The sequence below is a fragment of the Manacus candei genome, unplaced genomic scaffold (assembly GCF_025592945.1).
Source record: "Manacus candei isolate 608988 ecotype Guabito, Panama unplaced genomic scaffold, ASM2559294v1 h1tg000008l, whole genome shotgun sequence".
Classification (NCBI taxonomy): Eukaryota; Metazoa; Chordata; class Aves; order Passeriformes; family Pipridae; genus Manacus; species Manacus candei.
Window position 1 is genome coordinate 2235979 of NW_026138056.1, and position 72089 is coordinate 2308067.

Consider the following 72089-nt stretch of genomic DNA (forward strand, 5'->3'; position numbering starts at 1 on the left):
GCTAAAATCTTTTTTACCATTGCTCAGCTTTAATAGATTACATTGACCAGAGTGCTTTCAGTCATTCAGACTTTCAAACTACACCTTATATAGTTCCCAGACTGGTGGGTCCTCATCTTCACCTCTGCGTACAACAACAATTCGTGCAGAGGCAAGAACTGGCACAGTGAGAAAGCATCGCCAGTGGCACAGCCATTGGGCAAACATACATCAGACTAGGTCTGAATTCAGTCCCATTTTGTCTGTACACTTTGGTGCCTTTGCTAATGTCCCTTCAGAGCTGGGGATCCTGGGCTGTGTCAGCCCAGCTGTTCAGCAAACTGCCAACCTGAGCTGGAACTAGACCAACTTTGCTCCTTGCTTTCTGCCTCCGTACGGACAACATGCACATAAGCATATCTTACAGGAAAAAAACACTTAAATGTACTTGATTGTCCTCCATAATTTGAGGAAACTCCTCTATGATGTGGGAAACTTAGACTTGGGAGAAGATGTGTTTATTGGTAACCTAGGTGTAAGAACAAATGAGAACAACTCCATGGTAAATAATTATATTCCATAAATTCCAAGATCATTTCCAAGTGCCAGAAAAGTCTAGAATAAACATCCCTAAAGAGTTACAATCAGAAGTTGGATGTAATTAATCAGTCCCTCAAAAACTTTAGGATGTTGTTAGAGGATAACCACATTTAGAGGATTGAAAAGCCGTTAGAGGAACAGGATGGGTAAGAGAAATTGCCATAATTCTGTAGTGTATTTTAAACCCTCTGAAACTTAAGTTCTTATGTTCCAAAAATGGAATGGAATGCAAGAATTAAGTGTATGAAGAGTTTAAATCCTAACCTAATACATCCCCGAACTTCTGTTATGGTATCTATAAAGTTCAAATCTAAACTGAAAACTCGGAAATTATGAGTAATTAGTATGATATGAATTAGGAACATGTTGCTTTCATGTCAGAAATAAACCCCAACAAAATCAAACAAGTCTGATTTACAAAACAGCAAAATAATTAGACTCAATAGATGTGCATTTATACCATTTCAGAACTGAAACTTTTTGCAATTTCTCTTCCTTAAAAAAGTTCTCTGTCAGTTTGCACATAATTCCTGTTATTCCAGCAGTTTTGAGAATGGAAATAAGAGGCTGATGATTATTTTCATGAACTGACTGGTTTTTGGTTTAACACAAATCCAGCTACATAATCCCTGGGGCTCCCATTACTGTGCTGACTGAAGCCCTGGTAACCCTGGCACTGTATTCTAAGGGCTGCCGTGTGCTTTCTAGTGTGGTGTTGATAAATGTACACAGAATGGGGTTGTGAGTGTAAAATAAGAGCGACTTCATATATGCTCAGATGATCCCAAGAGGTCCTCCTTTGCAAGTGTATAGAGATATACACTTGCATGGAGACATTACCATGCAAACTCTCTGCTTATTTATCTCAGGTTTAAGTTGTTTGAAGTATTCTGTCCTAGAAAGAAGCTCTGTTTTCTGCTACCAAGAATTACAGTAAGTGTTCTGGAAGACATTGCAAAAACATCTTTTGGTGGCCTTAATCCCAAATGCCCAAACTCAGCCAGTCCAGTTTATTGGCTAGCATTGCATTCCTCAGTAAATAATGGCTGCAAATATTACAGCCTTATGCCTTCTTTGAGAGACTTTTTCTTTGCTGACAGATCATATTCAGAAAAAAATTTCTTTTTTATTTTTCTAAATTATTTTCTTTTTTTATTTTCTAAAATTTGGGGATTGGGGTGGGGTGATGATGTTTGATGCTTAAAAGTAAAGCAAAATAAAAATATAAAAGTAAAAAACCCCACAGGATAAATCAACTGAAACTTCATTAGCAGTGTTTAGATTTGTCGGTGTGCAGAACTGGCCACATTCCCTTTTTCAAGCAACAGCCCTTTGTTTAATACATTAATGGATATAGATTACCAAGTATTCCTTTTCCTGAATGGAAATCTCTCACATTTAGAAGACTTTTCTAGCCACTACTTTATAATTTATGGGATTCTCTCAGTCCATACTGTTGACATGGTTTGATTTTGGAAAGTTTTCTTAAATGCTGTTTGTACAAAAGAATTTTATCCTAGTGTTTAGGACACTCTCCTGACCATTCAAGAGCTCACTTTGATTTAAGCAGTAGTAGAGATGTAATACTTGATCTTCTCACACGGATAAAAGTTTGTAAGCTGAACTTTGCACAGTCTAAATGGCAGGAACCACATAGCTCACATTTCAGCAATGCAAAACCTGAACTTCCCATTTTTACTTTCTATATTTCTACTGGACTTGTTGCATTATATCTTTCATCATATTTTATCCTCAGAATTCCTCCTTCAAGCAGTCTCTCTAGAAGTTACTCTATTATATAGTTTCCTAAGGTTTCAGCAGATGTACCTTTTGCCTTACTCCATCTGTCTCCTCCCAGATGCTAACTTCTACACAGTTCTAGGTTTAGGTATTTAAAACAAATAAATAAAAAATTAAATATTTTTGCCAATTTTTGTAATGATGATCCCAGCCCCATCTTCCCCTCTGTTCTTATCAGATGCCCAAACTTGTTCTGTTTCTTGTTTTCTGAGTTGTCTTTCATGATAACTAAGAACTCCATTTTGCAATGAATACACATTTTTGCAGAGTTTCAATAATCTGGTTTCTTTTTGGTATCAAGATAAATAGGCAAAAGCCAAGAGAACTTGCTCCTTTTCTCAATGGTTCAGAACCATTGGGGAAATTATGGTTAAAATACCTGAAAAAAAAGGTTAGCACAACAGTGCTTCTATGTTTTTCCCAAAATACTGATTGCTACCTGATGTCAGTTCATTTCTTACCTGGCATACATGAGTGCACTGAGCAGAAAACCTGGCTTTGCAATCCAGTGCACCAAGCTATAATTATCTAGCTACTCTAAAGCAAAAGAAGTAAAAGAAGTAGAAATTAATCCTGGAAGACTGAGTTCCTAGTACTATTTTGTAGGCTTTAGAACATCGTGTGAGCTGTGTTAGTCTGTTTAGCCAGCTCCTCAACTCCAAAAATGAAAGAACACTTCTAAGTCCAGCTCCTGGCTCTACACAGGACAGCCCCAAAAATCACACCATGCACCTGAAAGCATTATCCAAATGCTTCTGTCAGGCTTGGTGCTGTGACCACTTCTCTGGGCAGCTTGTTCCAGCAACCAAGCACCCTCTGGGTGAAGAATCTTTTTCTAATATCCAACCTAAACCTCCCCTGACACAACTTCAGGCCATTCCTGCAGGTCCTTCACTGGTCTCCAGAGAGAAGAGATCAGTGCCTGCCCCTCCTCCTCCCCTCACAAGGAAGTTGTAGACTGCAATGAGGTCTCCCCTCAGTCTCCTCTTCTCCAGGCTGAACAGACCAAGTGCCCTTAGCTGCCTCTTGTATGGCTTCCACTCCAGGCCCTTCACCATCCTCATTGCCCTCCTTTGAACACTCTCTAACAGCTTAATGTTTTTCTTATATTGTGATGCCCAAAACTGCACATACTATTCAAGATGAGGCCACACTAGTGCAGAGCAGAGCGGGACAATCCCCTCCCTTGACTGGCTGGCGATGCTTTGCCTGATGCCTCCCAGGACACAGTTGGCCCTCCTGGCTGCCAGGGCACTGCTAACTCATATTCAACTTACTGTCGACCAGGACCCCCAGGTCCCTTTCTTCAGTGCTGGTCTCCAGCCACTCATTCCCCAGTCTATACACATAACCAGGGTTGCCCATCCCAGGTGCAGAATCTGGCACTTCCCCTTGTTGAAGTTCATAGAGTTGGTGATTGCCCAGTCCTCTAACTTGTTGGAGGACTTTCTGCAGGGCCTTCCTGCCTTTGAGGGACTCAACAGCTCCTCTGAGTTTTGTGTCATCTGCAAACTTCCTTACTATATTAAATGTACTTAGTATAATACAGTATGCTGTTCTAAATCATTAACTATTTGTAAATATTTGTGAAAGAGAAAGACAAAGACAAAACAAGCCTTTTCTTTTAATGTTCTGATCTGAGAATAGATATTTCTTAGAAATCCAAATCTTTCCCTAATAATAGTTTTTCAGAGGTGTAAAAGGAGGGACAGGCATGAAGACAGATATCATCTAGATGCACAGTCATGTTCCTTCTTTTTCTAGTGCAATAAGGTTTCAGAAGTTGAGAGCAGAGATTGCTTGTAAGCATTTACCTCAGATAGGGTCAGGATTAGCTAACGAGATAAGCTTTTGGACACTTTTTAATATCCTTCCTCTTTTTCCTAAGAATAATAAAAATACACTGTAGTAATCATTTTGGGAAATATTTGGAAGGGTGCTGATGTAAGTTATTTAAAATATCTTTGTGTCTCAAAAAAGGAAAAACCTAAATTTTATTCCTTTCTCCTTCAGCAGGATATACTCCTAGTGGTGATTCTGTTGCTGTTCTGCTTGTCACACTTCACTAAATTCAAGGAGTCGAGCTATCAATCACAGACTGAAAAAGTTAATAGTGACACAAAAGACTGTTATGGTCTAAAACTAAAATACAAAGCATTTTATTTCCATAAATATATATAGGAGAACCTTTGTGAGAACAATGGCATTTCATGCATTATTTTTCTGGCTATAACAAATTATTCCAGTAGAGAACAGTTGGCACATCTTTTTTTTTGTGTTGTTGGATCTCATGATAACAACAATAAATAAAGTTGCTTAATGGCTATTTACATTAATATATGAGCACTGGATTTCTGCCAAGCAAGATTTTTCACTTAGATATCTAATTACAAAAGGTGATTTTTTTTTTGCTATTGTTTTCTCAGCCATGCCAGTATCCATTCTAGAATACTAATTCTTGCTATTATCTGCCAAATGTTGAAGGTCTTCCACATATTTGACAAACAAATCAGATTTAGTATCAGATTTAGAAATGATGCATACAATTTTATCCTTTTATGAAAGGTAGTTGGAGGCATTGTGTCTTGATAGTATCACTAGCTAGGAATATTATTTGATTTTAGAAATCTTAAAGACCAATTATAAAATATATTACTTACTCACCACAAGTAATGTCGACACCTTGTATTGTCTTAAAGACTACACTTTGCTGTAACTATAACAAATTAGATATCACTATATATTAGAATTTTCTCTTGAGTCCAATATCCTTAGCAAAAATTCCTAACGACACTCCTTATGATATTAATAAACAGACCAGTATCAGTCTTTCACAGAGTTGGAATTGACTGTCTCTATCTGTATTATTTCTCCTCAGCCCAGCAATTCAACTTTTGAACAATTTTCAGCTACCAGGCCAGGGCCAGCTGTGTCAGGTTTAGTCCTGAGCAGGATGTTGGTGCCAGGTTGCTTGCATGTGATAACCTGCCAATCCATTCCCACAGCAGCAGCAGACAGCATTCTCCAAGAAAAAGGCTGTGATCCAGGCTGTCATAACAGATTACAACAAATAGATTTGGAGAAATAAACATGTCATAAAAGGGGTGCTAAATAAGGCTGAGCATATTACTTGGAATCTTACTATTCACAGAGTAAAACCAGATCTTGTCTGCTATGCTGCTGATGAGCTTAGAGGATATCAGAATCCCAGTGATTTGGCAGTGATATTTAGATGCCAATGTTCATTAAAATGCACTCTTTATGAAAAATTTCCTATTTTGTACATAAAATGAATGTGCTACATATTGCATGCAGGATAGTAATATTAAAGTAGAATGTATTTTGTGTCGGTCTCCTGATAAAAGGCACTTGCATGGGTCAGCTTATACAAAGAATGTTACCATGTTCATAGAATAACTAACTACAAAATAGCATAACATCTTATTTTTAGAAGAACTTTTTCTTCCTCACAGTTTTGGTGTGAGTATTTTGTTCACTAGTTTAGGTGGCAAAATTACTGCCTGCTATCCTAAACAAATTCATCATCTATTTCTTATGAGATTCACATGTGATAGTGCTAATTTATGGTTCTATTTAGAAAGTTATATAAACACATGTCTGTAACAGCAAAAGAAAGTTAGAATAAGTCTACCAGGGAATTAACTGACATGGACTGAAATAGAAAGGGCATCAACTTCCTTGGCAATACTCATAACCTATAGCTCAGGAAAAGCCTACAGGAAAACTCAAAGGTCTAGAACATCAAAGAATTCTGATATGTGATAAAGAGGATGTACAAATGGAAAGCAGAGATTCTGTTCTCCCTGAAGAGAATTGGACTGGAATGCATGGCAAGAGTTTAAATTCCATTCCACAGCATTATCTCCATTTTAACTTCCAAGAACTAATGAGCTGTGATAGTGAAAAAATCTTTGGAGAAAAGGGCCACAAGGCCTTGAATTTGAGTTACACTGGGAAGGAGTAAAATCCTAACAGTCCAAAAAGAAAAGAGAGACAGCAGCAGAAGACATTGGATTGGGTCACAAAGGAATAATTTTATGGTTGGTTGTGTTTTGAATGGAAGTCTCATGTAAAATCATCAGAATCAGTAGATGATGCAATTAAGAATTTGGTATAGCACTGTCTTTCTAGTGCTTCTAAAAAACCACTAGTGGTGGAATTTTTGATACAGTTTGACTGTTTCCAAGTGCCAAATTAGGAACTGATAGAAACTGGTGTGCTTATTAGTTATTCCTCCTCTCATAAAATAATCTTCTTTGCTTTGTACCAGAAGGAAAGCAATACTCTAGGAAGTTAAAGCTAACACCTAAGGTAATCATAATTAATGTGATTTATTTCACAGAATCATAGAATACCAGTGTGGAAGGGACCTCAAGGATCATCTGGTCAAACTTTTCTTGGCAAAGGCACAGTCTGTATAAGACATCCCAGCAATCTGTGCAGATGAATCTCAAAAGTGTTCAATGTTGGGAAATCCAGTACCTTCTTGGTGAGATTAGTTCAATGGCTGATCATTCTCAAAGTGAAAAAATTATTCTTGCATCCAAGTAGTGGAGTAAATTGTTGTTTGCTATTTGTAGCACTCATTGGAATATTATGCAATCTACAATTCTAGAAAGTAAATTATTCACTAAATTGTTTAAGAAATACAGATTATTCTTTTGTGTGACAAGAAGCTCAGAAGAAATTGTGCCTAGTAATTGATTTTTTTTTTGAATGTTAACTTCTAGTTATGCTAAAATGATTGGTCTACCACACTTCATTGATAATCCAAGGAGTATCCACGTACTGTGAAGATTGAATTAATTTCTAGACTAACAATAAGCAAGTTTAACTTCTGTCCTAGAACTGCATGACTGTAGCCCAGCCTGGACCAATTAATGCACTGTGTTGCTTCTGCACCTGCCAACCAATTTACCTAGAAATAGTTTGTGTTGCATTATGTTTCATAGAATTCTCTGTGTTTAATGAGTAGAAATTTCAGGTTTTATGCATCAGTTGAATTTCCCTTATGAATAATATTACAAGTCTCGAAAATAATAATAAAACCCTTTTAATGCTGCATGTCAACTACCTTTATCTCTTCATCACATTAGCCTGTCTTTTGAAAGAAATATTTTGAACTATACTTTTTGGCTCCCAAATCTGTTCCATCTCTTTTTGGAGATAAATGAAATCTTAGAGAAACAGAGATATATAAGCTAGAAACACATGAGAGAATTCTACAGGCAAATGATAGAAATAGCCTTATTTTAGAGAGTGGAATTACTCTCTTTTTCTGAGAATAATTTTGTGTCTTTTTGATGGGACTCCCTGTTTTTATACAGAGGAAAATGAATGTATTTCATTTTCTGTGATGGAAGATCATTTAAGAACACATCTTATTCTTGGATATCATCATAAAACACCTGAGTCCCAGGTGTATGTACAATTTGAGACCTACAACTAATGTTAATGATTTTTTTTTTAAAATCTCTTTTCTCAATAGGCTTAAAATACTTAAACCAAAAGGACAATGGTGAGCAGTTTGTTTGACCTGTGCTTTTAATGTTAAATTTTATTACAGATTCAAATTATTAAAATTCATATCACCAGATAGTCACATAGAGCAACAGCATGAGTTAGCAACTGGGCCCGAGTGCTGTGCTATAATGCTAAATCACATCCCCTCAACATTCCATATGTTCATCATAGGGGTTGTTTCACTTACTACAAAAAGCAGAAACAAAAGAGAACAGATTGGATTTATGACTGTAATTTTTGAACAAGTATTTTATCTCAATATAGAATAAAGGAAACTTTCCCATCAACAGCTAGTGTTTATAAGTAATTCAAAACACTACAGAGTATTCTAGTGTGTTTGCTCACTGTGGTTTATGCTCTTTGCCCAAAAGCAGCAATAGGTTATCATTAAAAATTGAAATAATGCTTTAGAAACTATGCACTCAGCTTCTTTTAGGTGGATAGCATGTGATACAGATATTTCAGTCAGTCCACGTAGTTCAATCACTGTTCAGTGGAACAACAGACAGAGAGGAATATCATATCTTCCTTCAGGTCTTACTCCTTGACCACATGTAGGTTCAATGGACACACAATAAGTTATATAAGCATTTTTCGACCCTAATATTTCTTACATTGACACCGAAGGCAATTTACACTAATGTCTCTCATTTTTCAAAGTTTAGTTGTAACAGTGAATTAGCATGTTGAGCTTTGATGCTTTCCAACATGGTGGGTTGCTGTATAAACCCTAAAGCTCTGAGTAAAAAGCAAAATAATAAATGTCTCTCTTGCTGAGTAGAGTGACACAGAAGCATGATACTTTAGTGTGCTAAATTTTATACGATTTAGCCACAACTGAGTACAAAATCCACTCAAATTTCTTCTCAAAAAGAATCTTGTAATATCTTGGAGCCTATATTAAGTTGTTATGACATTTTTTTAATCAAAGGAAAAATAGTAATAGATGTGATTATTATTACTTTTATGATCCTGATCCCGAACGACCTTCTCTCCTATCAAGACACTGTTTTAAAATGCTTTAAAAAGTGTTTTATGTTTTTGTATTCATTTTTATGACATTGGAAAAAAAGGAAAAAAGTTGTAGTGATTATTTGTTGTATTCCAATTAGCAGTAATTTAATTCATATGAAAGTCTGTATTGTTGTTTAAGATCCATTGAGGGGCCTTTAGTCAGGTACTGTACATTTTACTCTTTATCTCATCAACACTTTCAACCTGTATACAGCATGATATAAGCGGCTTAGTTATATTTTAAAATTTGTATGACTACATGTCACACATCATGTTTTATTTTTAATAGTTACTTTTAGTAGTTCTTGAAATATCAGTTGTACTAAAAATACTATTTTTTAGTTTAAACTTGGAAAATCTAGTTGGCACAGAAATGAAAGATGCAGTACTATTGAAGTTATACTTTGTCTAGATGAACCACTTTTTGGCAACAAAACCAAACAAGCTTTATGTTGTCTGCTTTTCCACACACAGAAAACATCCTATCTCTTGAATAACTACATTAACTTTGTTTTCATTATGGAACCTAATCTTTCTTTTGCTTATCTCTGTGTCTTCACTGTAAGCACATAAAAAGGAAAGCTGAAAATAGTTTAACTGTTCCTTAAAGTCTTCAGTAAAGATCACTTATAATTTATGAAATGATTATGAAAATAACAAAACAATGGAAAATGTGATTTTTTCCTAGAGGTTTACTACTCAGGCAATGATTTATGGACACTGTTATTTCTTTTGTGATGTTGGCATTTCATGCTGTGTCAGTGCTTCAAACACAATCTTCCTCTTCTACCTCTAAGTGCTGTGGAAGTGGAAAATCTAGTGGATGACAAGGCTTAAAATTTCTAAAATGTTGGCTTTTCATCAGAAGTAAGGTAAGTAATTAAAGAACTAGATTAGAAGTTATATGTAAGGAAAGTTTAAGATCAACTCTTCATATATGGCAATTCTATTACTGAGATCGCAGATTAAAGTATGTACTGGCAAGGTCTTCCCAAGAATCCAGAGAGAGAAGCTTTTGATGAGTGATATACTCTTAGCTTGCTCCACCAACATTTTTTTGGGGAGAATTTTTAGGTCTTTCAAAGAAACAAAATTAGCTTCATATTCAAAAAGATAGAGGAAATCAACTCCAGAGAACATTTAATCTGGGAAATATTGATAAATAATATTATTATTTTTCTTCTAATGAACAGTATTAATATTTGCACTGTAATGATTTTCATCTGGTAGATGGGTTTTCTCACCCTTTTGTAATTACTGTTTTTCCTTTTGATTTCTGTTCAGGATCTCAAAAATTCTTCTATCTGGCTTCAGGTAGGATAGGAAGACTGTTTCCTGCCTGCCATTGCTCAGGAAAATCTCTGGATTTTGGTACACTTCTATAAAATACAAATTATAATGACTTTTTAAGGTACTTTTCTGTTTTTACTCTCAGATTGTATACTGTTCATCTTTCCTTTCACCTATGCAAGGCAGAATAAAAAAAGGTCACACTGGGAAGCTAGTCAACACATCATTAGAGAACAGAAACAAATTATGAGATACATTAAAGTGTGTTTTTAAAATAGTGTTGATAAGATTAAAAAGATGCTAGTTCTCAAGAGAGCCTCAAAAATTATTATGAATCACTTTGTATACCCCAAATTGCTCCAAATGATCCTAAATTGTCAGTAAAATAGAGACTCATTGAAAATGAATGAAACTTGGCAGGTCTATGAACATTATTTTTTCAGCTTCTTGACACATTTTGAATATGCCTAATCATAATCCATCATGTAAAATATATGTTTTATACTTCTGGAGAGGATTTATCCAGGTATTTCGGAAGGGAAGTGGTGAAAATAAAGTCTTCCTAATACTGAAGACAGACATTCACTGTGTAAAGAAAAGCCTGAAAATGAGGGAGAATGGAAATGTGTCTTCTTAATGGACAAGCAGAAATTGAAATAGACTCTACATGTCTACATCTTCTCCTTCAACTGTCATCTCTACTTGTCTAACCTCATACTGTATGAGAAGGACCTGTCAACTGCACGAGCCTTTCTTTGTGTATAGCTAGTGATTTTGGAGGGCTCACCTAACAGGTACAGGCAAGGTAAAAAACTTGTCTTCCACTGACATGTATGTTAAAAATTGAATTTGATTCTCCATATACAAAAAGTTTTGGATTATTTTTTCTACACCTCTAAAAAGAGTGTAAGAAAACTAATATAAAAGAAAATCCTTTTGTTGCATGTTAATTTGCAATGGTAAAAAAAGTCCTTTTGTGTGTATAATTTGTCATTCAATACAAAGTGACATAAAAGGAGGAATAGGTTGTAACTCTTATTGACAGATTAATCTTTGAGTTAGGTCTTTGAGTCGTGTGTTCATCTTTATAAAACAGAGTCCCCTCCTTTTGAAAAAGAATCAGTAAACCATTTGGCTAACTATATGCTGAACATCACAATTTCTTTTGATAGGGCAGTAAGGCCAGAAAGGCTGCATTTGAAATACTCACAGGAACTCATCAGGAACTCCTGTCTTAACAGAAACAGAAGTAATTTTTGAAGAATGGCTTTTATACATTAGTTAGGTCTTAATTCCTTCACTCAAATACTTGGAATTAATTTAAACAGCATAAGTCCATGTCAAAACATTAAGAGTGAACAAACTCTTTTGAAAGAATACTTACGTTATACTGGGAATTAAAAGATCTGATGAAGGCATTTCTTTGCAGTTTGTCAGAAGTCCTCTATGTTTACCTCAGGTCTGCTACAGTATGAATTTTGCTTTGAGCAATCCCTTATACCCTAGATAAATCTGGCCAATGCGTTTCACTCAATAAGTCAAATCTTAATTTCATTTGGAGGCAAAGAGAAAGTGCTTAACTTGCACATACAAACTAAGAATCAGGACTCTCGTCTGTTAAAAGGATATATCAGGTCTCGTATGCTGAGTGTAGAATGTGCTGTTATGATTTCTGCCTTGACATATTTGGTGCAGTACAGAAAAGTCAACAACAAATGGATGTTGTGGATTGTGTGCGTGCAACCATGGGTGTGCATTTGTTCCACTTTTGTTGCATCCACAGTGCACTTTCTCACTGTGATATGAGGAAGCAGACTAACCTGGCATATGCTACCTTACAGCAGGAAAGAAAGGGCAGGACTGCACACATGAAGTTGTAGTACTGGACTGAGTGGTTTACATTGGAAGCTTCCAGTGGTCCTGCAGGAGCTTCACATCAAATGTCATTCTTTTTTTTAAACAAGAGTGTCTGAGAAAACATCAGTGCAAGCCTGTCCTTCTTCCCCTTGACTAATGTACGCATCATCCGGAACTGGAATTAAAATCAAGACCTCTTTCAAATAAAGCCCAAAATAAACAGCAACATCTTACTAATTTTGAAAAAATGTCACACGACAATTTTATTACAGAGGTGGAGAGAAGCTTCATATCTCTGCTTAGTTTGGGGAAACTTAATAACATCCCTGATTTAATAATACAAATGATTTTTCGTAAGTTGTTGCAATTTTGTGTATTCCAGTTTTGTTGAGGAAAAAGTCTGTAACAAACAATAATGGAAATCATTACTCTTCCAAATAGTGTAGCTCCTTGAGAGGGGTTTCTTTACAAGGGAGGAGTAGTTAAGTATTACAACCTAAATGTTAAGGCTTACTCTGAATTTTATAATGTTTTTACAACTTACTAAACTTTCCATAAAACAGGGTAGGAAATGGCAATGAAAATTTGCTTTTTCAATATTACACATGAAAGACCATCAGTAAATTGCTTGTGTTAATGTCCTGATGAATAATCACAGCTACTGTAACATTTGCCTTTTATTACAGATATTTGTTTATATGGAGGAAGTTATAAAATACTGCTGCAGACACACTAATACTGTGTGTGTTAAATGAACAGCTTACCAAAACCAAAACACTTATAATCCTGAATGGTAAAATAAATTACAGAGCATATAGTTAGGTTGATTAACCCCTGCAAGATAATATTTCCCTTAATTTATTACCTAATATTTAATCTAATAAAGCACAAGCACTTGTTTATCTCCATAAATTATATGAACATCTGTTTTGCACTGACTGACCTTGTAGGATATTTGCTACAGTTTTGACTGATAACTAATGTATATTTTAAGACAACAAGGACAAACGAAGCGCACGAAAGAGGTTCATGATGACAATGTAATTTATAAACATGCTGCAGGAGTAATGCAGAGTACTTGCACACTGATGGCACAGTAATAACTACTTATTTAACAAATCATTGTGCCTTCCACCACCTTTTCATGCAAGCTGACTGGAAAAGTGCTGACATTGCAGATGGGCTGCTTAGGGAGGAATATGGCACTCAAAGGCAGCCCAGCTCAATAGTGAGTGAAAGTAATAATTTTCTGCATGTTATTCACTTGCCTACACAGAGAAACTTAGTACATCATACTGAGATCTTGATAAACTAATCCAGTCAGGACTGATATTAAAAACACATTTTATCTGTACCCTACCATCATTTATGAAAAGAGATAAAGGAATGATCTAATTCATTCTTTGTCACTGTTTGCATTTGTCTTATTTTAAGAAGACTTATTGGTTATTTTTGACTGTCAACAATTCTTTCTTCTGATTCTCTTTTACCAAAAGTCTAGAGATGTCTAAGGGAAATGTTTATGATATTCCTTTTAAGTTCATTTTAAGCAAGACAGGGAACATTTCTGTCAGCATTGACAGGTATAATAAAATCATGCTTTTCAAAATCCAAATTGGGGATCTGTGTTGACCTACCTGTGTGCCTTGCCGTCAGTAGTGTTTTCTTTGCAAGGAGGGTGAGTACAGGATGGAAATAGGCCAAAGATTTATTTAACAAGAAATCTTTCATCCATTTTCTTCTGGTTTTCTTTTTCAGGAAAAAAAAATAAACCAACCAACCAACAAACCAAAACATTTTGGGATTCAGGCTGCTTTGGCATTAAAATTGAACTTGTGCTTAATAAGCTGAAATCAAATCAAAAGATTTTGCTTACTGAACGTGTGGGCTAGGTGAATTCATACTAAGGTCTGTAAGTGCATATTTTTCTATACACATGTATGAAAGTTTTTGGACATCAAGATAAATGTGGAGTTCAGTCCTGCCTGCAGTTTACATTACGTCCTTAGAAGCATATGTACCTGGAGTAAAAGACTGAGTCAAGAGGCTACTTTACCTAGGAGTTTATCTCAGTAGCCTACCTATTGAATCTGTGTTTGTCTGGGTAAAAATAATAGAAGTTTTCAGCACCAGTAAAAGCGATTTTTTTGCATTTGTGTGTTGTACTGTTTTACTATTTAGCAAGTGTTCTCAATCATTATTAAAGATTACTCAAGTGGTTTTGTTCTCACCTGTTAGGAGTCAAAAGCTGCCAAGCTCAGTGAACTTCCTATGTCCAGCAAATCCTTTCTGAAAAGCATCTCCCATAGACCCATGTTGTCTGTCTCCTAGTGTATTGAGCAAGGGCTTATTCTCAAACACTGCAGGCAAACCCTTATGTTGCTGGTGAAACCTAGCTTTTTACATTCTTTATCTATAACCTGGTGGGAACAATGGTGCCTGTAGCCAGTGGTTATACATGTGCAAAGACTTTGGATTCCAGATGGCCATAAATTAACTGGAGTAGACAAAGACAGTAAGTTGAAGCAAGGACAGCAGTACTGGGGAAAGAAACAAAGTAGCTTTTCTCTATGTCTCATTGAAATAGTAGCTCCTCTTTCAGAAACTATAACCTGTAATAAGTTACTTGTTTGTTCTTTAGTTTGTTTGTTCTTTGTCTTACTTGGAAAGACAAGCATGATTTTTTACTTTCTTCTCAATACCAATTTGACTAATTAGTCCAACCGGCTAAGCTCATCCTGGACAATCTCATGAAAAGCATTTACATATGTTATTTCTTTTGTTTTGTTATGCCTAATTGCACAGTTTTTCATAGAAAACTTCACGTATGATGGAGAGAAGCGGGGAAAAGCTGTTTCTGTTTTACTATTGGTAATTTAAAAAATCACTAACTGTAAATTAAAGTTCATCTATTATTACTGGGTTTATAGGTATTCGTGCTAAAATCCAGAAGGAGACGAGTATGTTAGAACCTCCAAATAAGGAATGATAGTAGGTAGAACTCTAAGGGAGTGGATCAGTCTAATCTAGAAAAGACAAAGTAAATATTCCTTCCTCTTATGCATTATCTATGTTATTTTCCAATGTCAATAGTTGACCCGTGAAAAGCAGCGGAGCTGAATCTCCCTCCAGAAAACAAAACACATGACTTAGAAACTGTATTCTGTAACCGGTATGTGGCTTTGGTGATATTCTGTAAATATTTACCAAATACACATTGTTGGTACTTTCAAATTAAGTAAATTTTTGATGATTGATTTACAATAAATTTTCAGAAGGGTTTCACAGTAGTCTTCCTTCTTCAAGAAATATTGTATCACTTTCAAAAAGTCTTTGGAGTAACATTTCAAAAGATTTCTAAAAAGAGAGAGAAAACATTTACATAAATATCAACAAATACTTTCTGATCACCTTAACATCATGTCTGATCCAGAAAAATCTCCTTCTCTAAAGGGGGCTACAAGGCCATGATACAAGATTGTTGAAATATATATTATGTTTATAAATGTGATGAAAGCAGTACAATCTGTGATGCTGATAGTTAGCTTCCAGTACAAGAAAAACAGACACTAAAGGCATCAGAAAACATGTGACATTTAATAAAAATGTCATCAAGTGAAAGCATTCATAGTCTCAATTCCAAACTGAATAAAAGAAGCAGTATACATACCTTTTTCATATATCATACTTCTAGTTGTAGCAGAGAAAAATATATCTAGTAACTTGTCTTGAAGAATTTCAAAGATGTGATCCATTTTCTTCCTCTTACGTTCCCTTTTTTCCCATGAATAAAAGAAGGATGTTGCATGTCAATGAACCGGAAAAATGGAGAAATAATATCATTTATGTTCATTTAAGATAAGTTTCTGAGATGTCCTCAGTAGTTGCTACTAGTAGAAGACAAAATGACGTCGGTATTTTCAAACAATTTAATGTCATTTATGTCCTATTTTATTCCCTGGCTGACATGCAAGATGATGTTTTCCTTGTGTTTTATCCCTTCTTTTGTTTCACTCAAGTGTCATATTTTCTTTCTTACTTTCATCCTGAAGGATAGTGAAAAAGTATTAGTTCTCAGCCAGAGATCTATATTTATTTATACAGATATTTATAAATGCATACATGTATCTATGTACAAGATATTAATTATCAATTATAACAAATTATGTATGTATTCCATACTATACATAATTATTTGTTTGTGTATTTGTACATATTAATCTACATAAATGTTCTTAAAAAATATATAGGCTCTAGAAATTCAAATTTTCTGCAGGGCAACAGAACAAGTGCTCAGTAGTGCAATGAACATGGATTTTCACAGCAAGCAATTATTGTCTCTCCATTGTTGGTGGTCTAGAGGCTGTATTTCCCATGCTGCCAAGATTATTTCCTAGAAAATTTTTGCAGTTACTGTTTTACCATATGCTAGGGCAATTGAGCATATGATACCTGCTAGCTTTTCAGATGCTATCACATGGCTAATAAAATTTTATTGTAAAAGGAAAGACCTGTAATATAAAAGCAGGTGTTTATATTATATCTACATATTTTTTCCTGTTTAAAAAAAAACTGAGGAATTTAAGGAGCTTGATTAAACCATTACGTGAAAATTAAAAGAATAAAGTAAGTCATTGAAAACTGTCAAACAACAAGGGGAAAATGATGTATCATTTTTCCTTACCTGTCTTAAAGAGTATCAGATTAGTTTAGCATATTTTAAGGAAATTTTTAAAAAGTGAATACAGACTAAAACAACTACTTGCTAAAATGTTGAAAAAGAATTAAACAAGTTTTTCATTGTTAAATAAACTTTATGAAGTTGGAATTATTCTTTAAGGTGGTGATTCTTACCTTTTTGAATGAGAGGAATGAATGAAATAGCAAGATTAACTCTTCAGTCTCAAAGGCAACACTGGGGTTCCCTTTCTATGACCCCACCTCATCACAGCAAGAAGATTCATTGGTGTGGAAAAACAGAATATAAAACATTGTATATAAGAAAATTTTAGTTGCCTTCCTGACTCTGAAGACTCCACCCTACGAAATAATGACAGCTCTTTTCTGATACATTAACCTATCTATTGCCTCCAACTGTAAACTTAAATCATAGCTGGGATATGATTATATATGATATTAAAAGAAATATTTTCAAAAAAGTTAGACAACTGTTATACAAATACCTCTATTAATTCTGAAAAAAACTCTTCAACCATCACTTTTTCCCCTCTGCTCATGTTCCCGAGCATATGCAACTAACACTCAACCAACACACCTTCCTCTATAACCGTTTGGGGAAAAAAACCAAAACACAAACAAAACCAACAAATCATTGGACATAAATGATGGCAGTATTAGGATTCTATTGAAACAAAGACATTAATGCTGTTAATATAGTCAGTAGAGACTTAAACAATTGAGCTGGAAAGCTATTCATATGAACATACCGTAGGTGCTTACTTTCAAGTACACACTTCAGTGGTGGGCTTATATGGACCTTATGGACTGTGCCTGAGTATTGGAGGGAGCTACCCTGACTGCTTCAAAACCAAAACCAATTGTGTACATTTACATTGTGGCTACTCTGGCACCACAGCCACAGAGCAAAGCAAGAGGAAACCTAGCTGACTATTTAGGGATAGCTACAACACAGCTCAACTGAAACAAGGATTTCTGTCCTCACCAATGCTTCACACAGAAATCCATTTTACATCTTCTGAAATGCAAGAAACTGAAGTAAGGTGCAAATAGAATTATGAAGTAAAAGTATCATTATGAAGTAGATCGATTACATAATTCCCCATTATTTAAACATATTTGTATTTCAGCAAATTGCATATTTGAAAGTAATATTTGACTATGCTCTTTAATGAATATATTCATCTGTAAATCTTTCCCCTCCTCTTTCTTTCCTGATGCTGGATAACTGATATTTCAGCCTTCTAGGGACTTTCCTTTATTCATTGAACTCTGTAGTGTGATTACCATTGCCTAACAAATATCTCATGTTTTCAATTATGAGAGAAATTCTTTTTGCTCTTGAAGGTTTATTAGTTTTTGGCTTCATAGTTTAATTTATTAGCTTTGCCTCACTAACCCTGCAGCTAGCAAGGATCATGACTTATTATTAGTATCAAACGGCATGCTGACAGTATCCTTCCCTAATCTTATTTATAAGGAATATATATAATTAAATCACAGATAAATAAGAGATTTTAAACTATTACAGTTACACCAAAAGAAGCTTCATTATCTCATATCTACAAGAATAAACTAAAATTGCATCCAGAAAATGTTTTATTGGTTCTACTTAATTGTAAGATACATAATATGAAAAATATTATTTGCAAATTCAGGATACCATCTCATAGCTGCACTTGTTCAAAAAGTATAATTAGCACGTGGAAGAAAACCAGCATATAAACTGGAAAGATTAGTAGCAAGTAATCCATGTTTTTGAGCATTTACATTGGACATGCCTTGGTGATCCTAAAATAAATTTGGTTAGTCCTTGCTTTACAAAGCATTTAAGTATAGTCTAGGCTGAGTAAAGAGTTTTCATTAGAATGCATGCAAATACTTATCTTCTTTGATGAATTATGCCTTCATTAATTTCTTAATTTTCATGATTATGAAGTCCAAAAGTAAAACTCTTGAAGCCAGGAAGGAGGGAAGGAACATTGTATTAAACTCCAGCTCTGATAAAACACACCAGAAATACAAAAGACTGTCTGCTGTTGCAAAAACTTTTTTAGGACTACTTTTTCTAGTTGGATTTTTAAGAAAGGAAAGTGTGCTTCCTCTCCCCTCTTCACGCTCATCTTTTGAAGCAGTATCTTGCATTATACCCTTCTAAAAAATAGGGGGGATAAAACTTATAGTTTCTTTCACAGGCAGATGCTCTTTAAAAACAAAATAAATGAGGAAAACAATTATTCTTTTGAAATATTTTTCAACTATTTTTTTCTTTTAAATTTCTACTAAGAAATCTTTGGACGCTTTTTTTCCATTCTTATACTGCTTTTTATATATTTTACAAGAAAAAAACCAACCCACAACCAAAATGCTTTTTAATATACATGGATGGAAATGAAAAGTCCACGATAATCTGTAGTCAAACAGCAATTATTTTATCGTGTTATGAATGCATATGGCATTTTCCTTATGCAATCCCTAATGTGGGTTTACAATTTGCTTATACCTCTCTTCTTGTTTTTAACATTAATTCAGTTTCATAACATGGAGAGCAAGATCAGTGTGTATCAGCAGTCTCTTCTAAATTCTTTTAATGCATTGATCTGTTTTTGATTATCTTAATCTCCTTTGAATTAAAACTCTACATATGCCCAGTAATAAGTATCATCTACTAAAGCAAAGCCAACAATGTGTCAGAATGAGAGCCATTAATATCACTGGTCATTTAAATTTGGGGAAAATACCCACCTTTTTCACATGCGTTCTAAGCCTTATTATTATCAAGGTGCATGATTCAGTCACTATTACAATAACTATTACAGTGAGTGCACGGTTTGTGATTAAAAATGACAGAGATGGCAGCATATGTCGTTGAATATTGCTTTTTTGTGATTCCAAGATAGATGTACAGAGGATTTCAAAATAGTCTATTAATAATAAAGGATTTCTTTCTCCCATGGTGGAAAGACAGGAAAGTAGAAGACAGGGAAGGTCAATATGACATTGACAATCATGATACATGGAAGTTTGCTGAAATAAAATACCACATGATGCCAGGATTAAATAAAAATGCTTGATTTAGAAACCTTGTACAAGGGGTAAGGGGAGCGAAGATTACAGACTTTATCTTTTACTGAATAAATCTGTGTGACAACAGAAACCCACTAAAAAAAGAGAAAAAAATAGAATTTCAACAACAATAGAAAGTTTTAAAAAAGATGAAGCAGTGAAGGATATCTGAAATGCACCCTGACTCCTAACTAGGAAATAAATCTATTTGCAACCTTCATATATTTTTTGAGGCTTCTAGAAGAATACACTTTCTATGAGGAAGGGAAAAAAACTCCCTACTCTTAGCAGAAGTATTGCAAGAGGCTCTGATGTATAGTATGATTCTATCAACTGGAATGAAAATGTTTAGCTATCTCATGGCAAGAGAAATTATATATGTCAAGAAAATATTATCACTTCTGATTCTACTAAAATCAGTAGGTATGGGTTTACTTTCTGTTTGGTAGCTATTTGATCAAGTGTTTGTATTATTGATCCATTTAGAATATTTGTATGAAAGTTTTAGCAAAATTGTTTCATAAGGCCATAGTATTTTGAGGGCTTTTTTCAAGATCATTATAAAAACAAATAGATGTACTGGGGCTAATGATTTCAGAATGAAATCACCCACAGATGGTTTGATGACTTGTGCTTCTGAAGTCAGAACACCAGTAAACATTCAGGATAAAAGTCCTACTGAACAACTACATGAGCTAAAGAACAGGGAACAAATGGAAAATAAAAGCCCAGCCCGCTGTGAATAATATTGGTTAGTTGTTGCCTACAGAGCACAAAACACACTTACCAAAGGTACTTTAAAAAGCCAGATGTAGAACTGTTGTCTTTCACAGTACTACTAATACACCCAAGCATCTAATGGGGTAAATTGCTTCAGACAGTCATTATTTAAGGGTCTACTTACTCCTTCATCTGACCTTTTTTTTTTTTTAATGTGACTACACTCTAATTTGGTTAGTTAAATGGTCTGGATCAGAGGAAACAAACCAAAGACATCCGACCTCTAACCACATTCAATCAAGACTCATTCATGGCTTCTGCATGTCTGGGCTCGCTATTAGCTCTTCATATGTCTGTTGAGAACATGTTCTTTTTTCAAGAATAATGGTAGTGTTCAAATGCTTTTTCTTTCTTCAGTTGCTTTTAAAATAATTTCTACTTATATGTTTTCATAGAAAACATATTGGTTTGCATCCACGTACATTCAAAGAGCAAAAATAATTTGTGATGGGAAAATTTATTTTTTTAGTAATAATTTTGTAGTTTTAGGTGTGAGAAGCATTTAGTTTATCCATTTTACATGAAATAAATGGATAGATAAAAATAATATAGTTTTCTAAAGACAGAGAGGGTTTTTTATCCTAAGCAACTACATGTATTTATTTGAAGATTTCTACTAACCTACTATTTTGTCATCCACTTAAAGCTTAAAGCATTCTTTTGTGAAGAATTAAGCAAAGAAGTAATTAGATTTAAGCCAAGATATATCTGTCAATTAATCTGCAGTCTTTGTTGTGTCTAGAAGATCATGTATTCAGAATCTGACATTTTCCTTTATTTGTCTGAGATTGTACATCAAATTGAAATTAATTTGCAAACATCGAATTTAGATGGCTAACAAAAGAATAAAGTCTCTACATTTAAAAATTATAAATCATCTAATTTCTATCTGCTAACAGTAATAATGAAACAGTTAAGTAAAAAAGTGGGAACTATCTCAGCCAAACAGAACAGATTTTACATACCTAACTTTTCCTTCCTCTTTACTTGAGAAATTTCGTTAGTAGTATTAAATTTGCATTAGGTTTCATGTCTTCTCATGCAGTAAGACAAAGGATATCAGGTAATGAATTTCCTCCTCACTGTTAGAAAGACAACTCATAATATTACATAGTGACAGTCAGTTCTTAGGCTCAAGCAGCACAATCATTGTGTAAATAATGCAGTTTCTTTATCTAGAATCAAGTGACGGTGTTTGAAAGATTTTATTTCTTTTCTCTTTCTGTAAACTCTGTGAAAAATTAATGTAAATAATACAGGTGCTATTATGTATATACTATCATATAGATGCATCTTAAATACTATATCAAATGTTTCATTTTGTCTTTGCTAGGAATGTATCATCTGTTTTTCAAGATCTAGAATTATGACAACAAGAGGGAGGATCCTTTGATAACTTCTGTGTTTTAACTTGATTGCTGAGTAGCTTCTGTTGGTAGCCTACGTGGTACAAACTATGACTTGTGTGTTAAAATTCCCACTTGTATGCTAAAAAAATAAGGATGTGTATGCTAAAAAAATAAGGCTCCTACTATGCCTAATAAATATAATAAAATATAAAGTATTATACTATTTCCTGAAATTAGACTAGAAACATCAAGGAGCATAAGCAAAACAAAGCCACTAGTTAACCTAAACTTCTAAATAAGTTTTATATGGTCTTTTATGGACACTGAAGGAGAGTTAGATTTTGGGACTTGTCCACCGACACTTTTCAGCATTCCCCTTTTATTCATATTTATTCATAAACAGCACACGGTGTTTTTCTTTTAGTCAACTGGAATTCCCAGGATCATTCCAAACTAGTGCCCTGATCCCACACTTTGACACTCGCATCATGTGGTGGTTGTGTTTAGCCATGAGAGAAAAACACACACTGATCATGCAGGCTGTTCAAAGTGGTCTTCCACTTTGAGAAATAACATTCACTCTCTCAAAGCACTTAGCCCAGGTCGATCCTCCCTTTTGATTCCAATTAACTAAATGCAGATGCAGAGTCACTCAGCTTGTTCCCATAGTCTTCAAGCATGTTACTTAACGATTTGGTTCTTCGCAGGAGTTTTAATAAAAGTAGCTGCAAAACTTTAAAATATTACTTACCTTGGCTTCTCTTTTAAAAATCTTATACAATTTAATGGCCTTCAAACCTCTCATACGGCAGAGCTGAAAATGACAGGTTCTAAGGACAGTGTTAATTCAATATGATAGCACTATCCAAAACCAAACTAAGCTGACATAGTGATTATCAGCTAAGAGATCAGAGGGTCACCTTGTTGACAGACTTATTCTAGCAAACAAGGAAGGGAATAGCATGAAAATGCTCCAAACCTGCTATAATCATCAACTTTAGGTGCAAAAAGGAATAAAAAGTGGCTGGACATGGAGGCATCAGTAATTTGTATTGTCAGTGTGGAGCAGAGTTGTCAAGAAAAGCTTGGCACTAACCACATCCAGAAATAGCCTGGGCCATTGTCTCCACAGAGCTGTAATTCTGGTAGCAGGCAGCATAACCCTAGGCAAGTCTGCCTCCTTTGCACATCAGAGGAAAGTTTTGAAAGATAGCCAGCACTGAGTCAGGCAGACAAATATGAAAAAGATTCCAATCTACTGCAGGATGTCACTATGTGGCTTGGGTCTCTGCTTCAAGATCTCAACTGTTTGCAGAAATGTAAGGTTTACACAAGGATGTTAACAGTATTGTTAGAAGTGGCCAGAAAAAAGTTCCATAAAAATAAATACTTGTTACTAGGTATTCAACAGAAAACTGTTTAGCTTGGATTAATTGATTATTCATTATTATATATGATCTTGCAAGCCATTTGATAGGTTCAGTAAAAAGGCAGTGCTATTGAATGTGATTATGTTATTCCATAGCTAGAAATTAAATCTAAGTTTATTAAGAAAAATTCTGGCACTCCGTTATCTTTCCATTATTTTTGTTTACGATATTTGTCCTTAAAACAAATGTTCCTAGCAGGAAAGTAGAAAGAAAGCACTGTAAGAATTTTTATTTTAAAAGTGATGTCACCAGCATCTTGACATTTTCCAGATATTATCAATGAATCTTGTAATCACAGCTCCATGTACCACGCTGAACAATAACCAATAGTAAGAGGTTTGGGAAAACTTTGATAATTTTGTCAATATGCACAATTATATTATGTGGTAGACTATACCTGAGATTTCTAACATCATCAGTTGTATTGATATATTCATATCACACAGAGAAGCCTTGATGCAGTCTTAATTTCAAAGATTAATAAATAGCCCTAGAAGTCTATAATTTGAATAGTCCTTGAGAAACAGCTAAACATTGCTGCAAATATAACTCTTATGAACATTTAGCTGATCTTCAAAGAAACTTATTTATCAAGAAAAAGATACTTATTGCATTATTATTGATGCACTTTGAATTAAGATTATGCTCTGGGCACTATTCTAGCTATTAAAAGGTAACGATATAACTGCAATGGATTATATTGAACGTTGATATTCATGCAGGAAATAAATATTAAAAGACATATTGGAAAACAATGGAAGTACTATGTAGATATGTAATTTTTTATGTGAGTGAATTTTACATCTGCTTTTTAATGAAAGTATTTCTGCTAATCAAAACAACTGGTTAAGTTTTTCTGTACAGTAGGCTTGCATTCACATGATAAGGGTTAGGTAGTTAAACTGATTATATCTCTATTTGTTTGGAAAACACGAGACCTAGAAGCATTTTAATTCTATAATAAAGCAGCATAACTAGAAGTCGAAAATAAGAATAGAGTCAACAAAAAAATTCTGATTAGAAAGTGCTGTGAAATTTTAAAATGCCTTACAATTGAGAGAGAAGGCAGCTGAAACAGCCCAAGAGGGACAAAAATATCTCATTCTCTAATACTAAGGGAAGAGTGAAAATGACTGCCACAATTTAGAGAACAGATGTCCTACAAGGCTCTGTAAATAATTTTCCTTCCCCTCAAATTTCAGGGAAATCTAAGTCTTCATATCAACTTTCTTAGTCAGATATATTCTTATGACCTGAATCTCATGGATTTCGGTTGCTGCCTTGTTCTACTCTGGCCTTCTCACTGATTCTGTGTGTTATACTGAACTCTCTTCAGCTTCTCAGGAATTGCAGACTATATTCTTTTACAACTCAGGTCATCAAACAAAATGCCTTTTCCTTGTATTTGTCCTGATATTGCACAATGTTCCAGAAAGATAACACTCTTGTTTTCTTTAAAAAAATGGATTTCACAGTACTTCCCAAGTAGTTTTCTTTCTATAGATAAATTATTCAGTTTAAAAGAAATGTACATTTACTTCCTATTTGAGTTTGCCTAGTTTTATATTCCACCCATTGGTCCTTGCTACGCCCTAATCTACCAGAATAAAGAGCTCTCTATCTGTTATTAAGGTGATTCCAAGGTGCAATGAAGTCACCTTTCACTCTTCTTCTTCATAAACTAAATCTACTAAGCACTCATGAATAGAAATAATCCTAAATCAGATATTCAAGATGGTATATTTCAACTTTGATGTTACCAACAATCTAAAACTGCTTCTTCTATTGAGAAGTGTAAAACTGCCTTATCAGTTCTGCTTATAATTTTACAAATGGCAAAGTGCAATTGATGTCCTCTAGAAATCACTTTTCCATACATGAACACAAGTGAACTGGTTTAATACTGAACTTGAACACTGAGAATTTAATTTCCTGACTTTCATGTATTTAATTGGCAAAACAGGGTTGCTTATATACTAATTTTGTATATCCCTTTTCATTCTAGCACCAAAAAATGAATTTTATAACAAAATTTAAAAAAAACTATGAATGCTAGAGTAGCAACATATACCTATTGTGTCCATTTGAATGGTTGCTAATAAAATGAGGAGAGGACTACAATTCTTACTAGAGATCCAGAGATGCTACAATATACTGTTTCTTCAATGGAAATAACAATGCCTGAGGTGTATTCAAATAACTTGGAGTGATAAAAATAAGGCATTTTGGAGAGGTGTTTGCAATCACTGCATAAATAATGGTAGGGAAAGAATGGATTGCTACTGCAGCATGTGGTCAGATGAATGCTTTGCAGTATTTCTGGAGGTAAGTCAGAACTGTTTTGGGCTCCTGTTTTTATGCCTCCAAACCTCCATTTCCTACCAGAAAAGGATATGAATGTTAGCATCAGCACTAATTAATTCCTTGTTCTGTATTTATTTATGGATGTATTCCACTCCTTTACTCCATAAAATTAAATGTGCTCAAAGGTAATTCTCATATGTCAACATTACAAAAAAAAAACCAAACAGTGTATTCCTTGTCTATGTCATTAATTCATCATTAATGTGATGATTACTACTGATTTGAAACCAAATGTTGTTTCCACATTATTTTGTTTTATTTTGTTTTGAGTTGTTGTACCGATGCAAGAAGCCAGGCCTTAATATTCGAGTTTATAATTACAAATCATGACTCTTGCACAACTGCTACATTCAATATATGTTTTTGAAGCAAATGAGACAAAACTTACCCAGAAAGAAAATAGTATTTGTTGCAGTTATTAGCCACAAAGGGAATGAATTGATTGAGTAGATCTTAGAAATGCTTTAAATTATACCTAGAGGCAGAGAATTGGCCACCTACATACTGCAGCTAATTCACTTGGCTCATTTTAAATTTCTGCAATGCTCTGGGGAGAAAATGTCTCTCAGAATGGTCTCTAGTTATTTAATTGGGACAGGCAGATTCCAACTGACTCGCAATGGAAACTGGTATTTCTCAGTGGATATTGGTATGGTTTAAGCCCAGCCGGCAACCAAGCCCCAATCAACCACTCACTCACTCCCCACTCCCCAGTGACATGGGGGAAAGAATTGGTAAGGCAAAAGTGAGAAAAGTTGTGGGTTGAAATGAAGACAGTTTTAATGGGTGAAGCAAAAGACACACACACAACCAAAGCAGTTCATTCAACACTTCCCATGGGCAGGCAGGTGTTCAGCCAACCCCAGGACAGCACAAATCTACTGTGTCTAAGGTTTATTTGGGAAGGCAAATGCCGTCACTCTGAATGTCCTCCTTTTCCTTCTTCTTCCCTCAGCTTTATAAACTGAGCACGCTACCATACGGTATGGAGTGTCCCTTGGGTCAGTTGGGGTCAGCTGTACTGGCTGTGTCCCCTCCCAACTGCTTGTGCACGCCTAGCCTCCTCACTTGTGGCGTGGGGTGGGAAGCAGAAAGGGTCTTGACTGTAAGCACTGCTCAGTAACAGCAAAAACATCATTGTGTTGTCAGCATTAGCCTCATCCTAAATCCAAAACACAAGACTGTACCTGCTACTAAGAACAAAAATTAACTCTATCCCTGCAGAAACCAGGACAGGTAGAGATGTGATTTTATAGTAACACCACAAGCAGCACTCATTGCAAAGATTCAAGTCCCTATTCTTTCATGTAAAATCAAGTAGTTATAAATACTGTTAGTTTTGAAGGTGATATTTCAAATTATAATGTCAGCAGGAAAGGTGTCTATGATTCTTATTTGTATATAGTTTATTTTTAATCCTATTAAGTCTTAACATAGGTATTTTTTATGTGACTGACAATTAGCAAGCACAGATTAGAGTTTACAGTTGTGTTTCTTATTAAAAAAAACAAACCTACTGCAGAATTACTTTTGCATTATTTGTAAAGTCAAAGTTTCCATTTAAATCTGTGTGACTTGCCAACTTATTTTGCAAGGGCAAGTCAGACTTCATGACTGTGGGGCATTGCCTTTATTGTGGCTTTGGGGTGTTGACCATGTTTTGTTTTAAAGTACTATGAGAAAAGACAGTGCAACCCCTCTCATGGCCTTCGTGCCACGGCAGAATTTCACAATAGGAATCACTAAACACACGTTATCAGGTAGGTGCTCCAAATCTGTTGTCCTAATAATGGTGTCTCTCAATTCCCTGCAGCTCTTTTTGACTTAGAAGGACACATCCCCAGGAATTATATGGAACATTTCTCTTCATTGGTCTCATCCTGCCAAATGGTCCACATGAAAGCGAGGCACTATCTTAAGAATCATAGAATCAGCCAGATTGGAAAGGACCTCTGATATCATCAAGTCCAACCCTTGATCCTCTACCACCATGGTTACTAGACCATGGCACTAAAGTGCCACATCCAGGGACAGAGAAACACCACTTCCCTGGGCAGCCCATTCCAATGCCTCATTACTCTCTCTTGAAAGAATTTCTTTTTAATATCTAACCTAAACCTCCCCTGGCACAGCTTAAGACCATGTCCTCTTGTCTTACTGATAGCTGCCTGGGAGAAGAGACCAACCCCCCCCTGGCTACAACCTCCTTTCAGGGAGTTGTAGAGAGTGATGAGGTCTCCCCTGAGCCTCCTCTTCTCCAGGTTAAATAACCCCAGCTCCCTCAGCCTCTCCTCATAGGATTTGTGCTCAAGTCCCTTCACCAGCCCTGTTGCTCTTCTCTGGACCTGCTCCAGCACCTCAATATCCTTCCCGAACTGAGGGGCCCAGAACTGGACACAGGACTCCAGGTGTGGCCTCACCAGCGCTGAGTACAGGGGAAGAATCACTTCCCTGGTCCTGCTGGCCACACTGTTCCTGATCCAGGCGGGATGCCATTGGCCTTCTTGGCCACCTGGGCACACTGCTGGCTCATGTTCAGCTTCCTGTCAATCCGAACTCCCAGGTCCCTTTCTGCCTGGCTGCTCTCCAGCCACTCTGTACCCAGACTGTAGCGCTGCAGGGGGTTGTTGTGGCCAAAGTGCAGGACCCGGTACTTGGCCTTGTTGAATCTCATCCCGTTGGAATCACCCCAACTCTCCAGCCTGTCCAGGTCCCTCTGCAGAGCCCTCCTGCTTTCCAGCTGATCGACACTCCCCCCCAGCTTAGTGTCATCTGAAAATTTGCTAATGGTGCACTCAATCCCCTCATCTAAATCATCAGCAAAGATATTAAACAGAACTGGGCCCAACGCTGATCCCTGGGGGACACCACTAGTGACCGGCTGCCAACTGGATGTAGCACCGTTCACCACCACTCTCTGGGCCTGGCCCTTCAGCCAGTTCCTAACCCAGCAGAGAGTGCCCCTGTCCAAGCTGTGGGCTGCCAGCTTTTTCAGGAGAATGCTATGGGAGATGGTGTCAAAGGCTTTGCTGAAGTCCAGGTAGGCCCCATCCACAGCCTTCCCCTCATCCACCAGGCTGGTCACCTGTTCATAAAAGGAGATCAGGTTGGTCAGACAGTACCTGCCCTTCCTAAACCCATGCTGGCTGGATCTGATCCCTTGTCCATCCTGTTGGTACTGTGTGATTGCACTCAGGATGATCTGCTCCATAACCTTGCTAGGCATTGAGGTCAGGATGACTGGCCTGTAGTTTCCCAGGTCCTTCTTCCGACCAGTATTTTTCAAATATATTTAGTAAATAAGTCCACACATTTATCCTGGTCTTTGCTGTTTCCTTTTGGTTTTGTTTGGCTACCTGTATTAGCTCTTATGGAACAGGGCTTTTTGCAATATCCATTTAGCTGGTTTAAAATATAGTGCAGTTTTTCTTCATTGCATCTTGTTCTGGTTTGTGGCCCTAGTGAAACCTGTATTTCTTAAAAGGGATGGGAAAAAACCCTCCTTAAACTGTCTGGTTTATGGATTTCTTTCTGCTGTCATCAAGGCAGGAGGCAGCAGGTTATTAAGTTTTGCTCTGTCTTGTGCCCTCCGACTGATATGATTGTGTTGGGTTTAAAATTCCATCCTGTCAAGGCTTGTAATGCTTGTTGCTGCCAGACAGCACCTTGTGTTGAGTTTAGATAAGATATATTGCTGCTTCTTTTCATTATACCACTGAAAGCATTACTTTTTTCCCAAAAATAAGTGATTTGGAGTAACACTCTAAAGGTGAAATCCTATTGAAATCAATATGAATCCTAGTTTCAATAAGATCTAAGAATTTTACCTTGTATGTTGATACATTCAGTGCTATTTCTTTTCTGCTATGTAGCTGTGACATTATTTACTGTGAAGTCTGTTTATACATAATTGTCTATATATAATTTACATAACTAATCCTCAACACAAGGGATATATAGGTGTATGGTGCTTCTTGTTGAAGTGCAGTAGGTCTACTATTTTGGGGTTAATTTATGTGAATCATGATTTGTACTTTGCTTGCATGATCTTTTAACTGGTGTATACAGGACTTAAAGAACACATTCTTTATTTGAGGGGAAAAACAGAAATTTAACAGCCATTTGCATAATGACTTTTCTGAATCAGAGAATGGAAATGTAGCACCTAAATTCCAATTCTCTTGACTGTTAGCAGAATAGGTAGAAGAATCTGTTCATTTAGTTGGATGCAGAGAGTTGGGATTTTTTTGGAAAAGATATAAAAAGATATAAAAAGTGTATCATATATCAGATCTATTTTCTCTTTCTTGATCAAAGAAATGTTGGTCTCCCTAAAGGTACAATAGGTAGAGAATACATGGAGGAATAACTGAATTGATAAAAATCCTTCATTAATGGAAGGTCTGTAACTCATGTTCTACTTCTAAAGGTCAGAGGATGTGCAAAGAGTTCTAAAGATTTTAGATGGAAAATCTTCCAGTTTTCCCTATAAAAAGTCCTAGAATGTAATGGCCATGAGAAAAGTTCATATGTACTAATGGCATAACTTTTGCAATTGTTCATAGGCATATCCAAAAGGCAAATATAACTAAAACTTCTCAGACATTCAGTCCCTGAGGCCCTTGAAAGCAAGAAGAGGACAGCGTAACCTCTCAAATCAGATGGTGACTACTTCTTCATGTTCCTGTTCTTATGACTTGTGATTACCTAGTAAAATTCTTTATACTAGGTTTGTGTAGAAACCATTTCCAATAGTTTTGCAAAAGACTGTGATAAACCATTTAATTTCTTTTGTACTGCTAACAGTCCCATAGTATCCTCCATTTGAAAAAAAAATAAAAAAACCAAACAAAACCCACAAAATAGAACCTAAAACCTTTGCTTTTTTGCATTTGTTTCAACTGAAATGAATGTAAACCGTACGCAGCTGAATATTCCGAGTTTGAAGTAATCTCAACTAACGAAAAGCAAATTATTCTAGTTAGTCTATGAAATAATGCAGGATCAGATCAAGTTTAAGCATATTATAGGCATATAAAATCATATAGAAGTATAAACATATATATGTACATACAAGTGCAGAACATGAGAGTTTTAGACTGTTAAACTGCATGAAGCAGCCTCTCTTTGCTGAATAATTTATAAATCCAAGACATAGCAGACAAGCTCAGTCACAGAAACCAGAAAAAAAGCTAACCAGAGCCAGATGGTGATCTTCTGCCTAACATTATATGCAGCCATTGGACAACCCTTTACTATGAGTTGTTGACTAGTTTGCAGACTTTTTGTTCCCCAGGTAAACTAGCAATACCACAAACACACATATTATGTCATTTCAATATCCACAGACTCTTCATAGTTCTTTTTATATAGCATAAGGTTTTGTGAAGTCATTTCATTAGATTGGATAAATGAAATATAAGACTTTTTAGACTTTTACCTCGTAGCAGGTTTTAGTGTTACTAGGGCTATGGTTGCTTTTACTCTCTCTTTAAAATTGAATGGTCAAACATAAAAAAGAAAAGGAAAAAAGAAAAGATTTTTAAGCTGCATAATTTGGTGATGCCGGGCTTGTTATAAAGGAAGGATTTCTTACAGAAATAAAGAACACACATTAGAAAGATCCATTTTGCAACTGTCCAGACACCAACTGGCAGGAAATGGGAGTATTGAAATAATTCTAAAATAAGGTACTCAGCAATTTCTTCTTGTTGTTGGTTTGCCATATCATTTGTTATAAGTTTAAATCTATTAAAGGGCATTATGCAAGAAGATAATTAGGATTTTGATATGTTAATGAACACTTTTATTGTTTTGATCTTTTCTAGTAGATAGTCATAAATAAAACATTCCTTCCCTCTTCTCTGCTCCTGCAAGAATAATTTTTAGGCAAAGATAAGATACTTTGTTGTCTTAATAAAATTTCTTGGGGGTTATTACCATGTAGCTCATGGTAATGGGTTCATGGGCTGTTAATAGAGTCGGACAGTCTCAGCCAAGCAGTTGCTTTAGAGTGTACCTGAAGCAGAGGATATTGTATTGTCTACTAGACCAGGAAGAGGCTTAAAAACTTTTATCTGTTCTTTTTCCTTTCTTATTCAACAATTTATAATGCAGCATACTTATAAAATATTTACTGTGCTTACTTGCAAAATTAATGGCAATGAAAGTGGAAGGTGGATTAGGGCCTGCCTAACTTCTCATCTCCCCCTCCATTCCATACTGTCAACACAATATTCATTCTTCACAGTGGAAATGTGCATAAAGTGCTGTCTGCAATTGGAATAGCCCTGCAGTGACTTTACTTGCAAAAATGAGATACTGTGCTTGCTGAAATGAACCAGGATAAGTTCTTGTTGCTTAAGAAAATCTATTTTTGTTCCATCGCTTATTTTGTTATGTGAAGGAAAAGCTGTCTCCACATTTACATTAATGCTGTATCAGTCCTTAACTAGTCTGCCATGCTAGAATAAGTGAAGGGAGATTTTTGCATACTCCATCCCTGTTTTACCTAACAGTCTATTATGAAGGCATAATGGCTCCGAAATACCTGCATTCCTTCCTTTTAAAACAGACTGTGAAAGAGAATTCTGAATTACTAGTTAGAAGGAACTCTTAGAGATATTCATTGCCGTTCAGAGGGTGTTAAGAATTATGATCTACTTCAGCACACTTGAATTTTTGTTGAAGTGTGGTTTTGTTACTTTCCCACCACTGTGACCTCCACAACAGAATACCACCCTATGGTACTTTTTGGCTTATGAAAAGCTGTATATTTGTCCATAGTGAAGGTATCAGATTAAAAAACCCACATTACTCCAAATATTTTGTTAGAATGGTAGTAGTCTAGTGAGAGAAAACTGATATATAAACCTCTGCAGCTATATGAAAACATCTGCTTTACATTATTTTCTTCAGTAAAAAAGAAACCCAGCTGTGTTTAAAATCTGTGAAGGTCAAAGATACCTCCTCAAAAAAATACAACTCCAGCCATGGCAGATAGTGACAAAAACAAAGTGTACTAGATTTTTAAGTGTTGAGATGAAATTTGAGAAAACAAACAGCTGAAGATATGAAAAAAAAAAATCCTTGCAATAGGTTGAGATGCAGAATGCCTATATCTGGTAGAGGGAAGGAAAGTGAATAGAAAAGTACAGTGTAACTCAGTTGTTTTACAGCAACCCTTGCTGTAGTTTCATCGTTATTAATACGAGTTTTCAATGGTATTTTTCATTGGCCAATCTTCAGTAGTAAACTAGGCTGATTGAAAAGTACAGAGGAAAGAATGTTTCTAATCAGGGTAGAATACTATTTTGTAGTGAGGGTAGTAACAGTAATCCAATAATTCAGACTACAACTTGTCTGTACCATAAATTTTCAGTTGCTCTTACAATTCCGAACAGGCCTCTTCAACAGTCTCATCTGTTAATAAGATATGCATTCACTGTTGTTAATAAAAATGAGAGATTGCCAAATTACATCAGGGACACTGGGAGAAATTAATTGCAGCAACAAGGAACCAAGATCAGATTATATATGTGTATATATGTGTGTGTGTATATATATATATATATAGAATTTTTTTGTTATTTTTATTTTTTAAGGATAAAGCAGTGGCGGTCTGAAAAATAAAAGCTAGACACGATCCCAGTATGGGGAAACTGGAATAGTTTATTGAACTCGAGAACACTATTTTAAAGGCATCTGGGGCTGTATGTTAATGAAGGGGACAACCTATGTTAATTGGGGAGTTACACAAATTTTTACTGCAATTTCCAAATAGTTAATTTTTCTTCTAGTAGGATTACATGGGGGATAGAGAGATTACAGGGGTTTAGACATGGTTTGATACAATCATCTCAAAAGTCCTTTCTGATTTCTGTTGGAGCCGGGCTTGATCCATAAGGTAGAACTTTAACAGGTCTTGTGAGAAGGGTACAGCTCCTTCAGATCATGAGGTTTTTGTCAGCCCTTGTTTTCCTTTGCTGAAAGCTGGGTTTGGGCTCCCACACAAAGCACCTTTTTGCAGTATCAGTAAAACATATAATCAACATCTTCAATAGGATGTGGAAACTAGATATCTGCAGGGGACTGCCATAGGAATCAAGTTGGAGTTTCCTACCCACTATAAGCTCTCTGCATTAAAGTCTCGCTTACAGGCTCTGTTTAGCCTAAAAATTATTCTACTCTTTCCTGCAAAATGGTACAAAAAAGATGGTGTCCTCTGCCATCCTAGCACATAAAAACTCAGAACTCTACGTGTAGTTGAATCATATTAGGGAAGAAACATGTTCAACGCCTCAAAGGTAGAGAACAGAACTGAACATCAAGGAGAGGTCTGAATGGAGCTGGTGAATGAACAGGAAAAACTCTCTCCTTTTAAAAGAAAGCGGTGATTACTGTAACACTTTACACAGGCATGATTTCTGATTGTCTACTAGAGCATGGCTGCGCAAGCAAGCAAAGAAATAGAAAAGTCTATTCTACAGCCTTGTTTAAAAAGTAGTACTGTCAAATCTTCTAGATAAAAGAATGAAGAATATCATGGGTCATTTTATGTGGAAAATACATGATGCCTATAAGCTTCTTGAATTCAACAGAAGATGAATTTCAAAGATGACCATTTTGAGTTTAGGTGATGGATTAATCACTTTTACGAAGAGGGTTTTGAGAATCAAGATATTCACTGAAGATGACAAAAAAAAATTGCTGTCACACAACTTAATCAGTGGCTGCAGTATATTACCTGAAGGCTTTTTTGTTTGTGTTTTTTTACACCAGTCTTGTAGTCTTCTACACTTTTTAAGAAGTAAGGGTTTGTTATCTGAAGGAAAAGGCTTTCTAAATTTTAAAAGTTCCCACATTTTTGTTCCTGACTGTGAATGAAAGACGCAAGTATTCTTTAATAAGAAGACAAATATTCTTTTCAATTGTGTTCAAAAGTACCATTGAACTAAATTTTAAACATTTTTTTCTGTCAGATTTAGTATAAGTTAAAATCAGAAATAAAGATACTATTTTAGATTAGTCAGCAACTGAAATAGCTTGTGAGATCAGTTAGACAAGTTCAATAGTAAATATTGATTTAATAATCTTCTGAATGTCTCAAAGTCTCAAACAGAGCAGAACAAAATGGGACTCTTGATGGTTTATGACTGAAGTTTCAGCTCAACTGCAGATTATTTTGGTTTATTTTTTAAGGTCGTGTTGAGCAATTTATGTGGCTAAAATCATAACTATAATGTGATTTTCCTGCACGTTGTGAATTTCTGTGGAAGGAACTTTTCATATGCTTTTGATATACTTTTTATATAAGTGTAATAATCTTTATAATAACAATATAGGTTATGTATTTGTGAGTCCAGCCACTAAAATACCTTTTATTTGAGAGTGAATGGTGTTACAACTCGGTTTAGAAGCTCCCCGCTTTAGTGGGGGTTACACTTTTATTTCAGGCTTCAAGAGATTTTGCCTAAATAAACTCTTGCAAAGTCTTTTGATTTTTTGGTACCTTGAGTCCAGAGAAAAACTACACATTTTTCTCTAAGAGATGTCTTTTTATTTGGTGGGAAAACAGGGGTTTTGACAAAAAGGGTTTAAGAGAAATAATGTGCAACTTCACAAAAGCATTACACCTGTTACTAGGCAAACACCAACCCAATCTTAAGTGAAACACCACAACTTAACTGAAATACAGACAAGTTGCCCGCAGGAGTAAAGGAAGAGAGATTAAGGGAAGAATAAAAAAAAAGAGAGGAGCGAGACATATTTACCACCCTGGAGGTCACATCTTAACAGGTCAGGAGGGCAGAAGCCAAGAGGGGGACGGAGACCCTGTGCATGCCTATTTACAGACTTTGGCTATTGTGGCTATTCCCTCTGGGCGGGACCTTTGGCTCACTGCTACTCACTATCCCCCCAGCTGAACTGAGGGGTGCCACAGCCAATTAGAGGCTCCATGGGAGCGCAGTGTGGGTGGGCCACCAGACCGACCTTATTGACAACCCAGCCACATAGTTTTCCCTGCCATGTGCTCTGCACACGTTGGCTCCAGGCCTAAGCCTAGCCCTTCCTCCCCAGCACACACACAGACAACATGGTTTATTCGACACATCAGTCAAACAATCTGGTGAGATATGAATCTGGTCTCTGACAAATGGGATTTTAAACTTGCCTAGAAATTTTCTGTAGAGGATTATACTAGGTTATTCTGCTTTTCAGAAGTATCTAGATCCATTTTGAAAATTACATGAGAATATTTAAGCATGAGAATCATGGCATGGTCCAATAAGAGAACATTGAAAAACTTAGAGAACTGTTTATGCACCTACTTCAAGTATTTGAATAGCTCACTTTTTCAGAAGTAAATGTAAATATTAGTAATAATAGGAAGAAGTATTTTCCTTGCTCTTGGATTGGAATGAAATAAATGAACCACGTGTGGCAGAAATGTATTTGAAATTAAGTTCACTAACCAGTTCAGTAATAAACAAATTCATTTGGTGTATTTGACAGCTGGGAAACTGGAACTTCATTTTAAGTTCTGAACACCTTTTTTTCTCTGCTGTTTCATAAATCTTATATTGATTCTTCAGTGCTCCAGGTATGCGTATTGCAAGGTGAGATGCAAACTGGTAGCAAGTCCTAGTTTAAAGTGAAATGTCTGCAAGTGGACAGGTTGCAACTGCTAATAACAATAGAAAATTATTAGCAACTGTGTGATTCACTAGCATTAAAAAAAATCAAAGGAGTATATTTGTTCCATAGATGATTGTTCTTTCTGAGAAATTGTTAGTCTAAGATACAGTAATTGCTTTTATTTAGCAATATATTTTCTTGTAAGAATTGAAAAATTTCTAAGATTTTCCTATTGCCTTTAACTGTGAGAGCTTTTGTAGAATTTTTTAGGCATAAAGATGAATAGATGTATTTGGTACATACACTGATTCCAATATCTCTACTTCCATCATGGCTATTACAATAAATAATTTAAGATCTGTATATTCCTTACTGAACAGTTCAGAAAATATGAAGGTGGAAAACATAATACAGAATACTCCTGTTTCCGAGTACCTCTCCCAGTTGTCATGATCAACCAAAGATTATCAAGAGTGGCCTTGCAATGTCAGCCAGCTCCCACTGGATTTTTGGGTGAATCCTATCAGGGCTCATGTCTGTCCAGTTTGTCTATGTCTTTCCTGAACTGAACCTTTTCCACAAGGGTATGTCTTTCTTCCAGCCCCTCCCCTTGTCTCTGGGGCCTCATTTGCTTGTTATTCCTGGTTAGGTGGCCTATAGGGGACACCCACTATAATGTCACATTTACATATATTCTTTTTAATCCTAAAGTCGAGTTAGGAAACTCTGTATCTAATGTCATCCTCAAATAAATCAAATACTATCCAGTGTTGTTTTTCAGGTTTTTTTTCTGTGCTTAATGTTGTTCATGTGTCTCAAGGAGACTGATTGATGTACTTGATTTAGTAGAAAAATACAGTGATAAAATTTGAGAAGCTGGAATTCCTATACTTTCCCATTATTATTTAGATAGTATTTTTACTATGAGAAAGATTCTTTCTTGTTCTGATTATTATCTGATCTTTCATAAATATAGGTAGACTCAGCCTGCAGTATAGGATGGGTTTCTTCATACAGATATATGCAATAAATGCAATACCTCTATAAAGCATGTACTGACTTTACTCATATCTTTTTAAAGAAATTGAATTAATGCAGATATATTTAAATGTCTGGTATTAATATCAGGTCTGACTTGAAATTCTGTCTGAAAGCTAATGAATATCTTTGCACGTTAATCTCTGGGACTCTGGATTTTTAGATTAAAATGTGTGTAACTGACTGAGATGTTAGTCTAAAACTATGGGTCTCTTTTGCAACTGTTTCCAGATTATTTCCATTCAATCTCTGAGTCTTCTGTCTCTCTGCAGTGTTGAATTACAGTTGGCTCTGCAAATCTACTTTCTGAAATAGCGCACGTCCCTTTCAAATGAAATAGCTTAGTCTGCTCATGTTTGGTCTCAAGTGTATTCTCTGACAAGAAGATTTTCATTTTTTTATTTCAATGTAGTGGTGCCAGTGGTCAGGGAGAGAGAGGAGGAAAATCGAAGGTAATTATTTGTTTGGCTGCAGTGGTACGGAGTGGAGGATAAAGTAAAGCTATTAATCTCACCAAGAGATACTAGAGTCAAAGGTCGGTACATCGGTAGTTCTCTGTGATTAGGGAGTATTCCTGATACATCTTGCACATGTCTAATAATGCCTAACACCCCACTCCTGTAGGATAGACACAGTCTACTTTTAGGAACTGCTAAACCTAACTGATTAAGATAATTAAATTAAATCAGAAGCACTTGTATCCAACCTGGGCTTGGCATTTATTGCTATTCTGGCAGAACTTATTAACACACTATGTCCAAAACCACTTTAACTTTTGAAAATCATTATATTTAAATATAATTATTATATACGTATTTTATATATATATATATATTCATATCATCATGGCTAGACTTCATGAACAAATATCATATATACTCTTCCTAATGGGCCCTCCCTATAAGGAGAGCTTATGATCCTTGTTTTTACTTTCTCAGTCAGTAGAGCCCAATAGAAATCACTGAAGTAACACTACTGAAAATCAGAAGTATAGAACAAATACAGTTAGTCAGCTTATTTTTTGTCAAACACCATACTTCTTCTTTCCTCCAAGTCTGTGTCAGCCTTTGCAGAACCAGAACTGAGTCTGCCACATCAACAGGACACTTCCTCATTCCCACCCACAGAATCACTTCATATATTAGTTCCCTATGCAACATTCAGGTTTCTGTCAATGAGAGTTCTGCACTTGGACCATGAGAGTAGAATAATCAAGAGGTTTTCAATGTAGATCAGAGTGAAAAATACAACTACCTACAGAGTTAATTAAAATTTTGCACCTGCAATCTCAGGGGTATTTTTACAGAAAAAAAAAAGCCAAGTAATGCCAAGAAGTTTCAAACCTGGGTGACTTGCTTAGATTTAAGATTATACTCCACATTTTATTTGTTATATAGTTTTAGCCCTGGAACAGTTCACTGACCTGTAGGAAGTCAAATTAATATCCTATTTGTGCTAGTCTCTCCATATCTCATAAACAGAAACAAAGTGAGGAGCGTGTTCAGAAGGTGATTCAGGTTTCAGAACTTTTTAGTTCTCCATTGGTGTACAGTAATCCTTAACATGGTAAATTCAACCTGTGAATATGTTTGAATATAACACTAAGGAACCACTGTGAATCACAGTTATTTCTCAGTGTGGGAGGAAATTTACTGTCCCATGTAAACTGAAGGGACTGTATGGGAGATTTATAGTATAGTTTGACTGTTTTGATTGTATTTCTCCCAATGAAGAGAAGGTTAAAATATCTTGGAAAGCATAATTTTAATTTCTGAATTATTTAAAATTAATATGTAATGACACTATGTCATCATGGCTAGGCTTCATGAATGAAGATTTGGGAAAGGCTCTATCCACATTTGTTACAAGTGCGCTGGTGGCTAAAAAGGCCAATACGAGATAGACACGTCCAATTGCAAAAGGCACAGCAGAAAGACTCCTTAGGTGGTATATTCTGCAAGACACGATTCTTTCTACGTTGCCTTTTTTCCTCAAGAGTGATCCTGTGTGCTTTCTCAAAGGAAGCAGTAGTGTTATAGATGGTGTGTCTCTAGACCTCCCGATTGGAGGCCAGAGTAGACCAGTTATGTTGATCAGTATGGCCAAGGCTGAGATGTTGTTTCAGGGAGTCCTTGTATCTTCTCTTCCGGGCTCCTCTCTTGCAGCAGCCGGTGGCAAGTTCACCATAAAGCAAGATCTTAGGGAGGCGGTGGTCCTTCATCCTGGAGACGTGTCCTGCCCATCGCAGCTGTGTTCTCAGTAACATGGCCTCAATACTTGTGATTGCTGCTTGTTCTAGAACAGATGTATTGGTCACGTAATCTGACCAGTGGATGTTTAGGATTGTACAGAGACAGCGTTGATGGAAGCGTTCTAGGAGATGCAGGTGATGACCCATGATTCGAAACCATATAAGAGAGTAGACAGCACTATGGCTTTGTAAACACTGATCTTGGTATTTTTCTTCAAGTGTTTATTACACCAAACTCTTTTATGAAGCTTTCCGAAAGCACTATATATATGCCTTTGCTAACCTGTTGTCTATCTCTCCATCAATCCAAGGAGATGAGGCTACCTAGGTAATTAAACTGCTGGACTGATTTAAGCTCTGACTGGCCAATGGTGATATGAGGATGATGGAAGACTTCCTGAGATGCAGGTTGATAGAGAACTTCTGTCTTCTTTAAGCTGACTTCCAGCCCAAAGAGCTCAGCAGCATCTGCAAAGCAGGATGTTAAACACTGCAGAGCTGCTTCTGTGCGGACAACAAGGGCGGTGTCATCAGCATAGAGCAGCTCCCAGACAAGATGGTTTAAGGTCTTAGCGTGGGCCTTCAGTCGCCTTAGGTTGAATAGGTTTCTATCAGTACAACATCGAATGTAGATACCGTCCTGATCATCAAGGTCTGCAGTGGCCCTTTGGAGCATCATGCTGAAAAAGATTGTGAGGAGGGTTGGTGCAAGAACGCAGCCTTGTTTTATACCATTGGTAATTAAAAAGGGCTCAGAAAGTGTGTCGCTATATCTGACTTGGCCGCGCTGATCCTCATGAAGTGAGATGATCATTTTAAGGAACTTGGGGGGACATCTTAAATGTTCTAAAATCTGCCATAGACCTTTTCTCCTCACAGGTATGTAATGACACTATGTAAAACAGCATGGATTGATCTGATATGGGAGATATTAACACCTAGCGTAAAATTCAATATTTCAAAAGTAACAAATGAAAATTAAAGATTAAATGATACTTTATGGAATCAGATATATTTTCCTTAAAAATATTCTCTTCTTTTCCACTTTTAAATTTGGAAATTTCTCAAAAACATAATTTCCAGCAAATCAATATTTATAGTGGCAAATATGTTAATTATGCTATTTCTAATTATCTCTGTTTGTTTTCACCTCATTAGCTGCCAGCAGACTACTTTGCTGCTCAAGGCGAAAGAGAACCTTGACCAAATTAAATGAAGGCTAGAGCAATTCCATAATTGAGTGTTTGTGTTCACATATAAATCTATTTGTTCTGGCTTGATTTGCTTGCTTTCCTTTAAAGTACCTCAGATAAACAAAAATTTCTTCCTTTTTAATTAATGACTGTCAAAATTGAGCTTTATTTAAATTCTAAAATAAATCTTGGGCATTAGTTTCAGGCTGCATAAATGCATTTTCATTTACTGAGCTGAATGCAAAATTGATGTAATTCCAGTTCTGTGGATTTTACTGCATGTAGTCTGAGCTTCCTAGATCCATCCTGCAAACAGAATGTCGTCATATGGATTACTATGAATCCATTATAAGCATTCCAATTAATATCTAGCGGCATTTCAGACTTCTTTCTAGACTTTGTTTTAGTCATCTGACCAAGAAGACTAATGGTTCAAATTCTATTCTTAAACGCATTTCTAATCTAGAAAATCCATTTACAATTAAGAGATGGATTTGAGATAAAATGAGATCTACTCCAAGGCATGCTGACTTATATCTAGCAGATATTGAAAGAGACAGGAGAATGTTCTTGAATTGTATAAAGGAAGTTGAGAAACAGCTGCTGTGCTATAAGAGTAGACTGGACAGTAAAACTGCCATAAATACAGCAAAGAAAAAATCAGTAGGAATAGAGAGGTAACTAACAGGGTTATTCAATTAGGCTAATAGAAGTAATATTTCAGCATAGCTTTGAATCCATGAAAAATACAAGGACTAAACAATTTATTCCGTAATTCTGCATGAACTGACTGCATGAAAAACTGTCTTCCACTTTTTGTAAATTGCTGAATCAGGAGTAATAGTATCAGACTGAAGTATAACAAATATCCAGAGAGTAGGACAGATATAGCCTTATTAGGAAAAAAAACTAAGCAGGGGAATAATTAAAATTATGAATTAATGCAGGCTGAAATAAAATGTAATATGGCTTATTGCAAAATAATTTTACTAATGTGCTATACTTCTTTGACAATATAATTGATTGTTCTTAGATAAGCAAAAAAAGGTGTTCCACTGAGACAGGAAAATACTCATGATCTATAATAGTCACAGATAAAATTTAAATTGCAATATTGTGTGTATTCTCACCTGTTTCTTTCCAAGATGGTAAAGTAAAATAAGGTCAGAAAGTGCTATTAGGATGCTCAGTGCTATTAGGATGCTCCATCAATAAAAAGGCAAGAGATGAGAAAAGTTTGACTTGCTCTGTATGACGGAAAAAAAGTAGAAGACAACTATGATTGCTCTTTACAAATGCATATGAAAGCTAAATTGCAGGTGGAAGAGATATTTAAACTAATGGATAATGTCATTGTAAGTACATATGTACCATCTTGCAGTTATTTAAGACAGAGTTTAAGAGATACATGACTAGCCTGGTATAGTGGCATAGGGGTTGGAAGTAGATGATCTTTAACGTCACTTCCAACCCAAACCATTCTATGGTGCTATGATTCTATGGCAAAAGTAAAAATACCTTAAACGCCTCACCAAAAAAAATAGGAGGGTGAGATTTGTACTACCTTTGATCTGGGTAAGAGTCAAGATTTTCATTTTTATACTTGTTTTTATTTGTTTTAATTGAAAACTTCCTCTTTTAAGTCTATAGTTTGTTTCCAGACCAAATTCTATGGCTTTTAAGTGCTTATTTGAATAAACTACTCCAGAGTACAATACTATCTAACCATTTTATGATAACCCTTTTACTATCAGTGCTTGAAATTCTGATCCTTCTTTTTTTCTTATTTTTATGTTTTTAATGATAATTGGAAGTAAAAAAATCCATGCAAAAACCTAAGTATAAAATTTGAAATTCTTTTTCATCACTAAGCTGTATATAATTGGAGTTCTGTAAACTACAAGACTTTTCTTTCTTGCTAATACTTAGTTTTTGTATCATAGGCTTCAACAAGGGGAAGTACCAGATTCTGCACCTGGAATGGGGTAACCCTGGATGTACATACAGACTGGGGAATGAGGTGCTGGAAAGCAGTGCCACAGAAAGGGACCTGGGGGTCCTGGTTGATGGCAAGTTGAATATGAGTCAGCAGTGCCCTGGCAGCCAGGAGGACCAACCATGTCCTGGGGGGCATCAGGCAAAGCATCACCAGCCGGTTAAGAGAGGGGATTGTCCAGGTCTGCTCTGCACTAGGGTGGCCTCACCTTGAATATTGTGTGCAGTTTTGGGCACCACAATATAAGAAAGTTAGTAAGGTATTAGAGAGTGTCCAAAGAAGGGCAATGAAGATGGTGAAAGGCCTGGAGCAGAAGCCATATGAGGAGAGGCTGAGGTCACTTGGTCTGTTCAGCCTGGAAAAGAGGAGACTTGAGAGACCTCATTGCAGTCTACAACTTCCTTCAGAGGGAAAGAGGAGGGGCAGGCACTGATCTCTTCTCTCTGGTGACCAGTGACAGGATCCGAGGGAATGGCCTGAAGTTGTGTCAGGTAGGTTTAGGTTGGATATTAGAAAAAGGTTCTTCACCCAGCCTGGAACAGGCTGCCCAGAGAAGTGGTCACAGCACCAAACCTGACAGAGTTCAGGAAGCGTCTGGATGATACTCTCAGACACATGGTGTGATTCTTGGTGATGGTCTTGTGCAGGACTGGGAGTTGGAATCAATGATCCTTGTGAGTCCCCTCCATATTCTGTGATTCTGTGATTCTGTGATTCTGTGATTCTGTGATTCTGTGATTCTCTTCTGTTGAACCTTGCTCTGATGCCCTTGTGACCCATTACGTTATCTTCCTTAAGAGATTGATGCCTATCATGTGCTGTGTGATTATAAAGAACAACCATGCAATTTCATTCTGAGTGAATCTTTTTTAATTTTATTTATTTAACCTTAAACAAAATTAAGTGGATTAAAAGGACAGATTCTTCCACTGATATGAATGAACCTCAGTAGAGCTATTTCAATTTCCATGGCTTACAACATGGACCAATATGAACATATTATTTGTTCTAAGATAGTGTTGTTCTTTCAGGCTACTGTGCAAAAAGACAAATCTACTGTTCTTTAAGCCATCTTCCAAGAATTTAGAAGCAACATAGGAAAGAGAGATATCTTTCATAGTCACACATACACCACCTTGTGTATTCTTTTGAAAAATGAAGGAGACGATAAAACTTCAGTCACAGAATCACAAAATGTTTGAGGTTTGAACAGACTTCTGGAAATCACCTTGTCCAATCTCCCTGCTCAAGGAGGGAGGCCTAGACATGAGTGCCCAGGACCATGTCCAGGTAGCTTGTGAATATCTTCAAGGATGGAAAGTACACAACCACTCTGGGCAACCTGTGCCAGTGTTCAGTCACCCTCACATTAAAAAACTTCTTCTGGATGTTCAGAGGAAACCTCTTGTGTGTCAGTGTCTGCCTACTGTCCTCTCACTGGGCAGTGTTGGAATTTGCCAACACTGGTTAGATCCCCCCTGAACCTGCTCTTCTCCACGCAGAACAGTTCCAGCTCTTGGAGCCTTTCCTCCAATGAAAGAGGTGCTCCCATCCCTTCATCATCCAGGTGCCACTTTGTTGGACTCTCTTCAGTATGTTCGTGTCTCTCGTGTTCTGGGGAGCCCAGAACCCGACACACCACTCCAGATGAGATCTCACCAATGCTGAATAGAGGGGAAGAGTCATCTCTCTTGAGCCTCTGACAGTGCTTTGTCTAATAAAGGCCAGGATTATATTAGATTTTTTTGCCTCAAGGGCTCATTGCTGGCTCATATGCAGCTTGGTGTCCAGCCAGGTCCTTTTCTGCAAAGTTGCTTTCCATCTTGGTGCATCCCAGCATGTACTGGTGCCTGGTGCTCTTCCTCCCCAGTTGCAGGACTTTGTGCTTCCTCTTGTGAAATTAAACAAGGTTCCTGTCATATCATTTCTTCAGCAGGTCAAGGACTCTGGATGGCAGCAAGATCCTCTGCTATATCAACCACTTCTCTCAGTTTTGTGGCATCTGCAGACTTTTTGAGGTGCCCTCTGCTCAGTCATTCTAATCATTAATGAAGGTGTGGACCCAGTATTGACTGCTGGGGTACACTGCTAGCTACTGGCTCCCAGCTAGACTTCATATCTCTGATCACCACCCTCTAAGCTTGATCATTCAGACCGTTTTCAATCCACCTTGGATTGAAAGCTGGATGCTTTCTCATCCAGCCCATGGTTCATCAGCTTCTTTTATGAGGATCTTATGGAAACTCAGGGGAAACTTTAGTCAAATGGAAGTTTGTTGGCTGAGCTTGATTAAGCAAGGTTATGATTTGGTACATTTGCAGATTGTGTGAATGAACATGACTTACAAAATTTCCATTTCTCTATATCTGAAGCATGTTTTTTAATTTAATAATATTTTTAAAATATCTCAGCTAGTTTGAGCTATCGTTGCATAAAACATGGAAATATATTCACCTGGGACCATACAGCACATGTTGAACCTTGCCTTAGTCACAAAGATACAGTTAAGGAAGTTGGGAATTAATACCCTAGGCATGTTAATGTGCCTTTTTGACAACTGTTATTAACTCTAACAAGGTATTTAAATTACAGATATTTTGCTGACTGAATATTCAAAAGGTTCTTGACAGCCAATCACCAGTCTCCCAGATGTGTTTTTGTGTTGTAAGTGTATCCTTGACTTTGGATTTTAGTTTAGATAGTTTATTCTATCTTTAGAGCCTTGGTGTCATAGATCACAGAATCGCAAAACTGTTAGAGTTGGTTGGGACCTCTGAGATCATCACTTGCCAGGTGTCAAAGGCAAGGTCACCTAGAGCAGGTTACACAGGAACTCGTCTGCATGGGTTTTGAATGGCTCCAGAGAGGGAGACTTCACAACCTCCCTGGGCAGATTGTTTCCCTCTGCCACCCTCAGTATAATGAAGTTCTTCCTCATGTTGAGGTGCAACCCCTTGTGTTTTAGTTTATGGCCACTACTCTTTGTCCTGTCAGTGGGCATGACTGAAAGAGGCTGGCACCATCCTCTTAAAACCCACCTTTGAAATATTTATATGTATTGATAAGATCCTCTCTCAGTCTTCTCCTCTCTGGACTAAACAGGCCCAGCTCCCGCAGTCTCTTTTCATAAGAGAGATGCTCCAGACCTCTAATCATCTTTGTGGCCCTCCGCAGGACCCTCTCCAGTAACTCCTCATCTTTTTTGTACTGAGGAGCCCAGAACTGGACTCCAGATGTGGCCGTTCTAGAGCTGAGTAGAAGGGAAATATCACCTCCCTTGACCTGCTGGCCACAGTATTCCCAGTGCACCTCAGGATACCATTGGCACTCCTGCTGGCAAGGGCACACTGGCAGCTCATGGTCAACTTGTCACCTGCCAAGAGACCCAGGTCTTTCTCTGCAGAGGTGCTCTCTAGTAGGTCAGACCTCAGCCTCTACTGGTACCTGGGGTTATTCCTCCCAGGTGCAGTACCCTACACTTGCCCTTGTTGAACCTCATTAGGTTTCTTCAGGTTTCTCTCTGTCCAGCTTTCCAGTCCATGAAGGTCCCACTGAATGACAGCACAGCCTTCAGGTGTAGCAGCCACTACCCTCAGTTTCATATCATCATCAAACTTGCTGAGGGTACATCCTATCCCTTCATCCAGGTCTTTGATAAACAAGTTGAATAAAGCCAGACTCGGTATTGATCCCTGGAGAATGCCACTGACTACAGGCCTTCAACTGGATTCTACTCCTCTGATCCTCTGAGCTCTGCCATTCAGCCAGTTCTTGATCTACCTCACTGTCCATTCATCTAATCCACATTTCCTGACCTTACCTAAGAGGATGTTATGGAAGACAGTGCCAAAAGCCTCACTGAAGTCAAGGTAGACAACATCCACTGCTCTCCGCACATTGACCCATCCTGCCATGACATCATAGAAGGCTATAAGTTTGGTGAAACATGATTTCCCCTTGGTGAATCCATGCTGACCACTCCCGATGACCTTGTTTTCTTCTACATGCTCAGTGATGAACTCCAGAATGATTTGTTCCATCACCTTTCCAGGGATGGAGGTGAGGCTGACTGGAGAGTACTGCTCCAGGTCCTCCCTCTCACCCTATGTGAAGATGGGAGTAACACTGGCCTTTCTCCAGTCATTGGGGATCTCTGCTGTTACCCATGATTTTTCAAAAATGATGGAAAGTAGCTTAACAGCAACATCTGCCAACTCCCTCAGCACCTGTGGGTGCAACTCATTAGGGCTCGTGGATGTTAAATCTGCCGAGCCAATCTCTAACCAAATCCTCAATGACCAAGGGGAAGTCTTTCCTTCTCCAGCCTTCCTCTCTTACCTCCAAAGTCTAGAATTCCTGAGAGCCGACCTCAGAAGTAAAGGCTGAGGCAAAGAAGGCATTCAGTAATTCCACCTTTTCCATGTTTTCTGTTACCACAATATCCATCTGATTCAGTAGTAGCCCACATTTTCTCTAATCTTCCTTTTGTTTCTAGTATATTTATAGAAGCCCTTCTTGTTGTCCTTGCCAGACTCAATTCCAAGTGGGTCTTAGCCTTCCTCTTCACATCCCTGCATCCTCTGACGATGTTTCTTTAACCCTTCCACGTGGCCTGTCCCTTTTTCCACATCCCATGAATTTCTTTCTTTGAGAATTACTAGGAGTTCCCTGCTCATTCATGTAGGTCTCCTGCCCCCTCTGCCGGATTTTTTTTTATCGTGAGAATAGACTGATCTTGAGTTTGGAGGAAGTGATGCTTGAATATTGACCAGCTCTCTTGGAATTGCTTCTCTTCTAAAGCCCTAACTCATGGGATTCCTCTAAGTAGGTCTTTGAAGAGGCTGAAGTTAGCTCTCCAGAAGTCCAGGGTTCTAGTCCTGCCTACTGTTTTGTTTCCCCCACGCAGGATCCTGAGTTCCACCATCTCATGGTCACTACAGCCAGGCTGCCCCCAGCCTTCCTGTCTTCAACCAATTCCTCCTGGTTTGTTAGTAAAATGTCAAGCAACACACCTTTTCTCATTGGCTCCTCCATCACTTGCATCAAAAAGTTGTCTCCAGTGGTCTGCAGGAACTTCCAGGACTGTATGTGCTGAGCCATGTTGTCCCTCCGACAAATATCAGGATGGTTGAAGTCCCCAAGGAGAACAAGGGCCTGTAACCACGAGGTTATTTCCTGCTGCCTATAGAAAGCCTCATCAACTTCCTCCTCCTGATCAGGTGGCCTGTAGTAAACACCCACAACAGTGTCACCCATATTAGCCTGTCCCTTAACTTTTACCCATGGGTTCTCAAGTCATTTGTCTGTCCTTGGGTAGGCCTTGGTACATTCCAGTTGCTTTCTCACATAAAGAGCAAATCCACCACCTCACCTCTCTGACCAATCCTGAGTATGTAGCCACCCATGACAACATTCCAGGCATGTGAGCTATGACACCATCTCTGAATTTCAGTGAGACTGCACATAGATTTTTAGTTCTTCTTGCTTATTCCCTATGCTGCATGCATTTGTGTACTCTTTATAGTAATCTTTTGTTTTCTTCATCCTGAATTCAGCATTTGTATCAAGGAAAACCTTGTCACTAGTTATCTTTTTTTTATAGATTTGTGTTGAAAGGTCTCAGTATAGAACACTTTGGGACTCTGTTGGTATCATATGTTGACCATTTATGCACTATACTTAAATATATATTGTTGCTCTTTTTGAGCAATACTGTCATTAATGTCAAAACTCATACCATCTTTATTTTTTCCAGTAGCAATTAATTTTAGTCATAGTTGGGCAATAGTCTGTACTTGTAGTTTGGAAAATTTGAAATTTAAACTTCTTCAGTGGTTGTTTTTTCATTTATTTTGTTCATTTTGCCTTTGGAAGAGGTTGAGGGGTTCTCATCTGGTTACCTTCATGTAGTGCTACCTACTTAAACAGTCTCTGATGCTTAAAAAAACATTCAAGTCTTCTGAATCTTGCTAGACAGGTATCCTGTTTTTTATTTCTCATTGGAATTGAACCTGTCAGGTCTCTGCTAAGTTTGCTAGGTCACCCTTTGCAGGAACTTATGCAGATAAATCATATAAGTGAGAACAAATGCCTAGTAGTTATGTGTGTGTGTCTATAATTAGAGAAGAGATAATGAGTTTGCAGCCTGAAATGTCCCTTGGTAATTTGTTCATCCTCAGTGAAGAGAACAAGAGAGAATTCAAGAAGACAAGAGGAAAGGCTGGGACTCTTTTGGGGCTTCCACAGTGATTTACTGATTATGTAGTCAGAGATCTCCACTACAGCACTGGAACAATAAACACAGTGTGAAAGAAATACATGAGCTTAATATTCACTCTACTACTGAAATTATTTTAATTAGGAACTAACACTGAAGTCCACCTCTATAGATTATTTTTAACTACATGTTGGAAGGAATTCACTTTCAAGAATAACCTTTCCACTTACTCGAAATGTAGTGGTATGTTTATACTTAGGTAATTATAAGCCAAGTTTTGCAAGTGGAGAAAAACAAACAAAAAACCAAAAAGTATTCCAGATAGTAAAGAACTGTTTGCAAGTGCAATTATATATAGGTAATGCAAAAGGAGGACTTGATAGCTACTGTCTTTATTTTTTTCTTAAAACAGAAGTATCTTTATGATCCTTTCTTGGCTTGTCTTCCTCCTTTTTGAAAGTGAAAGAGAGGTCTCTTACTTGAGTTTCTGTAATATTTAGCAAATTTTGCTTGTGTTCCTGCCAGAGACTGACTTTTTACTTAAAATTTCCTTTCATATTTTTTCTCTGTCCTGATATAGAAAATTTTAATGCAAGATATGAAATATGATTTATAGAATGTTATTATTGAGTACAGTTATGTTTTTCACTGGTAGAAAATATTTTCCTTTATTTTTTAATTGTAGAAATACTGTTATACCATGCAAGCTATATGACTATTGTGTGTACAGACCTTGCTAAAGTTAATTTACCCAACGAGATTAAAAAAAAAACATAATGGTGCAAACTCTAATTCTTCCCTAACATAAAAATACTAAGAGTACAAAATCACTCATACTGTTTCTGCTAGTGATCTTTTTAAAAGAATAAATAAGAGTTGATGTGTCAATGCCACTTAAAATTCATTTTAGACGTGTCATAAATGAGGATCTCACACTGTCATACATGAGACCTTGGGGACCAAATGAAACTGTGTTGTAGCTCACTGTATAGAAAACCAGCAATTGTCCTTTAAATAAATTTCGTATGTACAGGGTGGCTTGATAGAATGATCAATAAAAGCAAATACATAGAAAACAGACATTAAATTTTCAGTTACTTGAGCTTCACATTTGTTGTGGTTTAAGAGCAGACCATAGACCATTGGTATTTATGTTGGATTTGTGGTTCACTGCTCTCATGTGTCATCACAGAAAGCTCAAGTTGCTAACTAATATCTCAGTTCCCTTCTAATGACCCACAGAGATACAGTCTTTTCATAAACTCATTCTTCTTGCTGTCTGCTTTATAATCTTACTGAATTGTTTTACAAATGTTAGCATTCAATGTTCCTTCCCTCTTGAACAGATAAAAATTACTGTACTTCATGGAATTTTGTACTCATAAAACATGATACAGCAGCAACACAAAGACTGCCTTCTGAATCATAATAACCCAGAACTATATTTATTTCACATACTAGAGCTGTGCTGTACCGTTATGTCAAGACTGGGTGATGTTTGACTGCTTTGAAAGAAGAACCACCGTGTCTATATATTGGAATAAACCAAGCAATTTCTGATGCTGCAATACATTAAAATCATGTCACATGTGTTTTTATTTATTTTTAAACTGGTATATACAGAATGATTTTTTTTCATGTTGGTAATTTGTTTGTATTGGCAGACATCATGTAGTTTATAAATTTTGCTTGATAGCTGGAGTAACAGGCTACCATGGAAAAAGGAAATACCTAGGAAAGAGTTCTGTCATGTGATCTGCCATAAAAGGACTTACTGTCTTCTACACAACTTTTTCCTGTCTTTAGCTAAACTTTAGAACAGGATAACCCCCAAGAGTTCTATGTTCAAAATGTTTTTGATATCATTGGATACTAGTCTTTTTTTGGTTGGTTGGTTGGTTGTTTTCTTTCTGTAGTAAAACAATTAAAATATATTCTTGGAGACCATATGGGTTATTATGAAAGTTCTATATAGATTACCAGAGTATCAACCCTCACTGACTAGTGAGGGTGTCTTTTTTGAGCAAACACAATAGCCTACAGTACAATCACTTTATAAGCAGGAGGAAGGGTGTTTTTTTAATCCTGCAGGAAGAATATATGAAGATAAGTTTCCTAATGAAATAGTAAGAGTAAATGTGGAAGCATTGAAAAATGTACGTTTTAACAGATGTTTGAAGTGTTAGGTGGGGTCAAATAACATGTAAAGGGCCCTCCCCCAATGTCTGACTTTAATTTTCCTCATTATTACTAAGGGGTTATAAATGGATTAAGTGAAAGCTAAGAAAAAATACATTTGCTCCAAGAATCTTTGAAGGGAGTACATTTTAAATGAGAGAGAATCACCTCGGAAATCTTGAAACCCTTTTTTTTTTTCTTCCCTTTTTTTAATTCAAGGACTGATAATGAAAGCAATGTTTTTCAGTTGTATGGAGGGGAATAGCACTGAAGTTCGATTCTAGGGAACTGCAAGTTATAAGAAAGGATGGAGCTCGTTAACATATGTGTCTAGACTTTCTCAGTTCACAAGTCAAAGGGCTATGTCATTGACTGATCTATAATCAATGTGACAGTACAGGGAAACTGAGATATTCAATAGTGAGAGGGCAGGGAAACTGAGATATTCCATTTACTCTCAGGAAACCAAGGTCAGTTTCCGATGTTCAGGCTGATTTATGCTGTGGTATGGATTTTTTCCTGATGAAAATTGGAACTAACGGAGAATCAGGCTTTTCTACACTCATATCTATCCTTTTCTCTCCTTAAATGAAAAAGTAAAACACTACAAGAGTTAAAATTTTTTGGAAGACAAGAAGTGATTTAATTTAGGGCTCTGTTCAACAGAAAATGTGTTCCAGTTGTCAGTCCTTGAAATGTCCTACTAGCTATGGCCACAAAGTTCTTGTGTACATCTAGGGAATTTCTACCCTTCCTGTTTCCCAATGCTTTTCTTTAAAATAATTGTTCCCACTGGGAGACAGGCTGTTGAACCCGTTCTGTTTGGTCTGCACTAACTTTATGGCCTATACATTGAGCTGCATAGATGGAAAAAGGACAGATACAGAAATAATAATACAAAGAAATTAAGAACTGTAGGGGATGGGATAGGAAAAGTATATTTTCTTCAACAATTTGGGCATATGCAAGAGAATACTGTTTTTACTAGGCTTTTGTGCTATGATATCTTTGTAAAAAAAGGACAGACCTATGGCACGATATAGTATCATGAACTATATTCTAACTTTGTTTAGTAATTACACAGTTTATTTCCACTAAGTATCGAATTTTCTTCATTTTTTAATTTACAAACATTAATTCAACTGAAGTCTCCCTCTCAGAAGATAATTTTTAATGCAAATTTCTCTATGACATAACAAAATGACATAGCAGCAAGAGTCGGATTTGATGTCACTCAAAATAGTAAATTAAAGTTGAATTCTGTATTTCTCCAGTTTCTAATTTAGGTGTTAAACTATCTCTGCAAGTGAAAAGATTTTTAAATCTGTGTTGCAATAGATTGCTTTGTGGGATCAAAGTTATATGAATTCTTTAAACCTATTCAGCATGATATTCTTTGCATTCCCGTCAAATAAAGTATAATCACTTTAAATGGACAATAATAAAATGTCTTAGCTACAGAAAACTATCAGGCAGCTGTATTCTACATAGCAATGCTAAAACTTTTTTGTTTTGTTATCTTCCTCAATTTTGATACTAAGATATCACTAATACATGCACAAGCAGATTTATCTGTGCTCTCTCTTCTGGTACAACAAACGAGAAAGTGGTATATGTTTAATATGGGGCGCCATATTACACATGAGTATTGCCAGCCTGGAATGTGATTTCATCTTCAGTTGTGAGACTATAATTTAGCAGGTTTTTTTCTGTCAACAATTAGCAAATATTCAGAGGACAACTCATCAGTAGTCCCCAATTGTCTTATTTGTATTAATTATAATTAATGTTAAAAAGTGATGTGGAATAACACTGAAATAAGACATGTACTGAGTTCTTCACCTCACAAACATTTAATTGAGCAGAGGCAAGGGTCTTGCTAAATTTTTAATTGTTTTTATAAGTGTCATGAAAATTCTTTTCATGTATATTGACTTTTTCAAGACATGGCAAGGGCTTTGGGAACACCTGCAAAGACAGAAGCTGATTAAATTCTCATGGAATAAAACATTGAAGTAGACAAGGAAAGAAGAGTCAGTAAAGTTCCTATCAAATGCCACTCTTATTTGGCACTCACATAAATGCATTTTATCTTTTGTTCCATTTTTAAATGCTCACAGAAGAGGTGGTGTCTTAATTATCCTTTTGCAGATCTAAAATTGACTCATGCATTATCTTTCATATCTGGAAATACATGTTCAGTGATCAGAGCAGGGGACCAGAGAAGCTGGAAACCTGAAGAGCAGCAATGGGTTGTTTTGTTGCAGGCTGAGCTTGTACAAAGGACAGATGAGCAAAAGGCAGAAGCCTGTAGAGCCCTGACAATAACATAAAAAGAAACAGGCTTGGAAGAAAAGGTCATTGGAAGAGAGTATTTTATTAGCTGATTTAAGATCTAGTCCTCTCTCACATAGCAAGGCTAAATAAATGCTTCTGCTACCTCAGTGTTTAGGAGTGATGGCCTCCTCCATGCTTGTTACTTCTCCATACTATGGCCTTGTGCATTAAGTTAACCTTTCTTCTAACTGCTCCCATAATAAGCTGTGAAACTTTCTGAGCTTTTTTTTGCCCAAATGGCAAGAAAATATTTTTTCTATGAATTTACAATGAAATTCTGCTGTGTAACAATTGAGGTTGTTGAAGAGATGATATTGGTATCTTTTTCAAATTCTTAAGAATAATCTGTATACTTGATATATTCCTTCCTTGGAACATATAAAGCTAGAGGACACATCTTAAATCCAGAAGCTGAGGAACTAAGATAGATCAGTGAGACTCCTTCTGTAATTTTATTTGAAATATTTGTACTGGAGTCTTCAGAAAATTTGAAAAGGCATACAGGAATTACTATTATACTAAGCAGCATACTTTATTTCTTAGCATGCTGACTTAACAGTTGAATAGATTATAAAAAATGTGTCTTGTCATACTACTTTTTTTTAGTATATCAGAGTACATCAGAGTACCTGTATAATTATGTGAAAGAACTTGAGAGACAATCTTTCTGATAATGTCTCAGTTGCATGTGGGAAGCTAGGGATAAAATAGTTTTCATAGTTAGGAGTAGAGGTAAGTGAACTTATCACAGAAAAGTTGAGTTTGAAATGCATGAGAGCACTTTTACTTACAGATCAAAAGATTGATATGTCTCCACACCTTGAGTCATACAAAGTTCTGAATAATCTAAAGAAAACAAGGCGTATACAACTGTAGTCTAACAACAAAGGAAGAAAAGTACTGAATTCAGAATAATACTGTTTTGAGTTGCAGTTTCTATATCATGAAATATTCTGTGCACAATGCATTTTCTGTTCTTTTTCCATGAGCTTTAATTCTCTTTTTCCATGAGCTTTGATTCTCTCTTTCCATGAGCTTTAATTCTTTTGGCAGGGGCATTGGCAACTAAAATTCCTCAGTATAATTTTAGATTGGGTTTATTTGGAAAGATTTTCGTTGCTGGGGACACTGCAGGGGTGGCTTCTCTGAGAAGACCCCAGAAGTAACCCCCAGGTCCGATGGTGCCAGTTTCAGACATCTGTCATGGCCCAAAGATGAACCCATCAGCATGATTGGTAGTGTCTTTGTAATAACATATTTAAGAAAGGATAAAAAATAGATGGTCTGAGAGAGGAGTGAGAAAAAGTGAGAGAAACAACCCTGTAGACATTAAGACCAGAGAGGAAGACACAGATTCGAGATTCCCCTGCAGTCCACAGTGAAGACCATGGTGATGCTGGTTGTCCTCCTGCAGCCCATGGAGGACCATGGCAAATTAGATATCCACACTGCAGTCCATGGAAGACCCTAAGCTGGACTAGGTTCCTGGCAGGAACTGTGACCTGTGGAGAGAAGCCCACACAGGAGAAGGTTTTCTGGCAGGAGCTTTAGCCCCACTTGGCAGTAGTCTCTTCCTGAAGGACTGTACTTCACTGAAAGGGATCCACAGTGAAGCAGTTCATGAAGGACTGTCTTCCATAGAGGGATCCTGTACTGGAGCAGGGGAAGAGCATGAGGAGGAAGGAGTAGCATAGATGAAGCATTATGAACTAACCACAACTACCATTCCTGCTTCACTTGGAGTGGAAGGGGTAGCAGGGGTCAAGAAGGTAGAAGAATTAGGAAGGAAATCAAACCTTAGAGGAAGGAAAGGATGGGAGAAGGTGGTTTTAGATTTTTTCTTATTTCTAAATATTTCAGAATGTCTGTTACCAACAATTGACAAAAAATTAAGTTAATCTTCCTCAAGTCAAGTCTGTTTTGCCCATGTTGGTAATTGGTACGTAATCTCCCTGTCTTTATCTTGACCCATAAACTTTTCATTTTATTTTCTCCTCTTGTCCTGTTGATGAATGGAATGACAGAGCAGCTTGGTGTGCACCTGTCAGCCAACCAAGGTCTACTGACCATGAATAATTTATGAATAATATAGTCCAGTTATGGGCCCTAGACTACATAGTAAAAACAAATTGTCTATTTTTACTGAAAAAATATTTGTATTTTTTGGTGAGTTGTTGAAAACTTGTAAATCTCTTTAGAGAATCTAGGATTTTAACAATTTGGATTATAATATTTAACTGAAAAACATACTAGATGTGTGATACGATGAGTTGACTACATCTATGGCTGTACATTCTTTCCATTCATATTAACACATTTAACTGATTATCTGTTTGTTTGTTGTTTTTTAACATACAAACTATATGAAGACTAAGCATAAAAGGGACAATTAGTAATGTTGAAGCATATATTTAGATGTCATAGAATGATTTGTCAGAAGACAATCCACATATTCAGACTAGCTACAGAATTTTGAAAATTACATTTGCATTTGAGTTCCAGACCTAAGCTATAGAAAGATTATTTACACCAAGAAATTGCTGATAGATGAGTACTTATTCTATGCACCAAACAGGGAAAAGTATGAATTGATCTTGCTAAATATTCAGCTCATATATATTTGCCTTAGGAGAAGGAGAGTTTAAGAAATTAATATTCACCTATGCCCACCAATTTCTTTCCACTTGCTATTCACCCCCAGCTGTGAAACTCTAAGTGTGAAGGAATGTTTCTGAAAAAATAAAAACTGGAAAAGGGAGGTGAAGGAAGTTGGAAACAGGAAAGGCAAAGTATCTCAAAATAGTTCTACTTTGGGATCAGAACAATGTAAGTGTACACCATAAGAAATAATTTCCTAGAAGGCATATTTTCCACAAGTAAAGCACTGTGGTCATTTAAATGTCACTTAAAAACCATTCTGAAGATATATTCAATTTGATGAAAAGGAAATAGGACTTATTAATAATTTCTTCCAGTGATAGTATCTCATGGATTACTATTTACCATACCTAGGGTGTTCTGTCTCTCCTTAACTACTGAAATTCGTCTTCTACCAAGTAGATGTTATGACAGTTTATACATCTTGTAATAGAAATCATTGTAAATACAAACTAGAACTTATAGTAGTACAAAAATTTGTAAGTAGTTGCCTGTCTTCCTTATCACCCCTTGTGAAACAAGATTTAGAATTACTCTAATCTTTGTGCTTCATGTGTATTCGTGCCCTAATTTGCTGTTTGTTTTCTTAGTTCATCTACAGCCTATTTTATGTTGCCTTGATTTTTTACTTCTGACACATAATACTGGAAAAAAACAAGGATGAAGGACACTTGGTCTTGTTGAACTTTATGAAGTTTGCATGGGCCTACCTCTCAAGCATATCAAGGTCCCTCTGAATGGCATCCTGTCCCTCCAGAGTGTCAACTACACCACTCAACTCGGGGTCACCTGCAAAATTCCTGGAGGTGCACTGAATCTCCCTATGTCATCAACAGAGATGTTAAAGAGCACCAGTCCCAATATCAACTCCTGAGGAACAACATTTGTCACTGGTCTCCATTCGGACATCAAGCTGTTGACCACAACTATTTGAGTGCTCATGAAGCTCAGCAAGGCCAAGCCTAAGGTCCTACATCTGGGTCAGGGCAATCACAAGCACAGATGTGATCTGGAAAAAGACCGGACTGAGAGCAGCCCTCAGGAGAAGGACTCGGGGTGTTGGTGTATGATAAGCTTGACACGACTGTCACTGTGTGTTTGCAGCCCAGAAAGCCAATCGGCTGCATCAAAGGAAGCATGGTGAGCAGGTCAAGGGAGGGAATTCTGCCCCTCTACTATTGCTCTCATGAGACCTCACCTGGTCTCTCTGTCTAGCTCTGAGGCCTCCAACATAAGAATGTGGACCTGTTAGAGCAAGTCCAGAGGAGGGCTGCGACGATGATCAGAGGGCTGGAGGACCTCTCCTGTGAAGACAGGTTGAGTTGGGGATTGTTCAACCTGAAGAAGAAATGACTCTCAGCTGTGAGAATGGTGGGACACTAGAAGAGGTTCCCTTGGAAAAGGGATTATGTGCCCTAAAAATATCTCAGTAATCTTCTCCCTTCTATCACTCATCAAGATACAGAGGAATTTGAATTGCTGGTTTTGTCATACAGGCACTTACCAGGATAAAATTGATGTTGCCTGGTAATTATATAGGTGAAACTGAATCATGTCAAAATGATTTCATGCCTACAGTGAAGAAAATAATAGAAATATGAAGTTAATGCTAGAATATTTTTGACAGATAACTTTTCCATCTCTGACCACTTAGGCCGCTTCAAAAGAGGAGCCTGAGAAAATCCATAAACATCGTGGCTTCATAACCTCAAGCAGAGATACCCCACACTATTTCACTAATAGCTTGATGTTCCAGGAGTGATAATTTTCTGCTTGTCTCTGCCCTGTGAGAATTAACAACCTTGTCACCTCTCCCTCTGCTTCCACATCATCCTCCCCAACCTCTGATGCATAGGTAATAGACATCTCATCTTTCAAATTAGTCAAATTTGCTTAATCATCTAATCCACTTTAATTTAGAGTCATTGTTCTCAACAGCAATAGTGCATTTCTATTTGAGAACTGAACACACATCTGTTTTTCTCCAAATATTTCATTTTAACTGAAAAGTATTATGACTATCTATTTTGGTTCCTATACTATGTTTAAAATATATTTTCGGACACATTTTAATTATTTAATGCTTATTTCAATTTATTCATCTGGATTTGTTTTACTGTAAGAAGTATTAGCAGAAAACATTTAAAACAAATATTAAAGACAACTGCTTTGCTCACTGTCACTAAGACCAATATTATCAAGTCTGCTGATTATGTAAAAACACAAATATAAAATAAAATTACTAATTAACACTTCACCTAAAAAAAAAATTAGATAAGACAAATGAAGAAGCTTCAGGTAGGGGAAGTAAGTGGGAGAAAAGTACTGTTTTTCCCAGAGTTTCACTGGTTATGATAACTCCAGGAATAATTAGAAAAGATCAAAGAGATTTATTAGCTGACCAAATAAATAAATAGTTTCAATAGCTTATTTGCTTGGCTGAAGCATGAGTAATTTCCTTAAGGGCATAACACATTAAGCCATTGCTTGGTATTCTGACATACACAGGGAATTAAATAAATAAAAACATCTGGAAACCTAACTATTTCCAATCAATTAAGAAAACAATTATCCATAATAACTCACTATATTTACTTTTTAAGTGACTCATTTTTTGAATCATCAAAGGCAAGGTTGAAGCCAAGTCTATTTATAAAGCAATGTATTATAGAATGAGTGAGCTTTGTCATAGCAAATATTAGAGATAAGATGTGCCACAATGTATGTGAGCTTTATGGGTTGTACTTTTGTTTTCAAAATAGGGAGTTTTGTGAATTTTTAATAAGATTAAGAAATGTGGAAGAAAAATAAAGAAAAATTGAGTTTTAGTTCTATTGAATAGCTTTACTTATTGAAAGTTGTAATATAGGCACGTTCATCAACTGTTTCTCATGAATTTATAATATTTAAAATATTTATCTGATTCATGTTGTATATATGTGATTCATATTACTATATCCTACTTGCAGTCACCATTGACTTCTTTGTAAAATGTGTTAGGTCATTAAAATCCTGGGAAAGCATCACTTTGCTCTCAAATTGTCATATCAATTTAGGTAGCTAATCTGTTTAGAAAGACTAAGAAATGATAAATTTTAAATCAACAGGTATAATGGTATTAAAATATGCACTGTAATTCTGAATGTGTACCACGATTATTGTTTTATTATGCAAATTAATTTATAACCATCTTTATTATCATGAGAGGTACTTGGAGGTTGATTTAAAAGCTGATATTAAAATGAAATATGTTCGCTGAAGCATATCAAGGACATCTAACTGAAAGTTATACTATTTTAGCACCATTGGTGACAATATCTTCCCAATGTTTCCATGCTAATCCCATTAATTTCCAAACTAACTGTCTAAGGAAGATTTAATATGGATTCTTGTTATGCAGGTGACACATTGAGGAAGTTATTATTCTAGTGGTTTCATATTCCTCACTGAGACAGGAAAAAGAAGAAATAAATTTTTTTCTCCTTTTTTTTTTTTCTCTTGTTCACTGAAGATATTAGTCTTATTATATGTGTGCATTATTCTTCCAAGTTTTAAATGTATACTGCTAGCAAGTTTGGTGTGAAGGATAGGTCGTTTAAGTTAAGACCTATTGTTCACACTTGATGAATCCTCTAATTTATACTATGCTGTCTATGAGTCAATGATGTCTTAAAATGTGGTAAGGACAAAGAACCTTAATCACATGGAAATACATGATAATGGCTGATATCTGTGAGTCTTCCAGTATATGCGATCTCCTGCTGAGTAAAGAACACTTCTAAGAGCAAAAATCTTGAATACAATATTGTTTTTAAAAGTGAAAATACTCATCATGTGCCCTCCTAATTTCACCAGACAAATTCTGCTTCAGTTAATAAGTAATGTAAATGTTTTCAAAAATTCATAATTTTGTGACTTAAGTGGATTATTTTTAACTTGATATTTGTGTGAAAATGATATTTTTTTAAGTTGAAACATTTCTGGATCTGGGTGTTAGATTCTCCTTTATCAGTTTTCTTACATCTAGGTCAAAAGTCCCCGGAGTTACAGAGTTAAATGTAAATTAGGTAGCATGATGTTTAAGTTTAATCTATATATTTGTTGTAATTTCATCTTAAGAAGTGTAACTATTGTCATTGTCCCCAGTAAAAAATAGATTCTGTATTGTTTCCCCCACAGTAGTCTCGGGTTTTCTAGTCATTTCACAGAGACAAAGCACTTTTATAAGAAATGTAGATAAGAAATATCAAATTGTTTCCCTTTCTGTGTTTTATGTATGCATGTGAACAATTCTTCAGTTTTCACAGAAAAAAAAAGTCATTGAGAACTTAATTCCTTATTCTTTTTCCATCTCCAAAAATTAGTGGATTCAAAGCTAGTGGCATTTAATAACAGAAATAATAAGACTGATCAATCCATTTGTATTTGTGTCAGCAAGAACTTTTAAATTCATTTGAATATGGACATGTTTAAGCTCAAAGTTGGCAATCAAAATGACAAATAGGAGAATACTTTTCTGGAACTGATTGGTTTTAAAACAGCTGATGGGAGAGTGGGGCATAAATGCCAATGCATTAGTGCAGAATGAAAATGTTAACTCAGATTGTTCTCTTGAAGATGTGGGTTATTGTAGTGTTTAAATGTATTTGTAATAGACCAATTTATTAGAAGACTTCAAAACTTAAATCATGCATGTTTTTGTTTCAGTAAAAAGAAGTGAAAAAAAGTAAAAAGAACAGTGTTGAGATTTTACATATATTCATATATGTTTTTAAATATATATATATAATATTTACAAGCAATGATGTCAAAAGGAGAAATTAAAACCACAGTAAAAATTTGACAGACTTCTGTAAAGTAATTGCTTTGTGACTGGTATCTCATTAAATAGTAAGTCTTTGCCTGCTTCACTAAAAGACAATTTGTTATTGTAATTTTGCTCCACGTGCCCTTATTACAACCTTCATAAAAGACTAAAGTGCAATAGATTATATACGTATATGTATGTATATCTGTATATTTAATTCTGGATGGCAACTGAATAGAGACGTGAAATATTTTGTGCAATAACTAGCTGCACAACAGGCTTAAAAGTCTGTTCAGACAGTATTGTCCCAATTAGCTGTTAGAATGTTTGTATAATCTCTAACCATGATAAGAAATATAATAACAATAGAACTCAAAACTATTTAATAAAATATTTATTCTTCCTACTGGCTTTCTTCTGATACTTAGCTTTCTTAGCATCTCCAATATAACACCATTTTGTCATCTAATAAAAAGTAATCAACAGTAATCCTCTCTCTTATATAGAACATGAATCAGTGTTTAGCATTTCTGATTGATACAGCAGAACATATTTCTGTGCCAAAACTAGATATATTAGTTGTGCTAATTAACTGTATGAATGATAGAATCATAAAATCATAGAATCGCAGAATCATAGAATATGCTGAGTTGGAAGGGACCCATCAGGATCATTAAGTCTAACTCCTGTCCCTGTGCTGGAATCACACCATGTGCCTGAGAGTATTGTCCAAACACTTCCTGAACTCATTGATCTACCATATAACACAATTTATTTCAAAAAGTAATGTAAAACTTTGAAATACAATAAAAAACATAAATCAACCATCAGTATTTTCCTATGAAATAGATTGCAAGCATGCTTCTTTAATATTCATTCAATATTAATTCATTTAATATTAATATTTAACATTCTTACACTGAATGACCACTCATCAGGAAGGTCACTCCTGTGGCAAAGTCCAGGTCTTGAGTGTTAAAGTGCTGTTAATATAATGTTCATGAATTTAATATCAGATTTAGAAGACTATATTAGTGTTAATTCATTATGCTATATCAGAGGTATTGATCTAAAAACCTTATTTTGCGTGTGTGTGTGCTTGTGTGGTTTTTACTTTTTTTTTATACTAGGGAAAGTACTATTTCAGTGTAATAGACTGGAATATTGTAACTTGTACAGAATACAGTGTAAGGAAATTTTAACTGGGTCATTAACAATAGCAAATACAACCTCTCTCCCCTCTTTTTCAGCTCTCCTTCCTGCTTTACTTGCTCCAATGTTAGTTAGTTTTCCACTACTCTGGTGGATTTTGTTAACTTTTATTCACACCTTTTTTTCCTTTTACATATCTAATGACCTTTTTTTCTCTGCTTCAAACTACAATGTTTGTCACTGATGATCAGTTCAAGACTTCTTAGACCGTTATCAGGGTAAACCATAAGAGTTGAAATGCGCCTTTCAGAAGGGACTATCGTGGGTTTTTTGAGATGTAGATATTCAGCCTACAGTAACAACATTAAATTTTCACTTGGGGACTACAGAGGTCTAAAAGCTAATCAAAAGCTGTTCATTCCGTAAAGGCTATCTTGCATAAACACTCAGCACATTTAGAAGGAATGTCTGTTGAGCATATTTGAAGAAATCCGTAATGTTTTCCATCAAAACTGACATCTATAAATGGCCACTTTCTTGGAATATTATTTCATTTTTATAAATTTAATTCATAGGCCAAGACTAGGATATGGATCTAAGTGTAAAAGAAGGGCCTGATTCATAAGATAAGTGCCCTTGGAAATCAGTGCAGGTAGCTAGGTGAATTTGTAGGTTAAGGTAAAATATCCTTTAAGGACATCACTCTTTTCTTTACAAATACTTGCGCATCTTGAGAGGCATATTATACAGCAAAGTCACATGCATCATCACCTGAACAGCAAGTTCCTTTCTTCTCATCTTAATTGTATCATTATATTACTAATCCAGCTTCGTGAAGATAAGCATACCTTGAAATGATGATTCAATGAAAGAACTATCCTTAAAAATATTAAGGATAGTTACTAGGGGTGGTAAACTACTATTACGATATCATTTAAGAGGTAGGATTACAGTTACACATAATTTTACACTTAAAAAATATTTTCTTGTTTGGATAGATAAGGCGTAATTTCTCTTTCATTCCCAAATGAAAGCCTGATCTAATTGAATAGTTTTTACTGTTACCTCTAATAGTTTTTCTGTTGTGTATTGTGTATTAAATTCTATGTGAACCTATGTGATTTTAATATTTCAACAGACTTCTCATTTTCTATTCCAACATACAATAATAGATGGAGCTTGGCATTGTATGTTAATCACAGTATTTGTATGAGAGACAACTGAAGATTTAAATCATATGGAAAATATGAACAAATCTCATAACTTTGACCAAGATTTTTTTTTAATCATTAGGCATTGTGTGCTATATAAAAGTATGCAAACTTCAGTTTTATTTCAGAGGCCAGTGTTTATGCTTTTTATGGATTGAAATTGTGTAAAGGAAATTTCAGTCTACATTGAGAAAGGCTCACTTTCTCCAAGGTGAGGTATCTTCAATGAATAGTTTTAAGCCCATACCTGTATATTCATTATTGTAACTGGTACAATAATTCACAATGTTTTGTCATAATCCTTCCATTTCCAATATTAGCTCTGTTAAATATATTAACATTAATATAAAGATAAACCAGACAGATTTTGTTTGTCCCTTACTTGCTATATTTCCTAAATAGCTTAAAATAATGTTTTGCATAGCAGCTGTTGTATTTACTTCTAAATTATTCTAAGAAATCTTGAAATAAAATATTATTTGAAGAGAATAGATGAGATTTTTTCTTATGAGCTTAAAGCTGTTTTTACAGGAAAGATCCAAGTTTTGACATTCATTGGTGCAGGAATTTTTCCAAAACAGGAGGGAGAAGAGGAAGAGTAGTTTCCTCAGAGGTATTTAATCTGCATATAGATAAGCTTCTTCACTTTGTGAATCACAAATATCAATCATTCATGTTCATCAGTGTCTCATACATATTCATTAGAACAAACTGTTATGCATGATTAAAGCTGTTATAAAATGACAATACTGTGCTTTGTTTTTATCTCAGGTCTCTGTGTACTGAAAACTCCACTGGCTGTTTCCATTTTATAATCTGACAACACTTTCTGCTATCTACAAAGAACCAAAACTCCATACGAGCTTGCACATATTTGCACTCTGCATCCAAACCACTTAACACTTTTTAAGCGTTTATAAAGGGATCCTGAAGATTTTCTATTTTCTGAGCATAGATTTCAGCAGTGTTCAAAGGCAAGTTCCAAGCTTTTATGGATTAACTAGAAATAAGTGTATTTAATGTGTATATTTGCATGCAGGTACTGGAGGGATTGTTACTAGATGGGAAAATACAGGTACATTTTCATATTTTCCTTAAATGCATTTTGTGACTTTGTAGTTGTCCTTGTGCTTTCTGAGCTTACATTTGGACTCACAGACTCTGTGAAACTAGATTTGTTATGAGACTGTGGGGAAAAAACAGCCCCTCTCTTGCCTAAACAGCTATAGGACCTTGAATTGTCATTTCATTTCTCCAGTCAGTTTTGTAGAATATGAAGTTTTCCTGATTTTACTAGAAGTACAGTTGGGAAAGACAGGCTTAGAAAATACATGAACAGGTTTATGAAGCACTCAAAATATATTGCTCATCTCTGTTTGATCTTGGAAGATTAAAAAGCATTTGTTTAGTACCCAGGTTTTCTCTGTAAGACCATTTCTTCAAAAGATCGTGGTGATTTCCTTGTCAGCTGGAAAAAGGAGGCACTTCAACTTTTGGCTTGGAGGCAAATATTTTACAAGGTTGTCTCCTTTAGATATTCTCACACATTTATAATTCCAATTAAGTTAGAAGTGAAAAGTAGTTTTTTATTATTTCACTTAAGTGAGTGAAGAATGAAGAATGCATCAATGAGTGACTAGTATTTCCTCGACAAAAGACTTCTAATTTTTTGCCATTATAATTCCATTATAATGTCTATTTTTCATCTAAAAATAGTGACAATTTTCTCAGTGAGTTAATGAGACTAAAACTGTGTCTTGCATTAAACTGAATCCCTGATCAGAGATTTTTAATTTTTTTTTAATATTCTGGCATTAAATTGGAAAAAGTATGCCTTCCTTTGTATTTCTAACCTGTGAAACTGGAACATAGATGGCAAAAACTGAACATGCACAAGATTGAAAAGTACTGTGGCAAAAGGGGTATAAGGGTATTTTATATAGCAAGCTGATCAAGGAGGATTCTTGTGACAATAGTCTATCCTGTTTGACATATAACCACATCTGGCTGTTACTTGAATTTTCCACTCTGTCAAAGGAATCACATTCAGGGCTTAGCCAGCCTTATAATTTAGAAAGCTTTTTCTGAATCTAATCTAAAGTTTCTTGGCTATAATATAAGACCATAATTCCTTGAACCATCCGTTGAACACATGAGGAGCAGCTTGTGACCTAGAACAAAGAGCCTTGATTCACTCTCTCCAGACTTGCAAAGTTTAGGTCTTACAAGCTTTCCTTAATTCTGTTCTAATAGATATATAATAATTCTTCTCAGTTTATTCTGGACGTTCTTGGAAAGTTTATACCACAAGCTGGTCACAGCACTTCAGTTACATCTTTATTTGTGGAAAAAAAAATTCTAAGATTGTTACAAATTTTACAGATAAGCAGGCTTCTGTATAACCTAGTATCTTGTTTGTCTTCCTCAAAACATTGTGGTACTGTTGTTTCATATTCATCTTAACTCTGCTATGACCTGAAGTTAGTTTTCTGCAAACCTGGTAGTATCAGTCAACCTCAATCTTTCCATTTATGTAATTTTTTATATTAAGTGTATGACAATGAATCTTATTGTAATTATATTTTCTATGTTATTTTTCCAGTGTATCTCTCTGACAACTAGTCCTACCTGCCACTAAACCTACATGGATTTACTGTCATCTGCAGATTTAATATACATACCACTAAGTCTTTAAAAACTTTCATGACATTTTGAATGGTATCAGATTTAGAATACCAGAATTTCCACCTTTTGTATTCTCAAAATTTTTCAGGGAAAAAACCCAACAAACCTATTTTGAACTTATTTTTTAGATTTATACCTAGTCAGTACTAGCTTCAAATAATCCACATCTCTCTAATACGCTTATGCAATCATGTGAGATACACTTTTAAAAGTGTTACTGTGGAGACTCTACTTTACCAGACATAACAATATCTATTTATCACTGCACTATCATATCCTCAAAGTCTTTTATATTCTTCTAAAAAGAAATATAGTTTCTTGATATGTTTTCTCCTTCACACATCTCTTTGTTGCCTTCTAGATGTCCCTAAATTACTTCTTTGACTATGAAGAAAATTAAATTTAAGGTTATACATTTACAGCTTTCCACTTTTTAAGGTTAAACACTGTATGTGTGCTTTTCTTGATTATTTAGCTCTCCTCGTCATTTTCTCAAATATAACAGTACATGACTTTAAGCTTCACTCAGCCACTTCATCTCCCTAAGTACTCCTAAGTTAAATTTCACAGAACCTAACAGACACCAAAAATTGTATTTAGACAGTTTCTAACCTTTTGTTTAGCCTAGTCTAATTTCTTCAATGTTAAATTAGGACAATATATTTGCCCAAATTACCATAATTTTTTTCAGATAATGGAGACTGAAACAAAATGGAATTCAATATTTCAGCCTTTTTGGCTAAACAACCTAAGATCTGTGTGTGTGTGTGTGTGTGTGTGTGTGTGTGTGCGTGTGTGCGTGTGTGTGTGCGTGTGTGTGTGTGTGTGTGTGTGTGTGTGTGTGTGTTCCTGTTGCCACAATGTTATAACTTATGCTTATTTTATCTATGTTATGTTTTGGGGAAACAGTATGTTGCCAGCTGATGCAGCTATATTTTTTCACAGTACTTTTGAAACAAATTAGAAAAAAAAAAAATCTTAATTTGATAGTAGAATTTGGAACTTGGAAGACATTCCACTAGCTGTCTAATATTACTATAAGTTTTATTCCTTCATAAGAATTAAATAAATAAATTATCCTACTACAGAAGTTGAGTGAAATTTAAGAGGTTTTGAAATACAGTTGCATCTGAGTATTCTCTCTGGAGGATTTTATTCTTCTGTCCATCGATTCTATTTCAATTTCCCTTCAGTTAAACCCAGTAAAATCTTTCTTTACAGAGACACTCAAGAAGTCTACTTAGTTGCTCTTAACCTCTACCTGGTTTCAGCAAAGTGGTTCAGAGAGCATGAAATATTGTGCCTATAGTGAGTTCACTATATTACTTGAAAGGGTGATCCACAGAATCCATCCATATTATCAAGACATTTCCTATTTACAGCAGCTTGCACATAGAGTTCTGTCTGCACATGAAGGGATTCCATCCTTTTGGGATTCAAAGACTAGGCTCAGTCCAGAAGTGAGATGCATAACTGTGAAAAGCTCTGAAATTGAGTAGGAAATATCGATGTTATGATCCTTTAAGAAGAGGGGGGGGGGGAAAGAAAAAAAAGCACTCATAAGAGATTTAAGAGCCTGGCTCCTTCACTCTCCTCAGGACATTCATAGCTATATCTAATTTTCTCAGGAAATTTTTGAAGAGTTGTGGTATAGACTACTTTTAGTGAAGATATTCTGTAACGTTAAGTCTTTTTAAGTTTCAAAAGACTAAATCAATAGCAGTATTTTATAGCCCTGTGACTAGTGCTGTGTGGAAAAATACTTGAATCCCTGACTGTGTTCTGTGGATCTATTTCTGTTTTGTTTTTCAGTTTGGTTTTTTTGTTTGGTTTGGGTTTTTTGTGGGTTTTTTTGTTTGTTTTTTTTTACTGAATGACATCAGTTAATTTACCAGGATTAATCTAGAAAATATAAAATAGTCTGGGATTAAATCCAGATTCCTTGCAGAAGCATACTCTAACTTCTAACTAGAAACAGCAAAATTTGAGTAAAACTTTCATTAAAATTAATTATGGAATTCATAAAAAGTTCTGACAGTGTTAAAGACAAATTAGTAGTAATTCAAAGAAAAAGTAAAAATAAAGCAATGGGGGCATTAAAAAGGTAGAGTGTTAGAAGAAGAAAAGTAGGGAAGAAAAAGAAGAGACATGGTTTACCATGGACAAACATTGGCAGAATGTCGCTATGGCCACAAAATTTTTTTGCAACTCAGTGCCAGGAAATTGTGTGATTAAGCAGTAATCAATTAATTATGGGTGTATAATCCGTGCAATTAATTGTATAAACACACAATTAATTAAGTGAGAAAATCTTGTAGGTGCAAAGTCAATTATGTTGTAAAACTCATTATAAGTAAAATACACAGGTAATGGAGTGAAATTAAACAGGCAAAATTTAAGGATTAAAAGTTAGCCGAGCAAATGAAATCAATAAGTGGACAATCAACAGAAGCAGTGAATCAGTTAAGCAGGATGAAAGGTAATTGCATTATTAAAGAAACCATCAATGAATCAATAAATTAATTCTCCAGAGGGTGATGTGATCAGTAAAGTAAGGACAAGCAGTCCAGTCATTTTCCATAGGCAGTCAACAAGGCATGAGAACAGCCACCTGGAGAAAGTTTAGTGGGTGTTCTGGGTACCATCAACTGCCACAGTAAAATAGATCTTACTGTATTTGGCACTACAGAGTGCCACTGTGCTCTGTGTGAGGCATCATTTTTTATATATGGAAAAAAAAGTCTTTTTAGAGGAAAAGTTGTAAGTTAAGCCCTAGTAACAGCAATAGCTCTTTGCAAACCTAAAGACATATAAGTACAACATTTTTTATTTTGCAATAAATATAGTTAGTCATTAGTGAAATTATCGCAATTCTACTCAGTTGACAAAAAGCAATAATAAATCTCAAGGTCATTTCAAGTTTTCGATCCTTTGTGCTACAAATTCAGTTTTGCTATTCCACTATATAAGTAGTCACCCAATCATCTTCTGTAATTATATTTGTAGACAGAAAAATCATAGTGAGATATTCTACATAAGCTACTAAGATCATGGTCACTTTTACTTGTCTACAACTATTATAGATTTATTTAAATATTAGCACCTTTTCACAAGATGACTCTGTCAACAAATAAATTACATATTTTAAATGAACTACTCTGCATTTAACTTTGTATAAAATAAATGTAAGATTTTGAAGTAAACTAAGTGAACTGTCATTTTTATAATAGAACTAAGCATTAGAGGTTGCAAATGACTGGAAAGGGCTGTGTAAATTCCTGTGTAAGCTCTTCCAGTTAACTTAATTATCTGACTTTCAAAAGTCCTGTCATTCTCACTCTGCTCAAAAATTGTCAGTGTTAGTGATTTGTGGAAAGATCTTGTAATGAACATTAATTTCATGTTCTAATTTCTGTTCTTCTTTATTTGCACTTGAAACCTAATTTTAGATTTGAACTACATTCAAAGAAGGTGAAGTACTACCACATTAAAATATTCTGCAGTTCACAAAATTGCAAATCTTGGAAACAGCATTAACCAGGAATTAAATCCTGGAGTACATGCCAAAATTTCAAGATTAGAAATATTGAAAAATGTTGTAATATTACTCAAAACTTTTCGCTGTCAACATATGGATTTCAGATTTATCATTAAAGATACCGCAGAATCATTAATATGTGGAAATGTTGAGCTAGTGCATTCAAACAGCCTAATATTTGCTTTGCCATGACACTATAAGACACTGGTGGTTAGAAGAATATGTGCAACCTTCCAGGTTTTGCATAGGATCAGTGCAGAACCAACATACCCTTTAAGCCTTCTCACTGACTGGAGGACAACAGTCAGTTCACTTCACAAATGTAAACAGGCAAAGAAAAAGCCAATGTACTGCCTCTAAGATGCAAGAGTGATATCAGAAAAACTGAGCAGGAACAGACCTTATAGGAAAATTTGATAGATTTTCTGTGTAGAAGAGTTTCATGATAAAAAGGTTTTTATGATGAAAAAGGCTTTTATGATTTAGACTTTGTTGAGTCTAAAATATTTCAGTTACACCAATCCAGGTTTAAACTTTTCCTGTACACAAGAAAAAATTTCGTGTGTCTCTTTGAGCTGTTCAGTATATGGAAAGTCTGAGTTTTGTGCCTTACAGCAGTCTATCTGGCAAATCTGTTCCCACATATCAAAATAAAGGAATACTTAAGGTTCTCTACCTATGAGGTAACCCAATGAATCATGACTCTGGAAAAATCTGTGCGAAAGTGGAGTCTTAGAGTTAGAACCTGATGAATCATGAGCATTGTTATATCATATAATTTCACATTTCACAATTACAGATTAGATAGGCCAATGACAAATATTGTTTAATCCTTTTCCTGATATCAAGCCTCTAATACTTTTTCTAATACCAAGACAAGTATGTTCAAAAAGCCTGTCTTGTGATCTAAAGGGAAACCTCCTGGTTTGAGACCTCAAACAGCATCAGGGTGCTGTATTTAGAATTATTTTTTTAAGCTTTTCAGAAATGTTTGTTGCATCATAATTATAATGTAATTGATAATTGTTGCTTTAAATAGCAATAAATGTGTCTAGAGATATGACTGAGTAGAAAACTGTCATATATATACCTACAAAAAAATATGTGTGTGTATACAGATGGAAAACCTTTTAGTTATAAGAAAGTTTTTCAAAAGAGCTAATAAAATTCACTGTACTACTAGCTGAGTTTTGAGTAGTTCAAACTTTCTCTATAAACTGAAAAGACTGACCTAATTTTTTGAATATTTTGGTGTCCACAGCTGATTCTAATGACAGAATCATCTTTAGTGATTTGTAGAACTTCTCAGAGGATTACAGTTGCATCAGTTGGAGTTTGGGATATGGCATTCTAAATTGTGTTCCACAATATTATTAAGTATGACTCACAAATTGCTTGAAAATTACTTGCAATGTATTTCAGTATACACTTCCTCCAAACAAGGATTTAGACATCAATAAAGAGCAAAAATTAAATAGAAAACACTTGAATCCCCGCCTAGGGTTCTCATATCACTCTCCTGTGCTGGTAGAATATCTTGTGCATTACATGTTACACGAGTAATTCCTACATTTTAAACTAAATGTAATATGCTATTTTTTTCACATTTACTAATTCCAAAGAAAAAGTTATAGAGCAGAAAACAAACAACTCTGCATCATACTTTACTTGGCATATATAGTTGGGAATATATATATATATTATTTTGCTTCTGAAGAAAGAATACTTTTAAAAATATTTAGAGTTTCTAACTTCAGATCATTCTGTCAGTTCCCGGCTCCTGGAATCTTCCTCCACTCAGTGATGAGGCTTAATGAGCGGTCAATACTGCTTAGTGTTCTAATGACACAGATGGTGAGACAGAGTGTACCCTCAAAAAGTTTTAGGGATGATACCAAATGGTATATTAGACTGGGGATGTGAGAGAAAGAGTGACAGGGCAGGGTCAGAGCTGCTGCACGGCTACCTTGACCCTGGTGAAACAGGTTGATAGAAATCACCTCCTGAAGTTCAACAGAGACTGATGGAAACCTCTGCATCTGGTTTGAAATACCCACACGTGTAGGGTGGGCCCTGGCTGGAGACAGAGTAGCTCTACAAGACTCACAAAGACCTTTGCAGGACTTGAAAGTCGTGGTAAACAAGCTGAATGTCAACAGCATCCAAAGTGCTGTTCTTTCTCACTTTAGAGATCACAATACAAGAAAAGACACTGTCAAACTAAAGTGACTCCAGTGGAGGACCACTGTGACAACTGGGGCTGGAACACATTGAACAAGGAGAGGCAGAGATAACTCAGTTTTATCCCTGAGGCTGGTGAAACCTGAGAGTGGAGATCCCTGAGGCTGGTGAAACCTGAGAGTGGAGCAGGGGCTTGGAAAGGTGGTGAAACCTACACCTTCAGAGATAATTAAAAGGA

General features: G+C 35.9%; 1 long non-coding RNA gene across 1 annotated transcript; it reads right to left on the reverse strand.

Moving 5' to 3' along the window:
• Nucleotides 1-41043: 41043 nt before the first annotated feature.
• LOC127464282 (uncharacterized) lies at nt 41044-46778 on the reverse strand. Its single transcript, XR_007901275.1, has 3 exons — nt 46708-46778; nt 42022-42138; nt 41044-41197 (listed from the first exon to the last, which is right to left on the reverse strand). It is a non-coding gene; the product is annotated as an uncharacterized LOC127464282 (long non-coding RNA).
• Nucleotides 46779-72089: the final 25311 nt, after the last annotated feature.